Below are 72,089 nucleotides of genomic sequence, written 5' to 3' on the forward strand. Positions count from 1 at the left end.
AGTGTTCCCTTATACTTAACATTTTAAATGTGGAGTTTGATGCTTTCCATGAAACTTTGGTTATTTGCAGCTCCAAACTTATCAAAGTGGAAGGGAAGAAAACAAACATGCTGAGAACGTAGATTAGAGTTATGAACTGTGGTGAAATTGGACACAGCAGATATTTACACAATTTTGCTTGAGTCAACACAGATACTTCAAGATGAGTCCACAGCCGTTTTCAGAAAAATATATACTTTTTATAAAGGAACTGTCTCAGTAGAATATACTAAATACAAAAAGACCAAAATCCATCTTCCATCTCAGCAAGCAGCTGACCTTCCACAGAGGTGCCCAATATTCCAAAGAATAACTTGTATTTTGTTACGTGTAACATCAAAAACACACACAGGAAGCCAGAATACGGCTATAATTTCTTGTGACAATGATATAACTGTGCTTAGGAGGAAATGTTATATTTTGTTGGGAAGAAGATTCTTCTGTGTGCAGTGACACAAATGTGCTTTCATCACCTTTAAAAACTTTTAGTGCAAGACTCTATGCAACTGTACTCCCTTCATTAGGCTCCCAGTATTGGGAATCAATGTTTCAGTTTTTGTCTATCCATTTGCTCTTACTCCCTTCCTTACCCATTTCATCCTGTATTTCTTGTCCTCTTTGTCTTACTTTGCTCTCTAAACTACATCACTTCACTTAAATTTCTTCTCTTTTTCTATATACCTAAATATATCACTAGAAATCATAAGGATGCAGGCTTTAAACTGCTATGATGATCTTCCTGCTTATGTGCTGACCATTCTGATTACATCTAGTCTGGCTTGCCAGCTGTCTGGGGCACAGTAATAGATCTAACCTATATTTAAACTGTCACAATCAAGATACTTCTGTTTTGGTCGGCTGAATGCAGATTCAGTAAAAACCCCACAGTCTTACCCAGAACAACACTTGCATATTCACTTAAGCACCTGCTTGATTTTAACTGAAATAAAAAAAATAACAAACCATAAATATGATTGTAGACTGAGCGTGTGCTTAAGTGCTTTCTAGACTAGAATAAGTGAATGTCTGTGAGTATAGGATTTATATTAGAATTCAGTTTTCTTTGTTTGTTATTAGGTGTTATTACACTAGTGTGTAAGCCACAAGACAGATCTTTTATAAGTCAGAAGATACAGGAACACTTGAAAGGGAATTAGGCAAACTGTTTATAAGAACCAGGTCTAAAGGAAAGCTTAGACCCATAAACTATTTGTACTAACATGTCACTGAATTCTCAGATTGCAATGATTAACACAGCCATTTGTAAACAGGATGGATGATCAAACCCTTGTGAAAATAGAGTAAAGCAAGTTTATTTTTTGTTTCATACACAATCTTTTTACTAATGTTTACTCAGAAAATGTAACAGATACTGATAAATTTAATAAATTTGAGCAGAGTATAAATCTGAAAAAGATAGCTTCTCTAGTATGCTTCCTCTTCTTTCTGTTCAGGAGGAGAACATGAAATTTCATGCCTTCCCTAACTCAAAAGTGTTCACAATTATTTTTCCCCAGAAAACAAGCCACAGTCTGCTGTTAATTTATGAACAGTTCATTTTGAAGATCTTCAGTTCACCACGTGATATTGTTTCTGTTCCAGGTGATTTATGGTGTGGTATGTACCTAACAAATGCAGCATAAAATATGAACACTATGAATCTTATATATATGTCTGGAAGTAAGCTCTTGGTAAAGATGACAATTTTTAAACTTGAGGCAAGATTGTAACTGGATTTTCTGTACTCCCAAAGTCCAAATGTCCTCTTTAAAGCACTCAACATGATGCTATTTCTGCACGTGTGAAAACACAGATTGGTTACTCTGTGCAATTTTTGGTGCAAACATCTTGAGGAAGTAAGTACTGTTCTATCTTTCTATATATGACTGGGGTCAGCAGACTGCCAATGTGACCTTAGAGATGTCCAAAGCTCTGCATTGCTGCTCCTGGAGTGACCTATTTGGAGAAGGCACAGTACTAGTTAGCCTCAGCCAGTACTGTGTCAAGAGAGAGAAAGCACAATAAATGGGCAGATGGAAGGGGGGAGAGGGGGAGGGGGGAGGAATATGCTTTTAATAAGGAACAGTGCAGAACAAATCTTGAAAGCCAAATTTATTTTGGTCTGGAAGTGACCCACAGCCCACACATGCCAGTGGTATTCTTTATTTTAGCTTCAATGAGTTTTGGTTGAGATTTTTGCAGGAAAGCTCAAAACAGCTGGATCTGTGGAAGAGAGGAAGAGTGACCTAGTAGTCAGAGCACAAGGCTGTGAGTCATGACACTTAGCTGAGTCACCTGCTTTGCCCCAGACTTTCTTCATGAGGCTACATCTAGATGTAAACAGTGTAGTAGAGTATGTGAATGGCCTGCATGTGGCAGCCCTGAAACATGGTAATAATATCAGGCAGGACACTTGACTCAGCATGGCACGGGGCTGACACAATTTTGTGTTTAGAACTGAGATTTTCTCTCCACATAAGCATGGTGATGCCTCACAAGGACATATGAACTTATCTGACGATCTCAGATATGGCTAGAACAGAGGCTCAGTGTGAACATGTCCACAGCATAACCCCAGAAACCACCACATAAGGCTGTGGTCAAGTAAATCTATTATGGGAGAATTCAGGGGTATGTTCAGGGAGGCCAGCTGAAAAGCTATACTGTGCAAAAATCCCAAACATACCATTCAGTCATGGTGAATGGACAAAAAGACTCCCATTATTGTAGGGAGAGCGTTTACTGCTCATTTGGTGATATTACAACCAGATTTCAATCAGATATTAATGTGTGCAAATCCATCTGGATTTAAAGAAAGATTAAGTTGCCTTCTTATCAGACTTCACTTTCAGGCTCAGAGAAGGAAAGGAAAGTTTCTACAGAGAACTTCAAAAAGGTAAAAAAAAATCAGCTCAAAACTATTTATCTTATTAAATTGGAAACTGTTTTCTATTCTTTGCTTTTAAATACAAATCACTCATTTTCTTTGTTGTTCTCTCCTTAGCTTTCCTGCAGCTTCCTTTCTACTTGTGCATAGATCCTGCCAGTTTATTGTTTTTGAACTGAGTGTACAGAGCTTAAAAAGTAATTTCTGGGCTATATACTAAAATAGACATAGATCTGTGTATATTTAGAAGAGTGGACAGGCCTGATATGAGGTTCTAAACAGAGGCCAAAAAGGCTATCAGAGGTTAACCATGAAGGTTTAGATTAAGGCTATCAAATGAAGGCATATCCTTCCTGGGCTGACCCCAGAGTAGTGTGAGAAGAATTAAATATATTTTAAAAAGAGAACTCTAAAAGAATCTGATCATTCTAATATAACTTTATACCTTGTAAGAAAACTGGGTGTTTTGTGGAGAATCTGTTATAATTATTGTTTACCATTTAAAAATCATTAAAAACCAAACATGTCAAAAAGATGCAAACAATACAAAGATAAAAAAAATCTACTATCTACTCACTGATAAGACAATGTACTATATGTATGCGTATTGAAGAAAAACTTTGTAATTTTATAGATTACTGGAATAAAACATTGCATGTTACTTCTAATGTATTTATTGATATTAAATAACTAAGGATAAATGCCTGTGAGGTCTGGACAAGTATATCTGTTTTGGGGCAGAATGATATATGTGATATTTGTGATTGTTCTGTGGTAAAACTGTTAAGCATTGTACCTTCTCAGGCCCTGTTGTTTCCAACTGTTTTCTGTGGTAACTATATGACAGGTTTTCCTGGGTCATCAATTCTTGCTTTGTGACTCCAAGGCTTGCAGTGAGTCAAGGAGCAGTCACAACCCAGTGCTGCCTGACAACCTTTCTCTCCTGACCATTCCAGCAAGTGACAAGGGCATGCCCCATATTGTGGGACAATCAAAGATAAGATAAGCACATACACTTTGGCATTGCCTAGCACCACGACTTCTCGTCGCCTTTCCATATGTGGTGCACAAGGTCAGGGAGCTGAAGAGACATGAAATGGGAGGAATTTGCAAGTTCTCAATGCTGTAGTGGGAGCAGAAGAGCTAGGTATTAATGTGAGAGCCAAAGTGCAGTTTTCACTTGGATACTCTCACTTGTCTCACTCTGTACTAGAGCTACAGCCTCAACATGAGGCTCATGAGGCACATGAGATTTTTGTACTTTCCCCAACTACATTATCCCCAAGGCAGTAGCTCTTCAGACAGTTTAGATCTGCATTCACTACATTGATACTTGTTGGAACCTTGCAGCAAATTTTTTTACTGAATTACTCTGTAGTAGTACCTCTATGGCCTGGAGTGAAGGAAACTGAAACATCCCACCATATGTATGATAAGTTCTCCTACTTTTTTTTCTCTCTGAGTCATTCCTTGGATCCCTCCTTTCAGCAATGAGCACTACCACTCCACAGCCTGTGGTGGAGACCTGGGAATTGGCCTGGGATTAACCTGTGGTGGTGCATTAGGAGTTATTCTCTCCACACTCCTTGACTTCCTATAACATAACAGCTACTGTGGATACACTTCAGAGTCTCACAATTATTTCTTCCCCGCCCCAGCTTGTTCCCATGATGTTTCTGAAAAATCATAAGAATCAGGAAAAAAAAGTAAAAATTCTTTAGGGTGGCAAGTGTTGAAGTCAAATTAAAAGACTACAAGCTAAAACTGATATAAGAATGCGTACTCTGCAAAATAACAGGTTGTTCCTCCTAGTTTGTATCTTTGTTTTAGCAACCCACAATAATCTTTTTTGTTTAATGGACATGAAGCATTTGCCTTCTTCCCTTCATTTGGTGTGGTAGTTTCTAAACTTTTGGAAGGCATGGAAAGTAAAGGTAATTGTGAAACACTTCACAGTGGAGCAGTACACCAAAAATGCTGTCTTTAAGTGTGTCATTCTAAGTGACAGATTATAGGTATACCCATGCAAACTGCAGTATTCCTGAAGTTCCAGTTACAGACACATCATTCTTTTCTGAGCCAAGGAATAAGACTCCTTTTTGTTAGACAATGGCAGACAGCAGACTATGACAGTGCACTACACCATGAAATAAATGGTTAAATATGAGATCAATAGAAAGAAAAGAGGCTGCAGTGTGACTTGTAAGCTGGGAAGAAATAGGACTTCTCAGCTGCCTCAGAAGTCCCAGGAACCAAGAATATCTGACCAGTTTCATGTGCTGCTCAAAGACTAGAACACAGGAAGAGAAGTGTTAGGTGGAGGTGGACAGAACAGGTCTCACGTAAAATGGTGGGACAAGTTTCTATTTATGGTACTGATGTGAAGCATGGCCCTATGTCCCTGGGAAGTGAAAACAGACCAAAATTGTTGCCACGGAAGAAAAGATCATACGAGTGGGATGGATCTGGTACCATTGTAGACTGGAACTGACATCATTATCTGACAAAATAACCTACAATATTCAATCTCAATCCTCTGTCTGCCTCTCCTTGCCATGACATATATCTCTGCAGGTGAAAGAACTGTAGGACTGTTTTGAATGGTGAAGTTGTGAAAAAAAAATTGAGGGTTTCAGAAAACTACAAGAACTTCCCTAGCCAATGGTGGACAACTATCTTTGACAAGTGACATTAGAGGATTATAAGCAGGCTTAGAGGTAACTGCTGTTGGAGCAGTACCCGGCATTATGAGTTTAATACTGGGTAGGAATCATAAAAGTGGAAAAGACTAAAAGAAGTATGGACTAAACTCATCAGGGATGGAAGAAAGACTAGAAGATTTGGAAGGGAGAGTGGTGTGAACTCGTGGAATGAGGAAATGAATTCTTTCCTCCCACCTTGCTGTATCATAGCAGTCAGAGATGCTTTGTCAACTAGCTGAGTAAAATTCAGAATATATCAATTTGCAATAACTTTTCTAATTAATTGGGCAATCTGGATTTTAGCTTTGCGTAAAAATTGGAATTCAAGAAAGCTACTATTGAATCTAGTAAGACTTTGCATTTTCTAAGTTTCAGAGGAATTCTGTACTTTGAGACTTGAGTTCTAAAATTTAAAGTGTTAACCCACACTGTAGTCTTTCATTATTCACTTTCACTATATCATCCTTCTTTGTCAAAATAGCAGTGGTTTATGATAATCCATTGACTTAATGAAATTAGCCCTTGAGAATGTCCAAAGCTTGTATTATTTATTTCTGCAGTAGTTATAAGCAAAGCAGAGATAGTGTGGGCCAAAGATGATGTAGAAATTTGTCAGTGATATTAGCAAGGCTAGTATCTGGTTTTCTAATGAAGTTGTCCTGACAAATAGGGTGTTCAGCTGTCAGTGACCAGTGGTACCATTTTTCTTTTCCTTTAGTAACTTGTTTAAACTCAGAGCAAGAGGTCACTCATCACTCTCTCTGACCATTTGTGCAAGCAAATAAAAAGCATGATTTTGGAAGTAAATCTTTAGCAACTGTCACATATTTCCCTTCTCCTGTTGATGTTTGTAGAGAAGCATGTACAGCAACTTTATCATGTTAAGCTAATGTAGCCATGAATCTGAAACTATCCAACACATGATTAGAGCTAAAAAATATTTAGAGAATTTTCAGGCTGTTTTATTTGTTGTTGTTATTTTGGTTTTGTTTTGTTTTAAATAGCATGTAGGAGAGAATCAGACATTAGCAGGTGACTAGTTTGAACATAATGAAATGGTTTTTCTCACACAAGCTAATTCAACTACTTCTATGTAAATGTAATGGCTTTCTGTGAGGGAGAGGGGGAAATACTCTTGCGTTTGGTTTTACTGTGAATTCTTTCTTGTCATAATAAAATTCATTTCTCTAACTGTGGGTGAAATTCACTGAGAAAAATCCTTGCTCTGCTTTATGAATGCCACATATTTGTGTTTCAATAACCCCTAGAATTAATCCCTAACCAACTGAGACCTCCTGATCATAGCATGTTTGCACACATTTGAAAAATTATGGTCCCTGTTTAGAGTTTAATGGTAAAATTAAGTACTGCAAATGATTGCCACTTAATTGTCTTCCATGTAGACTTCCTCATAAAGGATTTCTCTTGGTATGTGTATTGGAGGAGAATTTGTCCCAGTGGATGTTTATAGCAATATAAGTCCTTGGATATTTAAAAAACGTGCTGTGGGATGATGTAATCTGAGATGTAACATAAATTAAACAAACAATGCTTAAAGTATTTTATATTATATAGAAGAGAAACTATTATTTGAAAATAGATATCTATGGATTTATTAGGAAAACAGGCATGTGGCAGTGGACAAAACCTCAGGCATTAACAAAACAATCCTCTGTTACTGCAGAGGCCATATATAAGCCCTATATAATATCTAAACGTTTTTTAAGCACCATATTTAAATAAAGAAGTTGTTTTTCCTATCATAACTGGTGCTGAATAAAAACTTATCTCTTAGGGGTTAGAAAATATTATTTTCTGGCTTCATACTATTTGGGCCTATATCAAAATTTAGAGAAAAATCAGACAGTTTTCACAGCATTAAGAGTATGACATCAAAAGATTCTGGGTTTTATATACCATATGTAACAATAAGAAATCATATGATGGAATTCATTTAATGTTTTGATGAGCTTTGCTAAAATCTCTAAAAACTTCAGCCTCACACTTTAGAGTTAATTTTTGACACAGACTCCTAAAGATATGCAGATTCCATGGAATTTTCAAAGCCACCTTATATCAACTGTAATATGTCTTGTTTTGTTTAAGAAAAATTAAAAAAAAAATTGCAGATCTTTGAAATGTATCATATTAAAACAATCTACACATTCAGACTTTTTTTAAAGATGAAATGACAGAAAATATAAAACAAAGGAAAGGCAAGTATGTTGCTAAAAAACATAAACATTTTCTGACTGATGATTGGAAGGATGATCAACCTGGAGAAGAGTTGGCTTACAGGACAAAGAGAAATAGTTTTATGATGTGAATGGGTGCAGTATGTTTTTTTATGGAGTCACATTCTGTATCCTCTCAAGTGGTTTTCAATTGATAAAGGGGCTACAGTTTTTTGAACTACAATAGACTTTTAATTGTGTGCCAAATTATTTTATGCCTTTATTGATTCTAGTCATCTTGAAAATATGACTAGAAATTAGTATGCAATTCAGAAAAATTTTCTTGTTTTGCTTAATTTTTTTTTTCCTTCTCTATAAATCTTTGTAAATTGAACAGTCTTTGACACACAAAATCTTTGGTAAAAAATAAGCCTGTTTGAGTAAGTATTTGTTGAACAAATATCCTGGTTTTAATTTATATCTCATTTCTATAAATAAAGTTTCAAAACTAGTGATGCATTTTTGGAATCAGTCTAGGTGCTGATTTCTTAGAACAGTCAATCCCTCCAAGTGTCTAAGTGAGGCAGTTGGCTGCCATTGAAAAATGAATCCATCAGTGGATTTAATTGCCTAAACATTTTTGTTCTTGGCTATTGGTACAGTTTCCATTGCCATGTGTGTGCAGTTCTCAGACTGGCTGCATGCTGAAAATGGCAGAATTTCTACCTACATAAAAATCTATGATAACATGTTTTTAACCTCTAAGGATTTATGACATTTTCTTTCAGAATCCTAATCTCTCCAAACTGGAGACAGGTTTTGATTCCTTCTTGCAACACAGTATATCAAAATTCATTCAATAAGATGTCAGGAAGTACAACCATAACACCACAATAGAGTACCACAAAGGATCAAAGCAGAAAGTGATAGCATATAACAGCCTTGTGCATCCAATTTACTACTTTAGGAAAAATGAAACTATTACTATTTGATGAACTTTTCTTGTTAGCCAAGAAATATTATGCTTCTCTGAGCAAAAGATGTGGATGACCCATCAACACACAACAAGACACAGAGGATCAGTGTACAGACGATGAACAGCCAAATCACAGTTTTCAGTGGGGAATTATGCTTAAAATCTTACCTTGTAAATTGAGAAATCTTTGTGATAAGGAGGAAGTTATTCATGGTGATTTTTGCTTACTTTCTCATTCTGTACTTTTTTAATCAAAAATGCTGCTGCTCCATCTTATTTTTGGTACCAAATCCTTTCTATTTCCCTGACTGTCACTAATTAAGTTGAACAATAAACTTCAAAATCAAAATTCAGCAAGGAAAAACCTCATATTCCTAAGGAATCTAAAGAAGTATTCATCAATCAGCATGTTCATAAGTAGAAAAAACAAAAATAAGGAACTGAATATCCAGTCAGCAAAGTATTAAATCAACAGTCCTTTTAAAGATTCATCATTGTTTCATCACCAAAGGTTGACTTCTTGCTATGTTTGAGCTGCTTGAATGTCAATGGTGAGACAAAATGAGTATACCAAGAGGTGAATAGTTCTTTTATGCTTATCCAGAAAGTAGAACCAATGAGTTTTAAATCCAGAAAGAACGCAGATCTAGTTTACAAAGCCTTGTATAACAGATTTTTTGTTCTTCTAATTAATCCCAGGCCCCCCAAGCTGAATAAGATAAATATGCAAGGAGAAATGGTGCTTTTGCCAGCTGTTTGTGGGCTTCATTACTTCAAGTTTTCAGGTCTGATTCTGATCTAAGTCAAATAGTTTTCACACCAAAAACAGTTAAGAGTGTTCAAGGGAAGCATTCCCACTCTTTTGTGTAAAAGAACCAACAACCTGCAAAAATCTGTGTGTGTGATTTCTGAAGGAATTAACAAATATAGGTCAGATGCTGTGGCACACTATTATGGAAACGGGATGCTTTTGGAGCTGCATTTGTTCCACTGAATGCTGGGGAAAGGATTTCCTTACATGGAAGAAAGCAAACTCTGTATCCTCTCTGCTCCACTATTGTAGCACATCTCCCCGTTAGTAGCAGAAGCTCGATTACAAGCTTATTTACAGCCTTTTTAGCTTGTGCATGTTCCAGACTGGGACAGTACTACTAGCTATTACCATTTCTTAGGAGGCAGCAATTTGCAGGAAGGTCTTCAAAGAATTTTAAACTCCTTTCGGACACCCAAAAGGGCCGGAGGAAAAAGGGGTAGCAAGAATTTTGGGTGACATCTAACCTCCATCTCCCACTACACTGTTTTCAAGTGGTGCAGGAGAGAATTCCATAGCAGCATTATCCAAACCATTGGCATGTGTTTGTTGATTTGAGGTGCTTAGAAACAGTTTTTCAAGACTTACAGCTATAGATGACTTGGGGTGTACATAAGATATAGCTATTTACACCTCTTCTACAGTGTATGGTGCACACTGAACATGCCTTGCACAGATTCTGAAGAACAGACTTTGGCTTACAGACTGGAATATCTTCCATAGCATAAGAGTCTTGATTCTGGTGTCTGTTGGTGATGGGATTTCTGACTTAGAATTTTTATCTGGTACAGCTGAGAAATGTAGTTTCTTCTTGGATTCAATGACTGAAAAGTCATCACAAAACCATAAAAATGTAATACATGGTTTCCCCTAAATTTTCTAAACAGGCACATTTTAATCTATTCATTACACTATGAGAGTGATTTCCACTAAAATAGGATCACTGCAAGCAAAACTATTTCCATACTGATGTCAATTAGAAATAATGTTTTAAAATGTGCTTCTATGTAGTGGTTACAGGAAAACCTTTCTAGCAAAGCTGCTAGAAGCCATTGCTGTATGAACATAAAAGCTGCTTGTCATTCTTCATGTACAAAAAGACTATTCATTATAACCAGCAAATTAGACAAATTAAAACTTATTTTCTTGCCCCTCTAATAATCCACAAACCTTTGGACTTTCCAATAGTTGTGTTTCAAAGAAAGGTGGGGTTTACAGCACACCATGAAATTCATCAGATTTAGATCATGTGGAATATAAACTATACATGCTGTGCAATGTACCTGACAGCCTGAAAAAAAAAAGGTTGAACATGGCAAAACATCCTTCATGGATGCAGAAATGCTGAATCAAACTTCTCCCTCAACCTAACAGGATAGTCTGAAAACTCTGTTTTAGTAGATTTTGTTAACATTTTCCAATTCCCATGCTTAAATGCCTTGTTACTATTAGACTCAAAGCTGACAAGTGCATGTTGCCTCTAGTGAGAGATACTCTTGCATTTGAATTGCTCTGTAGGTTCTTAAAAATGAAACCAGGAAGGGGTTTGGTAAGATGTGTTTTCTTCACATGTCAATCTACTTTTCCAGTTTTACAAATGTGTGCATCATTTGCAGTAAGTATACAGAGCAGTATTTGTATACACAAATTAGTTTAAAACAGTAAAATATTGCCATAATTTTTCAACATAGGCATGCATTTTGAAGTATAAAAGCACACAAAGTCCCAATTTAATTTTTATTTCACTTCATCTTTTTTGCATTAAAACAGTCATTAGAACAGAGGCATCAATCAACAGATGCATAAGTCATGCATGAAGAAATTTGATTTGTATTTTTTGATCAAACAAAGCCTTTTCCAAAGCAACAGGGAAAACCACATTGGCTTTGTAAATAATGAGAATGCTGTACGAGAAATGGAAAAAAAGTAATGTAAATAAATTTCATTATGATCTAATTCAAAATGACCAACCTATTTATGCTTTGCCAACTCAAATATTGTACACCATATGCAATTCAGTAGGGAGAAATCAATTAGTTTCCTAATGTTTATGCTTTATAACAGTTGCAGAATTTCATCAGTGATTCCATCCTTCTAATGTTTCTATCAGTTCAAAGTCCACTCAAATGGACTTTCAACTGTAAAGACAGAAGTTGAATCAGAGGGGATTTTTGAAAAATTCTGCCACCTCAGCATTATTGCTATTCAGCAGAATCAAGGCTGTCATCTTTGAAAGAAATTTCTTTGACAGCACTGACTGGTCTGAACTTTCTCAGAACTTCTTGTGTCTGTATATTTAAGCTTCTGGTATGCTGGTATTTGGAAAGGTCTTTGTGATGATGGGTAGAAATGTTCTTGTTTTGATTCATGCATTGGCAGAAAAAGATATCTGTCTTAAGCTTTGATAATGCAGACTCACAACGAAACAATTACATTTGAGTTTATTGTAAACTACATATGAAAATGGCTACTGACTGGATAACTGTTTGTCAGGACACCTCTGAAATTATAGGAGTTACTTCTTAAATCTCTAATAGGTGTTTATTTAAACTGTTCCAGAAAACATATTGGTTGTATTCATTCAAGGTTACTTAGTATGAATGAGTAACTTCAAGGTACATGGAAATTTTATGAACATTACAAAGAATAACAAATGGTCTAATGTTTTTTTTTTGTTTTGAGGGAATTTGAAAGAATCTGAAAGGACCAGTTAACTCAAGATTTAATAATAACTTTCAGGGTATTTAATTTGGAGGGAAATCAAAAAATTGTGTTTGCTTTGTGATTTCAGTATGGTTTTATTGTTATGTTTTACTTAACATAGAATGTTAGTATAGTGAAATTGACATATTGAAAAACCTAAGTTAGATTTTGATAAAAATGTATATGCATACGGATATATATATATATATATATATATATATATATGCATATGTTTAGGTATATTTTTTTCTGATCTGAAGACAAATGCCCCAAATAAACAGAGTGTACATTAGAGAATTATCACATTATTAAAGTAACTCTCCAGACTGGTGGCATTACTTGACCTAGTATATGAAGATGGAGATATATAAGTTTGTTTATCCAGCAGTAACCCTGAGCTTTACTCTTTAAAGCTTTTTTCTCTCTCTTTTTATTATTTTTTTCCCACTTTAAGGATCTATATACCCAGTTTCCATATGCATTTCTATTCCTTTGGGCTTAGTTCTTGAAATTATTCAGGTTTTGACTCTTTGACATAAAAGGAAAACTAATTTAGTTTTATATTTTAATCTCTTCTGATCTCAATAGCTGATTAGGCAGCATTCAGCATTTCTCCTAGCAAGTTCAGCAGAGCATCAAGAGAAGGTATCTGGCAGCAGGTTGAAAACAGAAGAGAATACTTTCTTTCATGAAAAACTTAAATTGTTAAGCTGACAGTCCTAGAATGTCCTGAAAATGAAAATTTTAAACTAGTTAAAATAGGTAATAGTCATAGTTCCATGGAAGCAAAGATTTTTGAGGGCTGCCAGCTGGAAAGACAAACTGCACCTGCAGTCCAGAAGCCAGGGGGGTTGCCAAAGGGCAGAGGCATTTTAAGATCTTACTCCTGGAAGTGTCCTCCTCTGTCGAGTGTAGTCTTGGGCTGGACACAGGCACAGCCTCAACTCTATGCTGACTTGAATGACTGCTCTCAAGTTTGTATCATATCTAGTGAAGCTGAAGGTAAAAGTACAATGCACTAATATCCAAAGTAAGAGACAGGTATAAAATAATTTACTCAAATCATGGGAATAGTTAACTAAATTATGCAGTGACTATAATTTGAAGTGAGTTGGGTGTGAGGTAATTCCACCTGCAGACTCCACTCTATGCTGATCTGGAAAAATAGCATCCTTCTATTTTAAAATATCTGTGTTTACTGTAGTGTCTAATGGTTTTGCTCAGCACTTTAAATGACATTTAACCAAATCTGGTAACAAGCCTGTGTTTTCTTATAGGTCCTGCTAAACGATGCAATATTACTTCCTGTAGCTATGGAGACCTTTGCTCTCGTTAGTGCTGCTATTCCATTTGACTCTAACCTTGAATAATCTTTAAAGAATGTTTTTAGTCATGGGCCCTTCACCTTCTGGTGATTTCATCCAGATACAATTTCCACAGGCTTTACTGGGTTAGACAGAATAAAAGAAGGAACCATCTGAATAAAATAAAATGTCACCATTAAATTGGCTTTTGTAGCTTAAGGTATAATGTAATGATATTTTCCCAACAGCTGCTTTCAGTTGAATTTGGAGTTTTGAAAACCTCTTGCATCTGATTCAAGTAATAAAATGCAGGTTGTGTTACTTCCTCCTTCTGTGTTGTATACAACAAGCAAAACATTGATACTTTACATGCAATGGGTGGTCATCAGGTGATTTTACTGGATGTTGACATTATTGTTGACACTATTGATCAAAAAATTGTTTAAAAATCGAGGGGTGGATGGATGCTATTTTGGACACTAAAGAATTCATTAATTTTTCCTAATATCTGTTGTTCACAGAATTTTATGGTCTGTACATTAATATTTGTATAATAATTTCTTTCAAATTTTTACAGCGAGATTGGAATGAGTGAAATTATACACATCTTTATGTGTTACCTTTTATCCCAAGAGATTTTAAGTAGAAACTAGGCAAAGGATTACTTCATCAGCACTGAAGTACAGAAATCCCTGAGGTGAAATGTAACAACTGCATGTCAGTGCATACACCAATATGCAAGAATTTAGGATGAGGAAGGAAGAATGAGCATATTTGTAGGAAATTAGTGAAGCAAAATTAACACCTCAGGCTGAAGTAATATGCCACAGCTCTGTAATCACAGCATTTTGTGAAGTTCAGTCCTTAGTGCATCTAAAAAAGGCACTTTGTCCTTCATCATATGTTCTTTACTATTACTGCTACTATAGTAAATATTATACAAACACTGGGTATTTTCTAAACAAGGAAGACAAAGAGTTTGAATGAGAAAGTTGTCCAGAGACAGTAATTCAGTTCTTACACCTGTCTATTCTGTACTTTCCCCCTCCAGTAATCCGACATTCTTGATTTTAAAGAAATATTTTAACTACTTCACATGTTCGGCATCTGGTGGAAAAGTTCATAACAGGACATTTTATGGCAAAAAAAATACAAAAAGAAACAAATACTAACATGAGGACCTTAAGTAGTAGATGTTGGAAAGACAAAGATGTTTTTAGAGGTATCTGGGAAGCAAGAGAAGAACTCATGAATTATGTAAGAAAGTAAGAATCCTGCTAGCGAGATCTCATACAAACTACAGGGAAAAAATAGGAAAACCAGTGAGTATTGTCCTGTAGTCAAAGTAAAGAGAAACATAAGGAGACTAAGAAGGTGTATGAGGCAGAATATAAGAAGAAAAGGATGTGAAAAGATTCAAAATATGTAAGATTGGCAGTAGAACAGGAATGTAGAGTCTAGAAAAGTGGGAGAGAAAGAGATTAAGAAGGTGTCTGAGACAGAGTGCAGGAAGACTGAAGTCTGTGAAATGCAACAGGAACAAAAAATAAATTAAAAAAAATCCCAACTCTGTTTTCCTAGGTCATTTTTGACCCAAACTGTTGAAATTACAAACATAAAGCAAACTTGATTTAATAGAGAACAACTTATCTGTTGAGGTGACTTTTCCCTTTCTTTTCCTCTTGCCTGTCTTTCCCTGGAGGACATGACAGGCTAGTGGTTGTTCAGGTCCTTCTAAATGAGCTGATGCATTTGCAGCACTGTCAGTTCTACACTCCAGAGGGAATGCTTCTGCATTAGGCAATCTTGTTACAGAAATCAGCATTCTCTCTGACTCAGGTATCTTCATCTTTGAAATAATAGAAAAAGACCCAAATCTTGAAAAGATACACTGGTATCCCTAAAGGAGCTCTTTAGGGAGCTTCTGCATGACTGTGGTTTTACTTAGGCATTAAGAGATTCTGAATGACTGCTTATGCTACAAAAATGTGAGAAACTTTCAGTGAGAGAACGCAAGACCAATGAAAATAAGAATTATGAAAGTTATGAAAGTCATATCAATGTTTTTCAGAAATTTCAGGCTTAGATTTCAAAACTTTTATATAAAACATTCCTCTGCCCATCACCTCACTGTACTTTTGGTTTATATTTGCTCATAATCTTTTTGCTCCCATTGATGATTTTGGTTATTTTATGTCTGATGACAGAAACTGAAATGTAGCCAAATCATGTCTCATTTTCATTTCAAGCATTAAAATAAAAATAAGAAAAAAATCACAAAACCAAACCCTGAATTTTGTCTCAAGGACAATGAAAACTACAAATCACTCAGCATTTTGGGAGTTTCATAAGACTTTCACAAAAAAAAAAAAAACTGTATCCCATATTGTTCCAAACTACATAAGTTAATTAGTCTATGAATGTAGTCTAATATTCCTTAAGATTTAAGGAAATATACTTTGAAAAATATTATTTTCAATTTTGCCATAAAGGATTTGAAATTAAAGCAATTAGTCTTACTAAATTATCCCTACATAATTAAAAATATTTAAGGTGGAGTTAAAGAATTAGCATAAGAATTTGTTACAAAAATTTTCGCTGCATTTTCAAGAACACTCAAGGTGACAAACATTTCTGCTCAAAGACCAACCACTAAATTCCCTCTGAAAAAAACCCACAAATCTAATAGTAACTGTTAAGTAACTGTATTGATTTTGCCTGGAATACAGATAATTTTCTTCATAGCAGCTCCTATGGTTCTATGTCATGTACTTATGACAAATCAATGTTGATAGCACACTGTTGTTTCACCTGTTGCTGTAGAAAACCTTTACAGCTGAGGTTGCATGAGGACTTGGGAGGACACCCAGCTGCCCCCAGCTGACCAGAGGGAAATCCCAGGTCACATAATGTCATGTCCACCAATAAAACGTAGGAAGGACTTTTGCAGATGGCTGGCTGGGCAACAGTCCACTGATGAGGAGACATTACTTTTGTATCACTTGTTTTCCTTTGGGTTTCTATTTTGTTTTTCTTACTCTATCTCATCCAATGAGTTTCTCACTTTTGCCCTCCTGCCCTCTGAGTGAGGAGCTGTGTGGGATTCAGCAGCTCACTGAGGTTCACCCACACCAGGGATATAAATATTTCCACTGACAAATAGGAGTATTCTGGTGAGAGTTATTGATGTTGATTATTCTCATCATGCACAGCAAAGAATAAAATCACCGTCCCTCTAATGATTGGGGTTTTTCATAATCTTCCTATTAGTACAAGTATTCATCATTATACGGTTTTAATTACCATATAGACCTTATTCTGCATTTAGCTGATTGTTTCCTTTTAAACATTTTCAATACTTCTAGGTAGTGCTGTGATGTTGCAGTGTCACAAAAGAGGGTAAATCACATCGTATTTATTTACCTTTATAAAGCTTTTGTACTTTTGCACCAAAAGACATCAGGCAAAATAAAGCGTCTCTTTTTGCTTTAACCGGTCAATTTGGAAATTAACATGTCCACTCACTAAGCTGGGGCTGTATTAGGTAAAGGGCACTATAAGAATGGTATTGGTTGAAAGTAAATCTCAACAGAGAGGGATAAAAGAGTGTGAGGATGCAAAATCTCACTTAAAAAATCTACATGTAACACCCTCAAGAAAGTCACAAAGTTCTCAGACTTATTTTTTCCAGTGATTTTATTTCACTAGGTTATAGGCCAAAAGGATTAAATTACCATCCAGATTCCAAATCCAGAACCAAATCCAGAAGTAATCAACCCGTGTGTACAGCCATCCTCTCAGGTTTGGATGGAAGATTTCTTTACCTGTATCACTGTCCTTTTCTTTGCAGTTTTTGTTACAGAAAAGATGAAAAGGATTTTTTTAATCTATTTTCTCCCTTTCCACTGTGAAATTCTTACCAATAAACAATCAAAAAACCCAAACAAAACTCAAATAAAAAGCCAGCAACAACTAAAAAAATATAAAATGTAAATCAGACCAAAATGATCACTAAAGTAATGAAAATCGAGAAAAGAGTTAAAAGCTGCACTTATTCTTATCAAATAGTTCTGCTTCTGCTTCAGTGATGGTCCATGGTACAAATACAGATTAAGCTGTGATTTGCTTTCTCTCATAACCTGCCTCAGCTGAGGGATGTCAGGATGGACACCCTTATCCACCACAATCCAGAGTCCTTCAGCTGGTGGAAAGAAAATTATCTCTGATCCTCTCACCTGAAGAACAGAAATTTCAGCAGGCCAAGCAGCATCCTAAACAGATTAAATGAATCTCCAGACAAATTGTGTGGGCTTCTCTATCTTTACATTTGTTCCCCACAGAACCACACATTCTATCCCTTACTTGAGGGATGGGCTCTGGTTAGATTGTCACCAGTGGTGACATGTTCCTTTCAACAGTACCTGTGAGAAGCTGGCATTTTCTTCACACAAAAAAGTAGTCTGTTAAAAAAGTCCTGCCAACCTTTGTGCAAAATCATCTTAAAAACATTGTGGAAAGCTGCTGCTAACCAATGAATGTTGATTAAACACTCGAGTGGTTATTAATGGTATTATTACAGCTGCTGGTATTATGAAAGAATTATGTTAGCAATTTTTCAGGAAAACAGCATCTGCAGAAAATGCCTTCTTTGTGATCAGCTAGGAAAAACTCTCAACAGGTGTTAAAAATGGCATACTACCATTTGCAACACCTAGCCTTGTATCTTTAGAGCCAATAAAATAGTATTGCCTCATTGCAAAATTATGTAATGAATCAGAAATAAAATAGTTCAAAGAAGGGAAAGAATTGATGACGGATTGCCAAATTTTCTGTATCTATATATATCACTCATATTTACAATATCTCTCCTTATCTATTCACACATTCTGTGTTCTGACATCAGTCTACCTGATCCAGAGCTTACATTCAAAGATTCTGATCCAAACCTCACTGAAGCCCAAGGGAAAACTAATTCTATGGAATTTCAGGGAGGTTTTGAACAAGCTGAGACATTTATTTCCAACAGTAACATGCACGAGGAAGTTCCCTGTGAACTTCTTTTCTTTCTGTGTCCCTGCATGAAGGAATCTGGCCTGTACCAGTATCTGTGCTATTGCTTCTTTCTTTCTATTAACACAATCTTTAATTAATTTTAATGTATCTGATTTTATCTCTTATATCTCGTCATTTTATTCTCTTGTCTTAAGATATGCCTTAAACAGCCACAGTTAATTCAGTGTCTGTGAATCAGTGGAGAATATTGCACCTTAACTGATTTAAATTTTTTCTTCTATGTCGTTACATCTTAACCAGTCTCTTACGAGACTGACCACTCTGCTTTCCTTCACGTGCATAGATTTGGGAATGGAGTGCTCTCACATGACCCTCACACTGAGCTCTGTTTAACAATTCAACATTAATGAATTATGGTTATTGTTGAAAATTATGTCAATTCAGATTTCTCCAGATTCTCTCTGATATTATAATTTTAAAATTTAATAAATGCTTCAAATAGTTTGATGACACAGCTATTTTAATAGAGGAATTGCCTTTTAAAAATATCAGGCAATCTATATTTTACACAAGCTAAATCAATTGAATTGTTTGTTGCTGATAAAGGATCCCTTCTAAATAGAACTAATAGCACACGTCTATTTAAAAAGTGAGTTGTACATACAACTACATATTCGTGAAGAATTGGCAAAATAGAAAAGCAAGACCCACAGAGATTGTAACAAGTCTTTCATCAAAGTGAGTTTGACCATTATATTTACAAGATGATCTGTAGCTATCCATGGAAATGATGAGTAGAAAACAAAACACTGAAAAACATCTCCCAAAGTTGGCACTCCGTGTGCTATGCAAGCCATGAGAGGGATGTGAGCAAGTGACACTGATTCCAGCATATTGCAACACAGAAGTGATTAACTCCACCATAATAATAATGTTCTTTTAATGCATCTTTCAGGGGTGTAATTATAACTAGTATTACTAAAGTGCCAGCTGAGACTTATTATTCCTTGTAGCATGTGCTACGCTGTAGACACAATAAAAGGGAGCTACTTCATACTATTTCAATATCTGGATAAATGTCATCCTCTTCATGTCTGTGTTTCTGTTTGTGTGGGAAGGGCTCTTGCTAAATGAAAGACTATCATGAACTTTAACTAGTTTCCAGGATCAAGGTTGAACTACAGAATACGCTTGCTGCAGAATAAGATAGGGTTTTTTCCAGATCCATTTTTCATCTTTTACAGAGACTGAGCAAGTGATTAATTTTTCTTTTTCCATCAAAGCAATTGTATGCTAATGTTCATTTTTCTAAAGCTTGTGGAGAAATGGTGTGAGATTAAAACCTAAATGTTTTCATATGTCAAAAAAAAGGAGGAAAAAAAAGGAAATAAATAAACATTAAAAAACCCAACTATTCAAAGTACTGGTTAGTCAGCCAACAAATCCAGCTGGGGTGCCTGATCTTCCACTGTGTAAATGCTTCCAGTCCTACTGAAGGTAATAGCAACTTAATAGCAACTCTTTCTGTGCCAGCTGGGGATTCAGCCCATGAGGCCATAAAGCAAACAGGGTGAAAAATCCCATCAAACTAAACATAATACACATAATTTAGACTACCTCCAAGGACTCCCAAACTAATAAAATCTGAATTGAGAGACACATAATTAGCTTTATTTGTGTCATATTTAATTTTATCAATGATATGACTAAATGGCCCCTTTTCTATCTGTTTTTATTGTTTTCAGGCTTGACTCACTTCTTGCTTGTACATGTGCCAGGGGTTTGATGGCATTGCTGTTGTCTGGAGCTAATCTCTGCAGGAAAAAACATTTCTATATTTATACCAGGGTAACTGAGAACAGAAGGGTGGATTCATCCTTCCTTACTGACCTGCTCCAACACTCACAGTAGCCATCAGAAAATGAATATTAGACTACTAAACTATTTAAATTTTTGCTTGTTTTTAAGTACTCTAAAGTAAGCTTTATTTATTTTTCTATGCCCATAAGTTTTTTGAATGCATAGCCATAGTGAAATAGTAACAACTGTTAAATATACCTGTCTGAAAAACAGGAAATTTCTTTTCTATGTTAAGATCATATTGCTCCCTTGAATTCACCATGCTCTTTCCCTACTTTATAGTGTGTATAAAATCCATACTGTATTTGAAAATTTGCCCCACTGTTGGTTTACGTACCAGTATTCTGACAATAATGAAGAAATTATTTATAAATTTACTCAGCATCCCTGTTACAAGTTAGGTTGCTAAATTGCCTGGTAGACATTCATTTTGAATGTGAACTCTATAGGGTCTTACTATATTTGGTTTCACCTAATATATATCATGCAGAAGAAACATAATATCCACTCATGAAACTAGCTTAAAGATTGAGTGAAATATTATGTTGCATTATGTAGTATGGGTAAAATACAGTTAATTAAAGGAAAAGTTAGAACTAAATGAAATATGAACTCATTGAGACCAAAAATTTTGTATATTCAGAGCCTGATTCTAATTTGCATTAGCTGATGCAAAATGTGAGTCACACGAAAACCAATCAAGCCACACCTCTAAAACAAGCATAACTGATAGGATTACTGCTTTCATTGTCTTGAAATGGAAAGGATTGTAATCAAAACCAAAGAAATAAATATGGGTTACTGAAATTAAATTACTTCTGTACTTTTTTTCACTCAGTGTAACTACCACTGGATGTTGTTTTCAGTTCTGGTGCCTATGCTTTCAGAGGATTTCAGAAAGTAAACAGAGATAGAGAATATGATTTATATCATTACACTTTTGAATTCAACTCCAGATTTATCATGTGTATCATAAAGCACCTAATACAGGAATCTCCAAATTGGCAGTGGGTACTACAGAGTCCTGCTATAGTAACTGCTGGTCTTTCAGTGCAAAGAAAAAGTTATGTCCAAAGGGCAAAAGTATCAATCTCAAGATTAGTCATCTAGGGGATGGATACTATATACCTAGAAATTATTCTGAGAACAGTATCTGTGAAAACATGACATTTTTTGGACAGAAAAATTAAAATAGAAGGACTATAAAACAATGTGGACAATAACATTACAAAAATGAACAGTGGAAACTGGAGTTACAAAAATTAAAATCAGTAATTCAGATGTAATAATTAACTGTTGCAGCAACTTGATTTTTTTTAAGTCTCCTAATTCTTATGTGACTATTAGATGTGAAATAGGAATGAACTCAGAATGAATGAATTTCTATATCCCATAAGTTTGGTTAAACAGCTTTATAATTGACTGTCACCAAGTTCTTTCTCTTCTTTCCAAGCAATTAAAAATATACCTGTTCTGTACTTCTTTCCAAGCATAGAACCATGCTGGAACCAGATGGGAACGCAACATGCATATTCTTTAGAGCCAGTGACAAATTCTGTTCTTAATGTTTTTATTGTCTGAATGCTAGACCCCATATACATGTCATAGATGGTAAAACAGTGCAGAATTTTCAACACAGACTGCAGACATAGAAACAACAATAATTCCTATATTAATCATTTTTTTTTTTAGAGTTGAAGTAGGTTTCTGCTCTGTCTCTTTGTGCTGTGCTGAATACTGTACATAAAGCCTTGGGAGTTAGCACCTCTCTCCAGGTGTATGTTCCCAGAGCATGACACAGATCTGGCTAGGTGAATCCAAACCACCCATCTCATGGCATTTGGGTCCAGAATGATTCCTGGAATTGGGGCTCAGGTCACTGCTGTTCTCTGCCTGCTCTCGGCATGACCTGGTATCTCCTCGCAGCACAAACCATGCCAAGGATAAAGTAGACTCAGCTCAAGAAAGAGTGAGCCACAAAAACCTTCATTCAGCCATGTAAATTCCACATTTACCTGTTGAGAAAGTGCATGAAAGCCCTAGACTTCCCCAAAGGAGTCATTTTCATGAAGTTGTAGCACCATTTTAGAAAGATAAAAATCAAACATGTAAAGGCACTTACTTCCTTAAAATGGATCATAACCAACACCACTAAAAATTGCTTTTACACTAAAACAGTGTAGAGGCATAAATAGCAGAAATTCATTATTTTTCATGGGCTTTTTTAGTTTCACGAAAAAATTCAGTCTGGAGGTTGGTCTTCTATGTGACTGAGTCAAAATTCACTCTGAAATCCTGTGATTAGATATTTGGAATATATTTTAGCAACCCTCTCTAGTTTGTTTTGGGTTCTTTTGGGGTTTGGGGTCTTTATTTTTTTTTTCAAAGTTTTCCAGATTTATGTAAAGAGATTGACATTGAAAAATTTTTATCTGAATTGTCTCAATACTGATTTCCCAGCTTTTTCTACAATTCTGTTAATTAAAAGTAAATTAAATCCAACCGTGTCACCCAATTACATCCACATTGCCCATTTTATTACATGTGTCTAGGTTGACAGCATAAAGAATTGACTTCAATAGAAGAAAGGCAAGTTATTCTCTACTTAAACTGCTGGGACGGCATTTTAATTCTTTAACACTTGATAAGCACTTAACAGAAAAGGACAAAATTACCTTAAAGAATCAAACCTTCTGTTTTTCAATTGACTTCAGTAACATGAAGCTTTTTAATTAAGTACACCAGAGCAGTTTATTGCTTTAGCTGGTTCTCTGTAACTTTGAGTCTTCTAAAGTATAAACCCTTTTATGTGGTAATAACATTCCATATAGGTTTTCAAACAGCATAAAGGTATTGTTTTATCCCATTTATGCTTAGGTCTCTACATCTGCTAAGTAATTGCTTTTTTCTTAAATGAAATATTAGAATGCTAGAGCGTGTACTTTGTATGTATAGACACTGTGGATAGTGTATAATAAAATCATTCATGCTGTAATAATTAAAGCTGTGTCAGCATTTTTATTTCAAACTCTATTTTTCAAGTGTTTATAATTCAGCCATAAAAAATTGTCTTGGACTCTTTCCACTATATCTGAAGGCCAAGAATATATATCCATAAAGACGTTTACAGGTTTTGAACACTTGTTTTGCAGGTGTAGAAATGAAAAACAGTTTTGATTTACAAATGAAGTTTGACAAGTAGCCATTGGCATTTTTAAACCTAAACAAATCCAAAACACTTGAGATTATCAGGTTCATAAACCCGTGCTTTCTGTGAGATTGTATTAATTGCTGCAAATGGGTGTTGTCATTCCTCATCAAATTTGTGATTGGTCATGAAAATGCTGGTAAATGCTAACAATAAGTAAATTTGTAGCCTACAAGATCTTAAATCTAATAATGTGAAGTGTGATTGACGTATTATGAATGCAAGTATATATACATTTAAATCTTTGTAAAGGTGCTAAATAAAAACCGTATGCTAGCTCTATGCACTATGGAAGTCAGTATGAGTTTTGGCAGAATTTTCCCTCTGGAGACAGCAATTATCTGTTTTTTCACAGATCCAAACCAGCTTGGGCATCAGCTGTGTCTGTTCTCCCACAATACCCTGTTAATGTGCCTTAAACGTCTTGCGAAGGGAACCATTGCAGTGATAACAGAGTAACTCACTTAACAAATCATTAAATCTTTTTTCTTCTAAAATAGCTGCCAAGTCACCTGGATGGAGTTCCTTGTAACAGTATAAATGAAGAACCACAAGTAATTGCACAAAATAACAGAGTTTATTTAGCTTGGTATATCCTTGAGGCTTCACACATGCACTCATCAACTTGTGGATATTTGGCCTGTGAAGATGTGGAAGCACTGATCCATGGACCACCAAGCTTTGCTGGCATGCTGTGTCCTTGTGGATGCGTCAGGAGCCCTGACAGAGCTGTTCTCTGAAGTGCTGGCCATCTGCACAGCCTTCTCAAATCTCTATTTCATCAAAAGGAAATGAACGCCAGCTCTATTAAATTAAGGGTGGGGCTTTTTTCCCTCTAATAAGGCTGGAATTGTGATTATCTGTTACTTCTATTCTATTGTATCCTTCTTCATCCATACCATAGTGTTGTATCACTTTTCAGCTATGCATTAACCAATGGAATAATTAGGGATGAGTCTTTGTCTCAGTGATTAAAACAAAGCAAAATAGGCTTTTTCTCACAGAGCAAAAACCTCTACAAACCATTGTCTTCAGGCCATATTTAAACCCTTTCTGCTTGTTATTTGGCTTGGAGACCTATAAGTCTTCATGTGGCAGCTCTATGAGCCAAAGCTTGACTATTATATTCTTGTTGTTGTTTTCATCTTGATTCATGTGAAATACTGTGAAAGCTGTGTTTCAGATGCTTAAGGGGTATTTTTAAAGCATGAGGCCCAAGGTCTTGAATGTCCCCTTTTTATTATAGGGCAGGTTGTACTAGGAAAATTTTTGGGATGATGCTGAAAGGCACTGCATGGGATACAGGTAGTATTGTTGGTGACATATTCATCTGTAACTTTTGTGTCCTTATAGAGAGCCTTTTGTCCTCTTCAAAATCTTTACTAGAAGAATAGATATGCCAGGCACTGCCCTCACTTAGACAATCACTAAACTTACTTTGGAACATGAGTGCACTCAGGCTTACTAATAAACTAGTTCTTTAGGATTTTTATAAAATAATATTTAGAAAAACAGAGGGGTTTTCCTCACAATGTCACAACATTGAAAAGAAAATCTATGTTTGTGTGAATGCATACAGTTTATGATTTAAAAACCAACTAATACTGTGTCACGTATCAGTTCCCTCAGAGGTAAGGGTCATTTTGCACTGTGATAAAACCTACTGAGGTAAAAAAAAACAAAAACAAAAACCAAACAAGCAAACAAACAAACCCACAACCATCTGGTGGAAATCATATTACCTTGTACAATGCCTATATTTTAAATTTCATAACTTGAATGTAAATTTTGAGGGTAACACTAATGTTATTATACAGGTACGAGCCTCATCTGTGACGTGCACCACACAAATTTGCTGTGCTGATGTCTCAAAGACTGATTCACAATCATGAAGCTTCTCAAGTACAGTACAACCTTCTGGAAATTTAACAAATCAATTTTTCACCTCAGCCCTTCCTGTGTGCAGTACTGTTGGCCAATTTGTCCCAGTTTTACAGGTTTTTTAATTGCAAAGTTGTCAGAGTAACAAAACCTGTATTTGGTGTTACTTTAGAACCAATCAAAATAAAAATTGTGCCCTGCTGTTAACTCCAAGGAAGAAAATGGCATAATACTTGAGTTGAATTTAAAACAGCAAATCCAAAATAAGATCTGGGGAAAGCCACAAAATAATCCTATTTTTGTCTTGTTGAATGTTTTTTGCACTCTTAAATTTAAAGGAAAGAAATATGAAAAATAAATTATTCTGATTCATGGTTTCCTTACCAATGTTTTCAGAGGTTTTTACACCAGAGTATAAGCTACTGAATCAAACTCATAGTCATTGTGAATGGGATTTGTGCATATCATGGGGTTCATATATCTTTATCACCCTTTAAAGAACAGCAGTAAAAAAAAACCCAGAAAGCCTTTCCCATTAATCATTTCAAGTGAACTCACATTTTTAGAAGGAAGAGAGAAGCACGTTGCTATTAAAATGCACTTCTTTGCTGTTTGTTTTAATAACACTTGCACTTCAATGCCTCATAGGGAAAAGAGCGTAGTAGGCAACTTGGCTCTAGAAAAGCATGGTTTTCTCTTTCTTCCTGTAGTTTAACTTCCATTCTTCCTGAATATTTGTACTTGTTGCCATCATCATCTAAGTAGCTTTGAAGATCAACATACCAGTATTTATGAAAAAAACCCTTCACAAACTGGTACTAAAGTATCAGAATGATAAATCTGAATGACAGCATTATTTCATACAAGCACTTTTGTGAACATCTGCAAGTCCATATATTAAGAACAAAATTATCAACTATCAGCAAATCAACACCTCTTTACTGTGATATGACTGAGTTAAATAAGTGAAAAGAACAGCTTTATGGTATTTTAAGACTTTCATGTTGATATAGAGCATCAAAATACAAAATGTAACATTGACTGAATACACCAGATATTTTGAAAATAATTATTTCTACAGCTGAGAATATTTAGTTTTAATATAGATGTCAGTAAGAACTCTTACTGTGTGCAGATTCCTAAAACATTTGTTTATCTATTTATCAGACCTTTTTGGTATTAAACCTTATTTAAATAGTATGTGTCAGATATTCAATACCAAAACCTAATTATCACTGGACTTAAGCTTTCTAGATCAAAGACTTAGTTTCCATGGCAGTACATAAAATACCCTCTTAAGTAGCAACTCATGCATCAAATCAGCATTGATACTTATTTAAGGTCAGAAGAGGAAAAACTGAATTATATTTATTTAGGAAAGTAGAATTTGCAAATCTGCAGTGTATTGGTATAAATAATTAGTGTGATTTTAATGTAAATAATAGGACTAGCAATGCCAGTTTACTTGACCTCCTGCATGTCAGACTCAGCAGAACAAAGATCTGAACTAACTTAGAATTGATACTTTATACAAAGAATAATAATACTCACGAAGAGAAACTTTCATTAGTGATTTCTTATGGAAAGGATTTTGGATTTGTGGAACATACATGGTTTGAGGTTTTCCTGTAACCCTAGCTAATGTCCTGGTAATCTTTTGATGCTCATCAGTAACACATTGTTATGTCTATAAGCACTTTTTCTACATCTTTTTCAGTTTAAGACTCATTAAATCTTTAGCAGCCATGAGTAATAGTATCAAAGAAGATAATACAGGATTCATTGTGCCATGCAATACCCATAGCTTCCACTGCACTAGCAAGTGGGAGTAAAATTAAAGCCTTCTGCTGAAATGTTAGTTCTAGAAAGAAAAAAGATGTGGTTAATGTTTCTGTTTTCAGAGAAGTTTTGTCAGTAAACAATATGGTCAAATTATGTCTAATGACATAATTTTCAAAATGACTACTCATTGATTAACAAATTCTTTATTGCTATAATTTACTGATATAGGATAGAGACTGTGCTTCCATTGTAAATTTGAAGTATAACTGACAATTTGCCATTGGGCTCCTACTTGAACTTGAAACTGATATAGCAGAAAGCCTCAGATGCCTCCCAGGGTTGTATGCATCCCTTCAAACAAAAGGCCTAATGAAGACAAACTTAGGTCTGAATATTTAGGTGAATGATGTGTGCTCTACTGAATTTTTTTCAGATCCTGATATTTCTTTTTTTTTTTCACACCTCAAATTAATTGTGAAAGTAAATGGTAATGGACATATTGCTGTAAAGTACATTGTCAACACTAATTTATATGAAAAGTAAACATTGTTGCTCAACATATTGCTCCTGGGTCTTTTTTAGGTAAGGGTAGTGACAAATCAAATTTATGCATAAACCCCAAACTGTTACACTCAAGAACTGTAGCTGAGGTCAGGATTAAACTTTTTCATACAGAAATGCCATATTTTCTCATATTGCAATTAGGCACTGGAGCCAGCATAAGAGCTCTTGAAAGACAAAAAACATCCGTTTCAAAGTGGGGAGAAAGCAGAGGACATAACATTTCTTGTGTGCATGTGTATATCAGAAAGACAGGGGAAAAGGGAAAAGAAGTAGATTAGGTGTTTATGCTGCACATGCTCAAAACTCATAGTCATAACAGATGGGAAGGAAAGGTATCACATGTTTCTTATTTAAAATATTTAAAAGTTGCTCTATTGTAAAAATGTACTACAAAGTAGTAGATGATACTGTAACTTACATGTAAATGCATAATGTCTGAATTTAAAAATTACATTAAAGTACAATAGTTAAACAGTATATATGACCAAAACACATGAAATGTTAGTTTTTTTGAATTAATTAACTAGCAAACTGGGATAAATTTTGTCAGGAGTGTTTATAGAAACTTGGTAGCATTGCCATCCTTTTTTGTTTCTAAATGCCTTGGAGAGCAATTGGTTGCATTGAAAACAAAGGATAAAGCACCACTCAAAATTTGTTAGAATAGCTGTGAACATGACACGAACAACGTGTCCCATATCTCTGTCACCTCACTTGTACTTGGTTGTACCTTAACCTCATAGCTATATTGCCATATCTAGGGCCATGTTTTACACAGTAGTATTAGGTATGAATTTTTGCAAAGTTGAGTTCAAGATGTATACATTACCATTGCATGGCTGACTTAAGGTAACCAGAAATGTCTTGTGAACTCACACTTGCATTTTGTATCTGTGAAAGAAAGCACTGCTGACTATGCATTTTAAAGTCTAAAAGCTGTTTCCTACTGAGTTAAATTTAAGAGAAGGAAAATGCCTACTGCTATTTATTAGTTATGCTATTCATTAGTTCTTTGAAAATGACTTTCTATTAATCACAGCCTGACCTCGCCATTACGGGGCTGTTTTTGGAGCCAGAGAATAACTTCACTACTTGAGGGTAAGAGCTGAACTATTCCAGTGTTCATGCACAAAGGGAGACACAATGAAATTAGATTCTCTCCCTGTAGGGGGTAGACGTTGACCACTGTCTGATGCCAGTTACTATAGGTCTAAATATTTCTTCTGAGATGATTGCTTCACCTTCCACTTTCAGCTTCTTCCCTTTTAAATTGCCATATTTAGAAGCATGGTGTTAATAGAGTGGACGTGTTGCAGCAGCAGCATCAGGCTAGTGGCTATCATGCACAAACGAGAACTGTAGCAGCCTAAAGCCATGGCTAATTAAAAGAGCTATATCTACTTGTCTGTCTAAGAGTAAAGAAAATAACTCTTCTGCAGAAAGGAAGACCACTGATAGCATGTCATAGACATCACTTTGCAGACTCATTTGTTCCACTTCCAGTGTTGACAACAGCCTCCAACCTAGGTAATGGTTCAGAATAAATTAAGTCTAAAGTGAGAAGTGTCATCTCATTGGATGCTCCAGAAAATAAATGCAGGCATACTTCTTGTATGAATTCTTACATTGTGTCATCATCTACTTGAGATACCAGCAGATCCTTTTCATACATCCTGTGTTTACTTCTCAGACAAAACATTTTGTATATGAAATGAACACATTTTTTTTTTACATTGGCTGGCATTGCACCTGAAGGTCCATCACAGAAAGCTTATTAATGTCCTTCAGGATATACAGTACAGTAGTAAACAGACTCCCAATAGCAAAATAAATCTCTGGTAGGAGGCTCAAATAATATGTGTGTGCTAAGATCAAATCTTGACTTCAAGTTCAAGTGCAGTTTAATAGCGAATACAAAGTTGTAAATGCAAAGTAAAGGCAATTTTAAGGCTGCTTTAAACCAAGCATGAAAGACTGAGTAGTCTAAGTTGAGATTCTGTACATCTGGTTCTAATATGCCTCTTGCATTTTAGACAAGCAACCTTCTTTTCTTGTTTCAAGCTTTACTATCACTGTAGTTGATACAGTTTGTTAGTTTATAGTTTGGCAACATTCTCAGTATGTTTGAATTAATGGTTTGTTTACCAAAACAATGCAGCTTTCTTTTTCACATTAAATAACTTCCCTTTTTAATAACTAACATTTCTAATTCTTGCTTTCTTCCTTCCCTCCGCAACAGCCCACCCACCCCTCCCTCAAAAAAAAAAAAAAAAGAAAAAGAGGAGGTTTAAATTATTTTATTTTCTTAATTAAAAAAATTTCATTTATCCAATTTTTAATAAAAATGGTCAAACCCTCCTTTTTTTCAGCAATCATATATTGTACAGACACACACCTTAATAGTGAAATGGATCCATTTGTTACTGATATCATTAAATAGCTCAGTTTTAGATAAGAAAGTTTCTTCAGACCAGCTGTATGGTCTGAGCAATCAGGCCGAAGTGGCAGGACAAGGGCACAGTGTAAAATGAAACAGGAAGATATACACAAGGGATCTGCATGCAAATATTATTCTGCTTCATTTCTGCACCAGCCTTTAGAGGATTCCCTCAAAAGTAAACACAATTAATTCCAAAGTAAAATAAGCAAATACAAATTTTCCACTTACTGTATTCTGTGCTTTGTCCGTGCACTGAAGAGAAGAATCACTTCTGCAGCGCTCACCTAGATCCAGGTTGCTTTCTAAATTAGTCATACATGTGAGCTGGAGGAAGAACATCGAGTTTTTAACTGTGCAAAGAGCAGCCCATCTCTCTGCTGCTAAACAACCCTTCAGGACACGGGGCTGAACTTCAGCACAAGAGCACGGCATCTATTACACTTGAGGCTCTACCATTTCACCTACACCTGGGTGGATCTATCAAGCTTCATCTCTATTAGGGCAGTTTGCCTATGTGGTTGAAAGAAAAAAAAAATAAAAAGAGAGGGGGAGAGAGGGAAAGAGAGAGGCAGAGCAAGAGAAAAAAGGGCTTGCCGTTGTCACACTTGTTTCCTATTAAAGAGCCTTACGGTGGATTGAGTAATTGTGTACGAAGGTAGTCTGGCTGGCAGATGTGTGCAGCCCCAGTGGAGCACTCGATTCGAGGCAGATGGGTTGTACCAGGGCGCAAACAACATTGGAGAAAGAGAGGCGTGATTAAAACAGCAGGCCTCCGCTTTACAGTGCTTGGAAGTGGGGATAGCATGAAAGCTCCCAGGAACTAAAGGTCCCCAAAATGGGAATGGCACAGACACAGGCAAACTAAAATAAAACAAATCTGATAAAGCACAGCGGATGATCAAATTGACTGAGTTATGCAACAATACTGAAACCCTGACGATGATTATTAAAGAGCCTCTCTACGCTCCTCCTCCTCTTTGCAGGCACTTACACTAGAAATACTCAGTTGCAAAGAGCATGAGCACGGGTTTATTCAAAACAGAATCCTGGGCTACTGTACAGACTGAAGCATCTTTTGGAAATGGATTAGAGTTACTTTGAGGGTTTTACATTGTCTCTCACGTCTGGTTCAGTTTAAAAGAAAAAGAGAAGCTGAACAGTGGGAGTGAATCTGCCTTTAGCAGTTATTTCTGAGAATGGTTGAAGCAGATTGTCAGAGAAGTGAACAAGAAAATCTTATTACAAACTTCTGTCTGACATGCATAGGGCCAAAATCAGCCCTGATATAACTGCACTGGTATATGTCAAGGGTGATTTTCTCATGTGGCCTTTCCCAGGTTATTGAAACTTGGCCACAGCAGATGGTTGTAGAAACCCTGTTATCACAACAATGGTTTGTAATAGTACGTGTCAAACTCCTACACAGACGGGAGAGAAGGGCTACTTGTACAGTACTGAAATGATCTCAAGTGCAGAGCTCCCGTGTGTGATCTCATGTGTGTGCCGGCTGTCTACTTCAGGGCTTAGGTAGAACTTAAATAATGCTTATCCACTTTTTGCTGGACTTCTACTTAGAAATGATGATTCTAATATAATTCCCTCAGTGAATCTCTACTTCTTTTTTTTTCCCCACTAACAGTGAAGCATCCCACAGTGCAGATGCCTGCATCTATGCTGGTCACACTGAGATGCCTTCATGGTCAATGGTGAGAGGAGGGCACTGCTAGAAGGCAGCTAGTCTGAGTTCATGGTGGTATGTGAAAGAGGTGAAGTAAATCACATCCTATGCCTGTTGATTGTTTTGGCACTTCTGATTTGAGTTAGCTAATGTAAATCCACCTTTCTTCATGTCTGGTACACAACCAGTTTAAATCAGCATTGATCAGTATAGTTATGATGTTTTATAAGAACAGAGATTAGCATTATGCAGCCCAAAACAATACTGCTACAGTATTACAGGACACCAAGGTAGGATACTATAGTACTTATTTATTGTGTATAGGGAATGCTGGTCCTTAATATCTACCAGCTGTTTTATCAGGACCGTTAGACAAGAATGGTTTATATACAAAATCCTATGGATATTTTCCATCTATGCTCTTCTTAATAATTTTTGAATAAGGCCCATTCATATCCAGGTAAGTGAAACTGCAAAAGAAACATAAAAAATGGGCACATATTTTTCTTTTAATGGCAAAGTTTCTTTTTTCTGTCCCATCCCAGAATAGTTTCACAAATGTGCATTTTTCGTTATCCACCCCGTTTAAGAAGGTAGCTTGCTGGCATGATTTTCTCCCTCAATTAAGTTAATTAGTCACACAAAACAAATTAAGCAAGATTCAGGAATTAATGAGGCTTAAAATGCATATATGAGAGTTGTCTGTGCCTAGAGTGAGAAGACATCTATATTTAAAGTTCATCAAAGATTCAGTTCTGAGTCTGGCAGTGGTAGAATGTCTTAGGCCTCACAACATTGTATAGTTTGTTGCCATTTTCATACCTAAAGTTTTGAGGTTCTTGGGAACTGGAGGGTTCATCACCAGTCTTGAAGCATTTTATTAGACTTCTGGTACAGTAGCTTTGTACAAAATAGATTTCCAATTTTCAAGGCAATGAAAAGGATTGTAATGCACAACATCACTGTTAGGTTAATAGCAACAGGCTACCTGGAATTAGATGTTTCAAATGCCTGCACTTTTGGTGAGACAGCAAAGGATTCCTTGGCTTAGATTTACCATGGGAAAGCTACACTGCTTAGCCTTGTAGCTGAGGCTCACCTGAGGTAACAATGATGGAAAATGTCACTTTTTCTATTTACCACACACTGCTTAATCACAGACAGTTTAATGAAAAATACATTGACCACCTGTGACAAGATACAGAGAGGGATTTGGTCCCTTCAGGAAGAGAAAGAACTGGACCAAGGATCAGGATATTTATATACCAGAAGAAGGTTTCAACAGGAATATTTTATGCCAAAAGACAGCTATGTTACAGCCATAATTTCTGTCCTTCCCCTGCCTTCTCTGACCTTCAAAAGTGAAATTAGTGGATGGACATTTTCAGGGAAATAACCTAAATGAAACAAGACACATAATCTGACAAATAAATGAGGCACCTCATATGCATGGAAGGAGGTGTTCAGAAATGATCTCTACTTCCGTTCCCTGTGGCATCTCACTCAGCACACTGAGTAATGAGAATTACATTCTTGGTTCCTTTGTTGCTGTGGAATGTGTCAGAGTGTGTGCACAGAAGAGAAAAGAGAGGTATAGTTGCCCAGAATTCCCTCAATAGTTAGTGAAGTCCTGTGCCTACAAGAGACAGCAGACTGTGGCAATGGATTGGAGAGAATAATACTGTTTAGCTTGGGTAAGGTCTCCGCTTTCAGTCAGCTCGATATCCAAAATTATACACTGCTCATTTTCTATGCTAACTCCTTACCAAGGTGACTGACCTGTGTAAGGTATAGGTAAAAAAACTTTCAAGGTCTGTGGCTTTCCTGTGCTACTTATTCAACCATTTGGAGACACTTGGAGATAACATACTGCTACCTTGAGAAGCGGTTGTCATATTTTGAGTTTTTCTCATATATTTATGCAAAAAGTACTGCATCTATTATTGAGGTACAGCTGTGGGGTTCTTATTTGAACTTTACATTTTAAATAAGGATTTTCCTGTGCAATCTGTCTTTTGCCATGTAGTTCCTGGTATGTAGTTTTACTTGGCTTCTGAGAAGAGAACCTTCCAAAATAGCGTGGTCTACTCTTCTATTTACAACTCACTGAGTTCAGGATAGGTCCCTTCCTGGTGTCTCCATGAGTATTTGGATGGCTCTGTTGTCTATGGAACTGCTACATGACCACCCACTATTAAACAGATGTTCCCTGGCTGAAAATATAAATACAGTCTGGAGTGTGAAGCTGGCTGTGATTTATTTAGGTAACTGTGACCTTGTATGGAAATATTCTCACTTTTTTCTTTTTGGGAGAAAGCCTTTGATTTTTCCATTTTGATTTTCTCTGGGCTAGAAAAAGACTTTCCCTTCACATGTAATTATACTGAGATTTACCTGAGTTACAAGATGTAGAAAATGGATTCTTCACGAAAATATAAGCAGAATAAAAAAGAAAACAAAAAAACAGAACATTCTGAGTAACTGGGCCCATATTCTCCCTTTAGTGAAAAAATTCCAGTTACAACTGCCTCACAACAAACTAAATGATTCAAAAGTGTTTTGTTTGAAAAACTAATATTCAGTAAATGCTTCCTATATGTTTTCTCTGATATCTATTTAAAAATTCTTAAGAAATTGTAAGGACTGCCCCATTGAGCATTGGTATTGCAGGGGAGACTGATGCTCTGGTAACAAAATAGTGTGCAAAATGTGGCTGTAATGGGAAGGCAAGAGGAGATGAAGTGGCAACTGGAAGAGGGTCAGTGTTTTGACTGTGGAATGACAGAACTCACCTGGAGCAGTTGTCAAGGTTTGGATTATATTGACACCTGCTCTCTGGCAAGAGAAATCTGGTCTTTAATTTGGAAATGGGTAGAAAAGCTCACAGAAGCTACACAATTCTTAAGACAGTGGGGCCAACCTTCTAGGCTTAGTGGTTGCTCCCTGAAACCAGTGGTGGGGAAGTCTACATGCTCCATCCAGCAGTCCCTGAATTTCAGGTTACACACTGAATGAGTGTGTCTATGTCCAGCAAAGCTGTGTGTTTTTTCAGAATCCATAAATTCCTGGGGAGAAGGATGTAGAAAGCTGTAATGGAGGAAAAATGTGATGCTGGGGGACAGATTTCAACATTGCCAGAACAATTCATCTCACCTTCTGCCTGTTCCTAAGCTGCCTGTGATACATTAACCTGCCTTTGAGGATCCCTTACAGCCCACACACTAGTACAAACTGATTGCCTGAGACTTAGGCCAGAAGATTTAAACTGCTCTCAAATTGGATTTTGAGCCTGGATAATGAGTTGTGTGCATTGGATGTAACTGAAGGGGGGAGGACAGTGCCCACAACCCTCACTACCCCTGGCTGCTGTAGGAAGAGTTCAGGGCCAGGGCTGGGCCTTGGAGATGGCAGTCTCACCTTCTGTTAGTTATTTGAGTTTCCCAAGGTAATGTTTTAGAAGGTCTCTCCCCCTGAAAAAAACCTCTGTTCGTTTAATTACCTTTATGTAAACTTATTGTTTTTAAATGAGGAACTACTTCTTATTCTGAACACCCAGACAGGGCAATTTATTTTCCCAGGTTTCTGGGTGAAGGCCTGAGATGATGTCACATAACAATTTTAGCAAGAATCCCGAGAAATCAAACCCAGACACTCTCTGTTGTGAGACTGTTCCTGGAAAAAGTATCACAGTTCTGTAGCTTGTTAAATGGTGTAGGACCAGAACTCAAAATTCTTTTTGTGGTTACAAAATATGAATATTTTCTATCAGTGCACTGTGTGCAGGATTGTATAACCCTGGCTTGAATGTGGCAAGAGGTGGTGGAGGGGAGAAGATGCACAGGCATCATGTAACCACACTGCATGATCTGGGACCATGCCCACACCAGTGAGTGAAATTGGGATTGTCACCTCTAAAAACAGTTACTTCAGACTTGGATGAACTTCAAATGGAGAGATCACTCAGGTCAGGGGTCTAGGACATGCTAGAGGAAAACCAGATGGTTCAAACGGTCTAAGAGCTAATAGAACAAAACCAACCTGTTGGTGTAAATATGGGTTTGAAACTAGCCAGATGATCTGGGAATTGCTGAGTGTGCTGTGGGGGGAGAGGAAGGGGGAGGAGGAATGGTAATTAAAGCCTTCTTCCCCTGTTAGGAGGGAAAGTTATTTACCTATGAGAGGTAGCAGACCAGGCTCGGCAGCTGCAATTTTGCCCAAATCTTGGCCAGTCTGATTGTCCGGCAGTGTTGAACCTGGAAGTGTCATCGCTCTCCATCCTGAATGGGGCTGGAAGGAGAAGTTGTGGGCTGCAGGCACAGTATAGCTTCACTTTTGGTTATGGAGAGCTGTGACACTGGCTCATAGCATCTCACAAAACCTCCAAGTTTTGTCATTTTTACTACTGTAAAAGGTATTAATTTGTTAAGAGTTTTCCTAAATACCAAATACCCAAAATAGAGACTTATTTCATCAGCAGTCTCTCTATTAGACAATGATAGCAGTTGCAGAATTTGGTCTATTTTTTATTAATACCTTTAAACACTAAATGAAGAAAATATTAATGAGTTAATCTCCTTGTCAACATAACATGAAACAAGCTGCAGTACCCTGATGGACTACACAACTTTCTAAAATGCCCTTCTGCAGTGCTGCATCCACCTAGAGCAACTGATTTTGCTTTGTAGTGAATTTTTGGGTACACACTGCTGTGGTTGTGTTTGATTTTTGTTGGTTTTGAGGGGGTTTTTTTTCAGGGTGGGAGGGTGGGGGGCTGAGTGGTGGGTTTTTTTGTTTTGTTTTGGTGGTGTTTTGGTTTTTTTTGCTATATTAAAGAGAGAAGGAAAGAATGTTAACAGGGAGAACATGTCCATAAGTTTTTACTACTGTCTCCTAGTGGAGGTGCTTAGGGAATTACATCACAGTGAGTCGTTCCAGCAAGAGCATAGACGTGTCTTTCAGGTTGTTTTTTCAGCAATTGCCAGCATTTACTGGTAGGTAATAAATATTTCTGCAGTGACTTATTACTGAGCTTCTTAGCAGTGCTGATAAATGTCAGTTGCTCAGCTCTTGCCACAAACGAGTTGCATCAAGAAATCCAAAGCTCAGCTTTCAGAGTGAAAAAGTACACAAAGCAGGTTAGTATGTTTTAGGATTCATGCATCTAACCCTCCCACTCTTCCTTCTTCAGCAGCCCTTGTTAAACATATTTCTTTTCTGTGAACGAGGCTGAAATCCAGACTAATAGGATGGATCTGGTCTACATAGAGGAGCAGAGCCTTTTCTCTCAGTCCAAGCTGACACATACCATCCTCTCCCTCCACCACAAATTTGAAGAAATAATTCTGCTGACAGAAGTGCTTCAGACCCCACCTGCAAGACTTAGCCCTGCATTTTTTTTTTCTGATATGACTTCTGAACTGGACACAGAGTGGAAGCTGGTGCTCTTTTGGGGTGATATTGGGTAACATGCTTTATTTTATTACTCTTTAGTCTCACCACCTGTCAAAGGGCAATGATACTGTCCTCCAGGAAGGTAGTTAGAAATTTATGGATGGCAAATACAGAACAAGCAGCAGTTTTTGTTATTCTATTACCAGGTGGGTCTTCCACAAGGTTAGTTAACTGTCACAAAATGCAATGTCAATAGAGGTTCAGGTATTTTTCAACAGTAATGTACGTTCTGTAATTCTTACAGGATGGAAAGCTGCAATGGGAGAGATAAATTAATGGCCAGTTCCTCACTATTTTAAATTAGCATGGCTATCCTAGTTAAGAACTGGGATTTCTTCAGTTTTACTAGAGGTAGGGATTTTTTTTCACTTTGAAGATCCACTTCTTTGATGTTATTGGGGAAAATTCATTTCCTTAAATAGTTATGTTAGTACTTCTGTAAATAAAATCATAATGTATAAGTTTTCCTTAACCCTACTTACACAATTTGCATGTATGAGATTCCTGAAGTTTATGAAACAAGAAACTTTGGTTATGACAATTTGGCCTATTTGTGCATAAGTGTTAAATAAAGAAACAAATCTTGAGGCCTTTTTGCACAGGAAATTTCAAGTGGAAGTGGAAGCTGTTTCTCATTGTTCAAATTCTCATTCTACAATAATTTCACATTTCAGAATGGCATGTTACATGTGTCATTTAATTTATATCATGGAACCCTACAAGGCAAATGCAACCTATTTAGTAAGTCCAGATTTTGCTATGACCACAACTTAAAAGCACAGGAAGTTCAGTTCCTTTAACATAATGTTTTCCTCTCTCTTTAACCATTCACAATTTAGTGGTGTGTTACTACCTGGGTTACCATAGACATTTCTCATTCTGACCCTTTTTACTTGCAGTTTCTGCCAAAATATTTTCTGTTTTTCTACTGACCAAATCTTCTTCGACATTCCCCAACTCTGCCCTCACATTTTGGCTTTTTCCAGGTTGAGGGTAATGAAGAAAATAAATTATTTCCTGTTGAGAGTTGCCAGATATTATTTTGGAACCAAAATTAACAACTTGAGGTTTTGAGCTTACTCCAAATTCAGCTCAGGCTCCAAGAGGAATTGGTGGTTTGAATAAATGCATTCACATTCATCTCCTCCATGCTCAGATCTCATCACAGCTTCATGGGATGGATTCCTGCACCAGCTTTTCTCTTACTTTTCTGTTAGTGATCTCTTCACCATGCTCATTTTTAAGATCTCTTACATTGTTATCATTACTTGATGTCATTCAGATGTTTAATACAAGTTCCAATTCCTACTTTTATTCACCTAATCCTTCTCCCCTTCTTTATGTTCCAGGCATAATTTTGTCTCTGTTTATGATTCCATTTTTTCTTGTTTCTACTGAAACTTTAAGTCTTGGACACCAATTTCTTACTCACTGATATCTTCCGCTCTTTTCCTCAGGTTTTTTCTCAATTATTTTTCCACATATCATTTTCTCTTGAAACTAGAGTTAAACCCTCTACCTTTAGAGCTAAAAGAACTGTTTTCATTAAAAGCGATTATCTCTATTGAATTGAGTGGACAGACATCCTCTCACAGAGCCAGAACACACTGTGTGAGAAGTAACATGGTTGTCTGAGTGGGCTAGGCAGGAGCAAGAAACAAGATTCTCCTTCATTAATTAACATGATGAAGGCATGGCTTATCAACCCATCTCCTTCATGTGCAGCTCTGGCTGTGATGACATTTATATAACTTTTTACTCAGATCTGTGTATTTCAGAATACCCCAATTACGCCACAAAGAGTATGGCTCAGAGTGCATGATAATTCTTTTGTTAAGACAAAGACTGAACATCCTGAAGGGCACTTTTAACCTATCGCTGTATATACTTCTAGATGTACAAATTAGGGTATTTTTAAGGCGTATTTTTAAAACATTTTATTGTAGCAACATAGACACATAATGGACAGAACCAGGGTCACAGTGCTCCAGATGCTGAAAACAGCCCTTTCCTGAACACTTCATCATCAATAATTGTCAAGACTGTCAACAAGATGTTTTGAAGATTCAATAAGTAATGCTATAACAGTATTTCCAGAACATTAACTAATATAAAACCTCAAGTGATCAACCATAACATCTGACTGCTCTGCAGCTATAACTTTCCCTATCTAGATTCATACAGCTGACCTAAAGTCTTCAAAATTAAGACATAATACACAAAATATCTCAGATAGATCACTCCTATTGAGGAAAATCAGTGACAAGTGTGCCAAAGCTCAGGAAAATCTTAAGACTCTGTTCTTAAAACTCATGAAAATGCTGTTTTGTTGCAGGATAGAGTGTATGTATTCTATCTGGAGTTCATAACATCTTATATTTTTTCAGTCTCTGTCCTTTTTAGTGCAAGATTAATTGTGGGTAGGTAAATGAAATACTAGAATCACATAAAGAGGTCAAGGCTAAAATCAAGTTAAGCGGCCATTTGAAGAAACACATATACAGAGACAGGGCAAGAGCTAAAATGTCTAATATAAACTATTTTCAATTAAAAACAAAACAAAACAAAACAAAACATAAGGAGTCAGAAACAAATTACCCGAAATGGGAAGGGAAAAAAGAAAATAAAAAGAGAGAAAAAAGAATTTTTGGTATCCAAGTGACTACTTGTTGCTGTCTGCAACAATGAAGCTTTCATGGATGTGGAAGAAATAAAATAATAAGAATACATTTGAAAATCAGTGTTGGGATGACTAAAGCATTTTTAAGATCTTTCTTTTTTGTTTTGTTTAATTTCTATTTAGAATTTTCCCTGCCTATCCTTTTTCCCCCCAATATTCCACAAAATTCTATCTCCCAGCCAGTCTGCTCCATCAAGAGCCCTGCCTCAGGAATGACAGGTTCTCTGGTGGTCAGCACAGCTACTGCTACATATATGTTATCCAGTTTATTCTTGATTGAGATTTTGATTATTGGAAGTTCAGTCAAGGGGGCAGGTAATGTAAGATGGTAGTTCTCAGATTTGTCTGAGGCCCTTACCTTGTCTAAATGAAGTAACTGTACAAAAACATTTTTTTTGTGCTCTCAAATCTTTTACTATATTTATTTTAATTAGGCTAATGAATTTGTACAGTTATGTTACTTCAATTTTTTTTTTCTTTAAAAAGAAATTTAGAAACAGGATTTTTTCTTGAATAAAGTGTGGAACTTTTTTTTTACTTTTCTTTTTTCTTTTTTTAATTAAAAAATTTAATCTAAGCATGAAAAATCAGTTTTCAAAATGCAGAGCATTTATAAGAGAAATAATGATGAGTCACACAAGAAATTAAATCATTGCATCTTTTGTAATTTTTTTTTTATTTTCATCTCTGCAGCTTTTTCACATGGGTTCTACCTTAAGACTTAGTACTTCATGCCAGTATTAGTCTGACTAAATTCAAGTTTACCATTTCAGGATAGTGTGTGTCTTTTTCCACACAAAGAGAGATGTAATTTCTGTATTGATTTATTTATATTTGTGTTTTATTATCTTTGCTCACCCTTGGTTTTTTCTCCTACACTTTTCTTAATTTGACACCTTCTTTGCAGTGATGTTCCAAACTCAAGAAGATAAGAGACCTAACAACCTCCCAGGCTCAGTTCTGTTCTTTCCTGAAAGTGTGTTATATTCTAACTACTTTTTCCATTGCTTCTAAGCAAAATTCAAAAATCTCCACACTTTTTTTCTGAGCGACGTAAGAGCTAGTTCAGATCCCCTTTGGCAATACGTGTATAGCCAAGAAGAACATATCCACTTTTTCATTACTTCACACTTCTAAACACTAAATTTAGTTACACAGTTTAAATCAGCGTCCAATCATGCAGTTAGTTACATCCTTTTGTACAGCCAGTATAGTCAACCCTAAGGGTTGACTATTTAGTGCAGGCTATCCTGACACTGCTCATCAGCATCAACTCTCCTCATCCCTTCCTCTCCTCCTATCCCACCAAAGTACTATATCCATGATAAACAGGAGTCACCAGGCACATCTAGCTGAGCTTCTTTCTGTGAAAGCTCTTCTTTAAAGAAGTTTAGTTTTCAAAGGGTTCAAAACAAATCACATGTAACTTTCTGGGGACTGTATTATCCTTATATTTTATTGAAGTACTTAAAAAACCTACAGATATTAAAGCACAGAGAATAATTCAAGGGAAATATGAAAATACCAGTGAGAAAACAATGAGATAATTACACCTATACATTCAATTAGAGCTTGTCTTGAAGGCTAGCTTTGTTTCAAACTCATCTGCTAAATCTAAGCAAGACACTGAAATTTCCAGAGGGCAGAAAAGTGATGGGCTATAAAGTGATGTTCCTCACACATCCAGAATATGTATTTTAAAAGAGATTATTCATAATCCCCTGAGGGTCTTAGTGCTTTCTTCTGACTACAGAAGGAAAGTATTTTTTGATTGGACAGCCTCAGAAGTCAATATTCCTGTCTCTTCCCCACTATCCCTGTCCTACCTGCCCAGAGCACTGAATCCATGTTACTTCCATGTTCTCTAAACCTACTTCAAGGAAAATTCACCCTGAAAATTAAGCTGTAATTTCCATGTCTGAACTATACAGATATAGCTACATAGTTCAATCAGCTCCAGATTGTTTTCTCTTCATGCAAACAAGTTGTGAAGATACTCAACATCAATGACAGCATCACTATGAACACAGTCAGTACTTTGTTTGAAAGGATCTGTTTCAGAGTTTAATGGAGCCAAAATGTTCAAAGAAATAAGAGTAAACATTGCATTCACTCATCTGAGAGTACCCTGTGCTCTTTTCTCTTCTTCCTGCTCCCTCAGAAGCTCTCATGTACATGTTACATAGTGTACAAACAAATTGGAACCTCCTGCTCCAGCTAGTATCTTGGCAAATTCTCTCTTCCTGGAGTTCATTCAGGATTTTCCTGGCTTTGTCTGCAACAGAATGGCATCCAGACAAACCTCCACCTCCCTAGTCAGCCTTCTTACATATTTTCAAAATCAAAGGCAGCATTTAAGAAACTGTGACTAGACATAAATGTACGTAGCAAAGACATGCATCTTTCCCCAATGGGATTGATTTAAGTCTTAATGTGCTCAAAGATCCTCACTGATATCAGGGGGTTTGCATTAGAATTATTATTGGCATCCCTTTCAAAATGCAGACCTGTGAACTTGGAGATAATTCTAAGATAATGCCATGATTCTTACTGAAAATTCATACAGCTTATATTTTATTATATAAAGAAAAAGAAAAAAAAACAACAGAAAAATAAAGAAAAAATCTTTTTCAGGATGGTTTACTTTGAAGCTGGATGAGGGCCAAAACTCCAAAATGGAAGACAGAGAAATGTGTTATGCTGAGCAATGGAGTAGCTCTGATCAGTAATCCAGATATCTCCCCTGATTGCTTAAGATCAACTCTTGATAAAACTAGGTTTCTTCTGCTCAGCTCTGATGTGATTTCAGATGAAAGTTAAAGAACTCAGCACTTTTTTTTTTTAAGTGAAAAAAGAAATTAAAAACAGGACAACTGATCCTCCCCAGGATAATCCAAGACAAAATTATTCTTTCCAGGGAAATAGGGTTTAGTTTTCAAAGTTGTGGTTTAATCTATTTCTTTTTTTCACCATGGCTGTATCATGTTCACCTATCAAGATGTAACATTACTGAAACTAAACAGTGTTCTTTATAAAGCCTATGGGACTTGGTAGGTATAGATGTCAGTCAGTCATATTAAAACTTCTGTGACAGCCTTACTTTACTTAACCAGCCTTCCCAGAGTAGCTTAATAGCTGAGTGAGGTGCAAATGTGTGTATGGAGCTTAGCCTTATAGATTAAATTGTTGATGGGCAGTGATGAAAGACAAGCATGATCAAATGAGGCTCTCTGCTATCGCAGTGATTTAACCCTTTTAATTCTTGCCTCTGAGTTACTGTGATCTTGCTTGTGTGTGTGTGTACTAGTGGCTAATGCTTCAATTTATTGACATTGTTACTGCTATTGCAGTTGCCATTATTATTATTCTTATTACTGCTGTAGCACTTACTGGCACTATTTTCTAGACAATACGCTTATGAATGTTTCTGGAACTGTTATATGAAAATCAGGACAAATTCTAAATCCTTAGGGTGGTCTTGAAATTGAGAGTGGATATAGTCTTACCAATTGCAGCTTCCAATTCATGTTTAGGGCATATTCCCTTTGCAATATGAATAAATATAACTTTAATTTATCAGTCTCCTATACTGATAGGTGTCAATGCTATTGAAACTGTAGTGGACACCATCCTGGTGACAACAGTTTGGGAAAGTGTCCCCTAGTACTCCAGACTTTCTGACCATGGAAGCAGATTGAACTCATGTGGTGTGATCATAGGAATAGATTTGATTTATTTTACTGATTAGACTGGGACAGTCAGAGGCAGTACTACTCCCTGAAAACTGAATTAGTACCTAATCCAGACATAATTCAATTATCTCTGGAGTTTGTTTGTTCCTCACATAACATTGAACCACTTATGAAATCCAACCCTTTCTCCCAGCACTATCTGTTACTTTTGTGAACTTCTTATGTGGCTATCTGTTATATCCAGCAATTTCGCATGTTGTGTCCAGTAGTTTTCCATGCTTTGTTGTTATCATCAATCCAGGCCCAGGCCAGCCCCTCGGCCCAGCCATTTGCCTGTAGCTTTAGCAATAACAACTGATAACAAGCAGCACTCTGCACTTCTGTGCCAGCATTATAGGTCTATCAGGGTTCACATGGCAACTCAGTCACTCCCATTAGCTGATAAAATGGTATAAATAAAAAAAAAATCCATAATAATTAATGGATCTGCTATTTTCACATTGACAGTTAATTCAATGTCACAAACAAGGGTGACAATTCAATGTCACAAACAAGGGTAGGAGGATTTCAGCTTGAAGCAGTCATTTCAAGTCTGCCTCAGAGCAATGCCCCGTTCCCTAAATGATACCTTTGTCTCATAACTCCATTCTTATATTGAATAGAATTTTGGTCCAAAATTCCCAAAGTCTCTCCTCCACAAAACCACAGGAGTCTGAGAAAACCTCTCTTCATGTAACCATATTGTAAATACTTCAGGTGAAAAAGATCCTTTCTTCTCACCCAAGAGACTCTTCTACTGTGAGAGATATTCCCTGCTGTTCCTCTTTAAACCCCTTCTAATGCACTTCCAATTGTACTTTCCTGTATTTCAGCAAACAAGAATTCTTTTCCCCGAGTGTTTATGTATTTATGCTGTATGGGTATGGATTTAATTTTTTAAGCTAGCCAACAAAAGCACAGCACTCTTTAATCAACATCTGGCCTCCTATATTTTCTTTCACATCTGTGAAGTCCTTTCCAATTTGTCTGCATGTTTTTGAATAGTCCTTGTGCTGTAGCATGATCACTTATATTCAAGGAGACACACTGAGATGTTTCCATACAGGCAGACCAGTATCATGTTTACCTAAGCCATTATGTTGTGCTATGAATTCCTATCTGATTTAAACATCTTTGAAATGTACTATTTCTTTATTCTTATTTTTCATGTGATTGGGGTGTCTGATTATTTTTCCCTTTGTACAATAGAATTCATGTATAGTTGAAGTGTATTTTATAATTTCTTGACTAATATTTTTAATTTCTCATAATATCTTTTTCAAATTTTCCTTTTTTTCACTGCTGTTTTCATTTTATTTTTGACTGTACCACAGAGTAATAGCTTTAATATTGTTGCTGACTATTTTTCAAAAGATTAATGATTTGAAAAAAAAAACAAACAAAAACAAAAACAAAAACAAAAAAACCAAACAGAAAAAAACCCTCAGCAGAACATGTAAGATAATTCTGCTATAGGACACCATTTTATAGCATAACAAGGTCTCCATTCTTATAGAGAAACAAGTACTTTCACCTTTTTTAATTGATAGTAATTATCCAATTCTTTACATAAGACTTTTTTAGCAGGAAATTCAAGGAGTGGTGTACAGGTTCTTCAAAGATCAATATTGTAAAATATGAATTTATAGGAGCAGGTTAAGAGCAGCATCTAAGAGCAAAAAGTGACAGACTAAATGCTCTATCTGACATAGAATCATAGAATGGTTTGTGGAAGGGAACTTAAAGATTATCCAGTTCCAGTCTCCCTACCATGGACGTGGACACCTTCCTGTAGACCAGGTTGCTCAGAGCTCAATCCACCCTGGTCTTGAACACTTCCAGGGATGGGACATCACAGTTTCTCTGGACAACATGTTCCAGTGTCTCACTGCCCTCACAGTGAAGAATTTCTTTTTAACATCTAATCTACATTGACCTTTCTTAATTTTAAAACCATTCCCTTGTCCTCTCACTACATGGACCTGTAGAAGGTCCCTCTCCAGCTCTCTTGTAGCCTTTTTTGGTACCAGAATGTAATCTAAAACATTCTCTTCTCTGAGCTGAACAGCCTCAACTCTCTCAGCCTGTGTTCATACTATAGGTGCTCTAGTCTTCTGATCATCCTCATGGCATCCTCTGGACTAGCTCCAGTAGGCCCATGTCCTGTTTTTGTATTAAAAAATAAAAAATGTGGTAGCATGACAAGAGCAGTGCAGATCTTTCATAGGGAAAAAGTATCGTAGAGTAACATCACCTGAGGTGCCAGGTCATTTGGTTATTTTACCATTAGAAAGAGTGCTACACAAGAAAGACCTGTGTGACTAACAGATGGAACTGTGAAGCTGGTCATATCCCCAACATACTCTGTGGGTTTTCCTGACTTTTGAAACGATATACTAACTGTATTTTCCCAAATAAAAGGTATTTGTGGTTTCATAGTCTCAGTACTCCTACATATTTGCAATGGGAGAAGGAACACCTGTAAAAGGTTAAATTATTAAATTCCTTAATGCTGATGTTTTAAGTGGGGAACCAAGCCACCATTTATATTTACTTTAGAAGGAGTCCCCCAGACATGTTATTGAACCCAGTCCTGGTTACTACCAGTAACACCTGGCAGGAGGGCTACATGTGCAACAAAAATAAATTACAAAATTCCAGTGCTTTTATTTCTTCATTCTTAAGTGTATAGATGGACACATCCAACTCCTGCTTGAATTGGTAGGAGTGGTGCCTAGAAGTTTAACAGATTTGGACTTCTAACTAGAAACCTTCTGAAAACACTTTTTTTTAGGAAATGTCAACCTGATAGCACAAAAGAATTTGCCAGGAAAGAGTCAATGTCAAATCCTCTTCCATGAAGTCTCAAGCAACTTTCTGTTTGACAGCAATGAAAGTGCTATGTAAAAGGCTGTTTCATTTTCTTGTTTGGGGAGTGTAAGGATTTATATATACACATCTATATGTGTGCATATATATATGTACTCCTATACTTACATGTATATGTATATACACTGTATAGACACTTATTATAGGGTCAGGGGGGTTGTTTGGTTTGGTTTGGTTTGATTCTTTCTTTTTCAAGTATCACTGCTGCAAAGTTATCAGTGGATTTAATGTTATGGAGTCTGTAAATCCATGCTCTTCCAGAGAAATTCAAAACCAAGGATCTGGACTTGGTAGACAGGATCTGGAAAAACTCCTTGTGTGCCTGAATTCAATGCTCCTGTTTCAGTAAGCTGAAAATATTTGCCTGATGTATTAACTTTCAGAAAATAAAAATCCAAATATTTACAAGCTTCCTAAGAGAGATATTTTGGAACACCTTGCGGAAATAACACAGAAAATGGCATAAAGACACAGAAAAATAGAGGTTCATTTAGTTCCAAACTTAAGAAAGAAACAATTTTACCTGTGAAATTTATGTAAATCTACAGTAACCTGAGATTATTTGACCACAGAAAAATCCAAATGACAATTCAGAAGAAAGACTTGATGAACTCTTAATTGAATCAACACATACGGAAAACTAATATAGAAACTACTCATTGTTCCAAAATATACTGGATTCATTAGTGGTTTACCTCATCCGCTTTTTACTTATTCCTGAAGGTCACAATTAGAAACATATTTGCTTATTTTGCTACTGCTTTTATCCCTGTTCATATTATGAAACTGAGACAAGAGTGCCTTATTGTTTTAAGGAACTTTCAGTCCACATGGTGTGAATTATTAACAAGCTTTACTTATTTTTACTACAGACTCGTAACTGTACAAACTTGGGTCCAATCTAGCAGAAATGTCATTAAAAAAGATGCATAGAGGCCTTTTGCAGACCTCCTGTAAAAGTGGATATTCAGAGCAATTCCTGGTATTTTACAGGTAAGCTTACCTGAAGGATAGTAAATGAAGGATCTAATGAGACAAATATTTAAAGGTGGAGGCTAATTGTACATGGAAGAGTTTATTCTGTAGCAATAAAGTGAAGAGCATTTGGGTCCAGGTTTTCAGGGCTGTTTTGATTCCAGTTATTGATTGAAGCTTCTTTCTGTTCCATATTCATGTGAATTACACAGCAATGGGTCAAAATAACAAGACATACTTTGGAGTTGTGCTAATACATCTGCAAACTTAAACAGAAACAGATGGAAAATGGAAGATAATTCTGAAGCTTAATAACTATTCAAATACAAGAGATCCCACCAACATCAGCCTTTGTAGTGTAACATCCAGGCAAATACCACTTACATACTCTTTATAAAAAACTCATAGGTTGAAGGAGCTGTGTCTATTTCTTCCCATGTGTCATGCTGGAAATCCCATTTATGCCATGTAATTGAAAATAATGAGGCTAAACAAAATACAGTAGCCTTAAGAGTGAAGAGAGTTAGGATCTCCTGGGATTTATAAGTTGTTAAATGCAGAGCAAATGCCTAAATTAGTGTTTCAGAAATTAGAAGATTTCAAACAGTTTATAAAATGAAACCATATATGTGCATTGCAAGTGCAAATCATTTTTCAAATGTTTAGGTAATGATCTGCATTTCTGTAGAAGTTTCATAAGTATTTAGTTTTAGAAATTATCAATACATCTAATCTAAACATATTTAAGCCACTATGTAGTATATTATAATGCAACATGGCCATGTGCAGCTTAATGAATTCCTGAATTTATTCTTGCATGTGGTGTAAATAATAAAATTTTTAGTTTTATCGGGTAGATGTTTCAAAAAAAACTTAAAAGTTGTGATTGTTATGAACTTTCATCATGATTGTTTCAAAACTATTAATTCCTGAGCTGGCGAATTTCAAACATCTTTCTGTTGGTAATGTCAAATAGATGTAAACTAATATATAGAAAAGTAGTTCTCCTAAGAAAAAAGGTACACTAATGCTGGCAGAATAAGCATTTAAGAAGTAATACTTCTAATAATCCTTGAGGAACAATTTTAAAATTTTTTGGGGAAAAAGAGAAATGGTGGAAGTGATATTTTTTTCTTTCTTCAGCTACAATTTATTTACTTATTTCATAACAAAAAAATGCAACTATGTGTGTGTAAGCTTGTTGTGCAGAATTTACAGCCAACAGAGAGAAGTAAATCCTTTAAGATCATCTCTCTGGAGGCTAAACATGTAATGTAAATTGCTCAAATTTTTCTGCTCATATTGCCCGTTTCTGTCCATTGATTAAGGAGTCACTGAAACTTAATAATTAAAAACTGCGGTTAATAATCTCACTGTGGATATCTGCAGTGCAGATATTAAAAAGTAAATTAAATGAATGTAAATCCCAAACAGAATAGACACATAAGCAAAATAGTTAGATTGTTAGAATTCAAAACAAACAAAAAAGAAAACTAATTTGAAATATTAATTTGTATTTAAATTATTATGTTTTTGTCTAATGTAATAATAAGTACAAATTAAAATGGTAGTGAATATTTACACTCTGTATTAATTATCACTTTTTAATGACAGATAGATATTATCTTAATAATATCATAATTGTAGCAAAACCTGATTGTCCATATTACTAGAAGTAAAGTTTTTTAAGACACGATTGCATCATATGTATTATTTGTAAAAATAGTTTTGAAAATGTGACATTATTTTTTAATTTTTATTTTCTAAAAAAAAACTTTCCAACAAGACTTTTTTCTTGATTCTCCACTAAAATAATCCTAATTTTTAGGTGTTAAGGAGTTGGATACCTTAATATTCATTTTGTCATGGTTAAAATTGCACTTTCAAGAGAACTGATGTGATATGACTATAGTAGTACAGTCATCTTAGTGTAATTTGACTTTATAAATTTGCCCTTCTTGTAAATGCTTTGACTCCAGAATTAGTACACCAGCAACACCACCACCACCACCCCCGCCTCCCCAGTTTCTGTCTTTCATGCTAAAGGATGTCATGCCTCTCCTTTACTAGAAATGATAGTATAGTAGCTGACTGAAAAATTTCATAGTTTCATACTTCTGGCCGATAAAGCCATGACTCAGAAAGAGTAGAATTACTGGAGAGATTATCAGACTTGAAAATTTCATTTTTAGAAAACTTTCTGGGTTTGTTTTTTATTTTAATAAATTTTTTTATGATAAATACAGGGAACTTAGGCAAATCCTTCCTTTCCTCTTCAGTAAGGGGAATCTGAAGTGACACCTGTGTAAAACACTTGCAATACCAGCAAATACTGTGTTAAATGAGGAACAAGTGAAAATAAGGAGGAACATATCTGTTCAACATGGTGCATCACTGACTGCCAATTTTGCTGTTCAGCAGTTGGTCAAGGCTTCTCTAGAACAATACAGAAACAACTGATATATAAAACAAAGAAACCTTCTAAGGATATTTTAGCTGACATAGGAAGATAATCATGGCTTACAGAAAGGCTTTTTACTGGCATAAAAGCTATTGTACATTCCACACAAATGCTCACCTGAAAAGCTAAACTGGGGGAAAAGAATTCCGTTCAAGAACATCTATACTCCAGTCATCCCAGGTTTTTGCAGCAGGTGTTGAACAAGTGTTATTACTGGCGACAGATCACTACAGATCACTCTACAGGCATGGCCTGGACGCAAATTATTTGGACAAATAATCTTCATATGTAATTATTTAAAGCCAGCGAGAATCATTCAGGCTCTCTGTGCTTAAAAATAAGTCCAACTGAGTGCAGAGTTCTGAATTCTTTAGAGTCTGGGGAAAAAACTGTACATTAGCAAAATTTTTAGATCAAATAACTTTTTAAACAGCAAAATATGAGCTTCAAAAAAAACCTTTCCCCCCCCCCCCACCCTCAGCCAGACAATGGACTTCTTGGGAAGAAAAGGATGGTGAAATGAAATGAGAAATCCAAGACAGAAAACATGCAAAGTGTTACAAAACAATTGGGGAATACAAATTTGCCAGTCATTCAGGAACATACTTTTGTCATTTAAGTCCTGGAGACAGAATTTGAGATTTAAATTAATTTATAGCTCTTTCATAGAGAAATTAGTGAGACTTGGTTTTGATTAACACTTTAAACAATGACTAAATGACCTGACTGTCACACTACTACTCTAATTTTCATCGACAACTTCAGTTTTTAAATGTCTGTGTCTCACTGACCTATAGATTTCTGAAATTTCACACTGGAAGTCTATTGGTAAAGTAATACATGGTCCGGAGAAGGTGAAGAAAGTTTCTGTTACCTTCTGCATGAGCAGAGCCCAATACCCAAAATGTTGTGTCCTACTCATAAAACAAAGTGAGCAGTTCAGGATAACACTTAAGTATGGTGGAGCACTCAATGCAGTGAGTGTCTGTCATCACGTACTGCTGCTATCATTGAGGACAAGCAAAGTAAGGGTCATCCTGCTCCAGGTAAATACCCTCACCTCAGCTAGTCACTTCAGGCCCTCCTCACAGTCCATGAGGAGAGGTCATGTTGAGGCATTAATTCACCTCATCCCAAACAAGATATCCAACAATTGAGTATGCCATCTGCACTTTAAATAAGTTATGTGGGCATCTAAGTTTGAATGAAAAAATATCATACCCAGTGATTAATGTAGCCGTTAAAGCATTCTAGGATGTTGTCACCAATTTTCTGCTACAAAATACTCTATTGCTGGCAGAAAGCAGTGTAAACTGAGTGATTCAGTTCCTTGGGCCATGAGCTGACTTTTTTGACAGGTAATGTGGGCCCTGTTTTAAGCAAGCAATCGCATATGTAATTAGACCACATGTAAACAATCCTAGTGAAATCATTCTTCAACCAGTGTCACTTTAGAAGGACAGGCCATTTTTCCTTTAATTGAGTTTAATTTTCTTTACATCTGAATTTAGTTTGTTTTCCAAGTAGAACATAAAGCATATTTAATTCTTCAGCTTAGTGTCACTATGGATAAAATAGTACCTTTAAAAGCATAGGAACATTTGATTCAAAGTTTACTAATGGCAGAAGAAAACTTTCAATAGAACTAAACAGATCTTTGATCAGGTCAATATAATTATTGCATGAGTGGAGCATATTTCATGAAGGACATGAGAAGTGAGACAGGAACATCAAAGGAAGACATGGATGATAGAAAATGTCTTGATTTTCATCACAAAGAAGACAGCTCGTGTTCATAGGTTTGAACTGGGTATATCACTTTTTTGCCTCCAAGAAATTCATCAAACTTGTCACATACCCTTCACTAAATCTAGTTTAGAACTGCACAATAAATGTCATTATTATTACAAAATTCTCATAATTATTTTTGGCACACACCCAAAGAAAAAAACAAATCTCCTGGCATCTTTAATAATTTCCATTTGAATAAAACACTGAAAAGCAGAAGTAATATAATCCAGAGCTTTGAGTAATCCCAGAGTAAGTATACTTGGACTTTCAGTAGTTATTGCAACACATGAAATATTTCAGCTTTTCTTGGAGTCTTCTTGAAACCGGCTCTGTCCTTGAGATGTCAGATTAACACTCCACTCAGAAGACAAATTGTTCATGGGCATGCTGGACATATGAGAGCCATTAGACAGTGTGATCTACATTCTTGAAAAATGAAAAATTCTAGGCAACATTACATTTTATAAATGCAAGATGTTTATTATTACTGCACTAGCAATAAATGTTTAGAAACTGGAGAGGGTTCACAATGATTCTGACTAGGAACATATGAGGATGGAGCCATTGAATTCTGGCATGAAATAAAAGGTCTGGAAGCTATTATGCATTTAGCCCTCTATGAGTATTTAATTATATCAATAGGAGAACACAATTTCTGTTGCGTGCTTTGTGATGAATGTCTTCATTTATTCATGTTACAATGAATGATAGATGAGTTCAAGCCAGATGTGGGAACTCATTTGCAATTTGCTTTAACTATTTTAGTGAAATTTCTTCTAAAGTTCACAGGACACCTCACTGAATGCCATGGGAATTAATTTGGTATATAAAATTTGATTTCTTCTTGAGGAGTGAGTTTGCTTTTGCTAGGCTATATGCAGATAAGTGATAATAAGCATCAAATGTTGCGTGGTTAACTGCTTTGAAGACAGTAATGCAATCTTTAATGAGAAAAATGGTTTTCAGCTTCAGAGTCTCTCATCCAACCTGTCATATGAAAGAAAGTAGTCGTTAAGCAGTTTAGTAGTTCTCAGCTTAGCTTAGCAGATGATTCTGCCAAAAGAACTTATTCCAGGTAGGGAAAAAAATGCTTGATTACAAATGAAATATCTGCAAGGGTCTTATCATAAAAGGTTTTTGTAAAGCATAATGACACAGAAATTACCAGTCTATTTCTTGAATTTCAGTCCAATAGATTTCTTAATATCTTATATTTCCAGTGATAAAGTGAAAACATACTTCGCATTGTTGGTGTGAAGGCATGTACATCACACTAGGAAGCAAAAATGTGACCAAAGAATGTAAGGTTAAGAAACTATAAAACATAAGGGTTGAATGAGTCATTCAGACATGCTGACAGTTTGACTTATTTTTTAAACATATTGATAAAATCATTGAAGTTCAACCTATTTATATATTTTGCTTATCTTTATACAGCAGGTATGTTCACCCTTTCATTTTTATTGTCTAAGACTGTTTATCCACCTTTTCACTTGATCCATGTCTTTCACTGTTGATTATGTTTTTAAAAGTGGTCACAAGTGAGAAGTCAATTCATTAATGCGGCTTTCTTACCTGGTGTGCACATTTCCCATTTTAGAGTCACTCTACTTCTCTTGATAGAAAGATAAACAGATATTACTGCATTAGGGATAAGAAGGAATTTTCTTGTGATGCAATGTTATCAAACCTTTGTTATTCAAATGTATCCAGCTAAAGGAAAGGGAAAGAAGCACTAAGGTGAAATTTTTAACATTTTTTACTTTTCATGTAGGATCTTTTAGTATCTTAAATTTTTATAATATATAAATATGAATATGAATATAAATATAAATATATACACACACACACACACACACACACATATATATATATATATACACACACACACATATATATATATATATACATATATATATATATATATCCTAATATGAAAACCAGGTGATTGGTAAACTTTTTCAGAAAGCTGGAATTTGAAAACAGAGAACACCTTAACTATCTATTAAAGTTTGCATTCTCAAATGACCACTGCATATGGTACTTTCTAACTTCAGGGTCTGAGTTTAGTAAAGTGAGTCCAGTTTTAACACCCAGGCTCCATCATTGTTTCAAAGACTAATTCTAAGTACCAAATTTAGGAACATGCATCTCTCCAGCTATTACAAATGTAGATCAGATACTCAGATACTCAAATATTGCCCATAAAATCTGATGATGAAAACTTGCATTATGCTTTTGATTGCCACTGATGTATTTACACTTTTGTCTGCTCTCTTCCTTCTATGCAATTTCTAATGTAATTCTGCCTTATCCAGAAATGATGATGTCTTTAAACAACACATGGATCTGACAGAATCAACATGTGATAAGATACATTGCCTTGCACTTTTTACTCAAAGACAATATGAGCAGGCTGACTCCAGAAGAATCTTTCAAAAATGTACAACCAAAATATATTGTCTTTTAAAGAAATTATTACCACTTAGCATCAGAAATTATGGGGGGGGGGGAGGTTGGGTTGTGTCTGTGTGCATTTGTTCCTTATGATGGTGATTAATAATGACAAATGGATTCTTTATCATGATCTGTGTTACTATTTTTTTCCATTGATTTTGACAGATTGCTGTTTGGGAAACATTTCCTGCTGCAGAAGACTGTGTCTTGCATTTAATTCCTGGTCTTTAAGTTCAGGGTAGCATTTTCATAAAAATCATAGAATCATAGAATGTTTTGGGTTGGAAGGGAACCTAAAAATGTTCCATGTTCCCTGCCATAAAGAAGGGCAACTTACAATAGACTAGGTTAGTCAGAGCCTCATCTAACCTGGCCTTGAACACTTCTAGGGATGGGGTACCCACAACTCCTCTTGGTACTCTGCTCCAGTACTTCACCACCCTCACAGTAAAGAATTTCTTCCTAATATCCAATCTAAACCTGCTCTCTTTAAGCTCAAAGGAATCTTCCCTTGTTCTATGAGTACATAACACCCCAGCCACATCCAAATGGCTTCTAAAGATCATAGTTCAGTTCTGGTGAAGAGATCTCACTGAAGTTCCTCAAGTACTATGAGGCAGAGCATGGAGTGTATCAGTGCAGCACAGGCCACTGCAGTCCCTAGAAATGAAAGACAGTGTTGTTTACCATGAAATATATTAAAAATTAGTCCCATTGCTGGAAACAATGCAGGACACCCTTAACTTGCATAACAAAATCACTGCTCAACTAGAGTGAATCTGACCCTGAAGCCCCTTGTTTTCTCTCTGGTGAGATCAGCGATACCCTGACAGAGGTTTAGGGACAGCATGAAACTCCTCTCTGCAACATTCTCAGCTAAGCATCCTACTATGCTCCAATTTTCATGACCAGCACTGTATTTGTGTGTCTTGTTATGACACACACAAATAAAGATATTAGGTTATCATCTCAAAATTCAGTTAAATGATAGCTGTATTGCAGATGACACTTTTTTTGTGGACATTAACCAAAAGACATAAGCCTCTTAACAGCCATAGAACAACAGCTCGAAATTGATCTGTAAAATCAGCTCATATGAAAATTTTATGTGCTTCTAAAATGCATGTTTACATCTGTAGTTCTGAAAACACCTCCAAGACACTGTATTTTCTTAAAAAAGGAAGCCTTCTAATGAGTGTATATTTGTTACTGGATTTTGGGAAGCAGATTTCATTATGCAATTTCACTTCTCTGGGGTCTACAAATTAATTGTACTACAGTACTAATGGGGAATATTTCCTAAAATAAGCAAGTATCAATAACCTTTTCTCTCACCAATGATATCTATTTTACTTGCTGATGGATTGTACCCTTCTAAAATATCTTCAACCATCTATTTTCAGCTACTAATAACTATCATACTGTGTTGTTTTGTGGCCTGCAGATGAGAATAAAAAAAATTTACGTGAGCTAATGGAAAAGGAAAATGGCAGTACAAGAACAGAAGGGGAAAAAAAGTGTTTAAACTCTATATTTATGTAGTCAGTTATATCCTAAAAGCATCCATATTTCCAAGGCACCCATGTGCCTTGTTTCTATTATAGTCAGTCAGTATGACGCATGATTTTTATTATTTCTTTCCCTCCCTATACCATAGCTATTTGTCCCAGAAATGGATCATTACTATGTTGTGAATTCTATTACATTCTACATTTGTTACCAGATATTTTAGCTGAAGCCTACTATGTTATTGACACCATCCTGTAGGGTCTGAATACCAATGAGATATGAAGAATTTCTTTTGTTTTAATTTCTAGTGCGTGGGGAGACATGATATATTGCAAAACTTTATTGTTCCTGATCTCAGAACAAATGAACAAGCAAGTCTCTTAGCAGAGTCATCTTTCAACACTACAAATTACTTTTTTTTTTTTTTTAATGAGTGATATCAGCTGCAATTTGTTTCTAACACAATTAATTTGTGGTTTTCTCTTCACTGTCAAGACAGAAAGAGATACTAAGCTTTCTTTGTTGTATAGTTTTCCTAGTAGATTTAAACAAAAAAGAACCTTATTTTCATTCTGTAATAAAAAAGAGAGATAATATCAGTGAAAGTCCATAGCAAAAGTATCATTTTCAGATCAGCTTAACATGTTTTCTTTTTCTTTTCTAAGTCTCTTGTGTTTCAGACATGAAAACAACTACTGCTAAATAAGTGATGAAGTTTATTAAAGTATTGTTTTGTTTCTCTTGGACTCTTTACAATTTTAAGTACATTATTTTTACCTGATCTTTCCTTAAACAGTCCTACATGGCAAGTGACAATCCATCACTCAAGTCTAAAATGACTTCACAAAAGATCTTTTAACCAGAAAGACAACTTTTCCAGACAGCATTGTCTTAAGAAACCTTAGTTTTCGTAAATGGCTTTAATTGTAAAGCTATACTGCTGGAAGCAGACTTTGTTTGTAGAAATGATATCACAGGGTTTTCACACTTTTGTTGAAACTTTTATCCATTACATAAATCTTAAGACATCTTAGATCCATTGGTTTATGAAGGTGAAGAGAATTTCAAAGGGATTCATTATAGGGAGTGACATCAGTTACAATGGACTTCATTCAAAATGATGTAAAGAGTGGGTCTTTCAGAAATGTATTTCCAAAGGGACCTATCTTGGCTTATAAAACACCATAAAAAGACTGGTGCTTTCCTCTGGTTTATGACAAAGGTATTAGCAAATAATATGTGATGGAGAAGAGACCACAGAACAAATATGTACTGCTTTAGAATTTCTCCTTAATTCTCACTCGCAGTGCAGTTTATATTTAGTCTTCTATACTGACATCTCATAATAACTAAATGGTGACGAGGATTCGCATGCAGGCAGGCCAAGTCTTTTTGTTTGTCAGATGCTTCTGGCAGAATTGAAGTACATAACAGGAAAGATTTGACAACAGATCTTATGTGGGACAAAGTTAAAACAAAGAATGGGAGAACAGCATTCTTGATATTGCTTTGGTCTGTTACTCTGCTTTTCTGCAACTCCAATTTAGTGACAGTCACTTAGCTGGAGATGGTAGACTGAGTTTTAATTCAATGAAAATCTAAAGCCTGCAGAGATCACAGTTGGAAATTATTCTTAATTACACTTATCCAAAAGAAGACAGTGGTTTCTTCATATCAGTAATTTTCCACCTTTTCCACTTTTTAGTGCCAATTTCTATTTCCAGCTTGCATTGTAAATATGTACTTATTTTTTGTCCATGCATCCCTGAGGTGCTCATTCCCCAAAGGACCAAGAGTAAAAGGCTGAGATCAATAGGACTATACCTTAGCTAGTGCAGGAAAAGGATTTCCTGCTCGAAGAAGTAAATGGTGTAAAATGAAAAGAAAATTTGTACATCAATAATACTTTAAATATTTCTGTATTATTATCATTTATTTAGAAGCAAAAGCACAAGACTTTTGGTGCATGATTTATGGATAAATAATTGAAACAAGGACAGAAGACGATCTCATTCATTATCAAGAATTTGGCAGCAGACTTTGGCATGCAGTATTTTATTCTCCTATCTATGTGTTCCATTTTCAGACAAGCACTTTCTTACTTCCTCCCATGCTGCTTCTTATGTTACTTATAAAGATAGGCAAAACTATGTAACTTTTGCCTTTTCGATTTCTCTCTCAAAACTCTGACTTTCATGCTTATTAAAACATGTCATTCTTACATTTTTCATTGTGTCTTCGGTATTTTGTTTCAGCTTCTACAATTTTTGTGTCTTTTTCTATGACTATCTTTGCATCTGTGTGTTTTTAGAGCATCTAGGACATTGATATCACATCTCTCTTATATTTGTGTGATAACAGCATAAGGGTGAAAAGGAAAATGCATAAACAAAATCAGTAAAAGCATTTAAAAGATTTTTAATAGTTTGAGCAGGCAGGAAAGTGCAATTTCACAGAAATTGTTTCTGTTACATACTGTTTTTCTGTTCTGTGATACTGTGCTGCACTCTGGATACACAGACACGTACATTATTTCAACAGTAAAATAGGAGTTAAAATTTCAGTACAATTTTTGAGACTACATTTCTAAAAATAAAGCCTATTATTCTGAGTTCTAATGCTCTGTTCTTTAGTTCCCTAAATATCTGTCAAAGCACCAAAACATGGAGATTTTGAATTAAGGACTATGTGCTTCAGAATTAACATACAATTTGCAGCAAATGTTCAGATGGGTTTTTTGCCCCCTTGTCCCAGAATTATTTACTGGAGGAATGGTGTTCTGTTTTCACAGGCCAAAAAATTTGTGTGTAAATGATATATACACAATGAGCACTCACTTACAGTTCAGAGAATCACATCCAATTTAGAAAATTCTGTATTTCCTCTAAAGTTGACTCAAAGCTTGTACCAAGTGCCCTGAAGAATCAGCTCCATCTTTTTACCAGCAACCCTGTTTCTTCATCAGAAATGCTACACAAGTAACGTATATCACTGAATGAAGAATAATAAACATTGATGCTAACCCAATAAATACTGCATTACTTTCTTAAAGATGACTGATAGTGTATTACTAACAGCTTTATTACCAGGGCAAAGTTCCATGGGCAACAGCAGTGAACTGTCAAAGATACTCATAAAGAAATAACAATAAGCTCACATTTATAAAGCACTTTTCATCCCAAAGGAGGCAACAGTACTTTCCAAAGTTGATACAAAATAAACGTAACAACATCTGTTACTGACTAGAACTGACTCTGAGAGGAGGACAAAAAACATTGTATGGATGTGAAATGTGTTCCAGAATCCTCACTGACTGTAAATGCATTGAAAATATTTTTTTTTAAATAAATATAAGTTTAAGAAAGTTCTCCAGTATTGAAACAAACCATGATAATCTTGGTTGAGTGTTAGTCCAAAAGAGTGCCATCTCATAATCACACCATGCAACTAAATTCTGAAGTTTTTATAAAACCGAAATTCTCAGAAAAAGATCAGGACATTCTATGACACATATCCTGCAAATATGACTGGATGCAGCCACAGAGACTGAAGTATGGGAAACACTTAGAGAAACCTCAAACCACTTGAAGTCTAGCAGAAAAAAAAAAAAGAGAGAGAATAGGTGACTATATGTCTATACGTTCAGAAGTCTGTGGGTACACAGCTGCATTAGTATCCCAAGGAAACAAGAACACTTGTCTATTATGCAGATGTATAATCAATTCACCTTTAGGCCACTGGGAGGTATGGCTTGGAAGTAAAGAAAGCAATTATAAGGAAGAATTTTTTGAGCATTCTAAGCTAGAATGTAATTGTAGGGATGTGACTATACCTTTCTAATATTTCTAAATATTTCAATTTATTATAAAAGCTAATTTTTTTTTTCAATTTTTGTAGCTTTGGATAAAACTGTCTTCTCTGTAAAGGTTCTGGGTATGCTTTCTTGAGAAAAATGCAGAGCACAGCCCTGACTACTGAAAAGGGGAGTCTCATGTAGTTCTGGAGAGGTGTGAAGAAGTCCTCTGGATGGTGTTGATATGCATCAATTACAGACTCCTAAATACAGTGATTCTAAATGTATATGAGAAGACATGCATATATGCCTAAGCATGCACACATATGCACACTCACCCACCTCTGCACGTGTGCACACACACACATATTTTAATTTCTTGACGTATATTTAGTACTGCTTTTCACATTTGGGCTGCTTTTCATCCAAGGACTTTGGAGTACTTTGCAGACATTAGCTAATAATCTCACAGCCCAGGGTTGGTAAGGGATATTCCTGAGTTAAATGTTTATCTACTGACCTACTGGGAATTCTGGCATTTCTGACAAAATTCTGTCAATCTCTGGCAGGCAGGTGAAAGCACAGAAAGGGAAACGTGGAAACTAAAACCAGCCCTGCTTCATGCCTTCTTGAAGTAGGATCACACCAGCTGAGGCCACAAGTGGAAAAAGCATTTGAATGCCAGGCATATAAAAGTCCCACAAAGGCAAACATGATAATTAGCATTGCATGGGAAAGCCAGCATGAGGCGAAGGGGTCAGTTTGATCTTCAGAGTTATCATTCAAGAGTGTGACACTGAGATTACACAATGTCATGCAGGTAATGCAAATGTTAAACAAATCACCCATCTTGAGACTTCTTAAACTCCTACTTTACAGCTTTAAGATCAGACATGGTTTTGATATTTGTAATGTTTTTCTTTGTTAGATTCTGTAATGAATATAACAGTCTTTACCTTAGCAGGAAATCTGGACCAACCATTTGAGGCCTGTTTTCTTTATATCTTGTGGCTCACAGGTTTGCTATTGGACACCTAATAAATCATTCACTAACATCTTAGAATTTGACAATATCTCCTCCTTATAAACTCAGTGCTAAATCAGGGGCAACAAAATAAATAAGAAAATCACACTATTTCAATTTTTCTAGTCTGAAATACCTGCCTGATGGGTTTATGGCTCTATTTCATCAGGTGTTCTTCAATTCTTTGGGTTCAAATTTTACCTTTACTTGTACTGAAAGTGGCACTGCAATGAATAATTCCAGGCCTTTCTTCCTGTATGCCATGGGGATGTCATAGATTTCATCCTATGCTCCCCTACAAGTCAGATGCTGGCAGTTTTAGGACTGGAGGGAAACTCCTAATCATTGTCAAACCTTGTTATAACCAATTAGTAAAAGCACACCTTGCTTTCATTTATTTAGAAGGCAAGACAAAGATAGTTGGACTAACACAAACTCTATGAGACATTTATTGCCCTATGGATTACATGGGGGGACATTAGATCTAATGTGTTAAATTTCTTTAAGGCATCTAACACCTGAAGCTATGATGCTCTTTAAGCTTTCGCAAGTAAGCAAAGTGAAGGATCCAGACCTAACTTTGTTAGTAATATTTGCTCAATTCATAGCTGTGTAAATATTTCAAGACCTCACTGAAGACAATGCAGTTATTCTGTGTATTGATGTCATGAAAGCAGAGTGTGACCCAAAAAGCACACATGTCTTAAAAAGCTTTGGAAATTTAACTCATAAATAAGTTACAGCAAACCAAACTGGCATTCCCTTCCCCAGTAAAATATTCATGTTTGACTTTCATGGAATTCCTCCCAGACTAAGGTAATAGAGGATGTTCAGCTAATTTCCCCTCTCAATAATACATTCTGAGGGCCCTGTACTCTCAGTCCTCAAGGGAAAAAAGTTGCTTACATGGTATATTTGCTGGAATCAGGATTCTCTTCCAAAGGATTGGTGAATATAAAAAGCAGACTAAAATTCCTTTTAATATTCCATGGTTTCACCTGATCACATTCAAGGGAAGCCTGAAGGTTTTGCACAATTTTTCTTTAAAACTCACATTAAACCGAATAAATTCATATGTATAACTTCATGAAGATGTACATTAAAAAGAATCAGAGGAAGTAGAATTCTGCCAAGAGGAAAATGTGTGTGCTCCTGTGTGTATGAAGACTTTGTGCCTTTTGTAGAATAAAAAGGATAAACATTTTAAATATATTTTTTAAATTATTTCCTTAAATTTTCTGTTAGCTGACATTTCTTTCTTACTAAAATAATCAAATCCAAAAAATACTTCATACCTCTTATGGAATACAATTATAGGGGAAACTCTGTGTCCTATGGAGATGTTTCTTTTTGACTGGACTCTCTGAAAGAGAACAGTTATTGAGGGACTGTGCAGACCAATGCTAGCGAAGCTGGGAGTTTATTGTCATTTTCATTGATAAAATCATCACAAAAAAAAGAGCCTGGTGATCTGTCATTCTCAATCAATCACACAAAAACTTCATACACCAAGAAACAGGCATTTATCCTTTGGTCAAAGGGACATGAAGATTTAGGAAAAAATGGGAGGAAAACAATGTAACAAAGATAGAATTTGCCACCATTAATGGCGTGAAAATCACCTGACTCCAATTAATTTCATTAAATGTAGTTTTAGTAGATTCCAAAGGAGTGATGAGGTTTGAGGACACAGGTATACGTAAAGGTCAGAAAGAATGGTTACTAAAAGAGTCATAAGGCAGCAACTCTTTGGTACTGCGTATTAACTGAGACTAGTTGAGGTGATTGGTCTAGTTTTGTTCCTACATTTATTGTCTTGGGAATTTTATTTTTTGAGGAATGTGAAACTGGACTTAATAAAAATTTGTATGTAAGTGAAAACTCACCTGTGGAGAATGTTGCTTGGTTTGTGACACTTTCTTCTCTTGTTTGAAACTTTGCCTTCACTGCAGATGGAGATTTTATCCTTTTACTAGGAGCAGTTAAACTGGCCACAGAGATGTTGCACCTGCCTGACAAGTGCATCATGATGTGCTTAGTTCCTCCCACGAGATGGAGCAGCGGAGCTTCATCTGCTTGACACTATACCTCTACCCAAAGGAAATCCCCTTTCCTGCAGGTGTGGGGGTTGACAGTCACCTTGCATAGGTAGTCCGCTGTGACATGTATCTCACACTTAATCAACTAAACTAAAATTGCACATTTTGAATGTTTCCAAACTGGGGAATCTTTTATATAGGCTAATAAATTTAGACAGGTGGTAAGAATGATACAATCTATGAGCAAGCTTGTTCTCATGAACAAAAAACTCCCATGACTCTGGACAGCCAAAATGAGTATGAAGTGCTCTTCTGAAATTGGAAGTGATGAAGTCAGGAAAGTCGGTGCCAGAGGAAGGAAGGGAAATGAGACACAAGACTGATTTCTTCTCTGCTTCACGTCTCCCAAGTCAGTATTTAGATAAACTTTGATTAAGCTCCAGTTCAGGCCTGATAAAATATCTCTGAAGTCAACAAAGGTCAGACCTTAGACTAGAGGCTGGGAAGCAGAGAAATGTTAGAGGCATGAGGAACATAAACCCACCAAAACATCTTACAATCAAAACCTCTGGTAGGCAGGAGCTCTCTGGTGGTCCTGGTACACTATCTCACCCAGGAAAAAATGTACTGATGTAACAGTAGTTGTGTGCTGCTGGCAAGAATAGACCTATCAAACAAGTTTGGTTCTTCCAGAGTTAAAGAGCCAAGAGATTTCATCTTAACCATGTTTCCCCTGGAGCTAGCTGCAAATTCCACAAGATATTCTCCTATGAGATATTTGAGTGTATTGTACGAACACTCATTTTCAGCACCTATGGTGATGTTATTTGCAGAAGTGAATCTCATTCACGAAAACACAGAGAAAAAAGAACAGATAGGGAGGACAGGCTTAGAAAAAAGAGGTAATTTTAAATTAAAATAATCAGCTATTTTAATTATTGGTTGGATTAAGAAAGGGATAGGATGATCTGTATTTTGGGGTGATATTTGACATTTCATTATGCCTCTTTGTTACAGTTTGATTTCTTTTCACATATATACCAAAGTAAATAAGCAGGTCCTCATTTGTAACATCTTTAAGGTTTTGTTAGGTTTGACACTTTGTTTGGTTTGACAATTTTGGTAAATGTAACATAATACAGTAAAATCCCCCAAACCAACTTATGGTATGACAGGAGGGAGGGTGAATTGTCACTATGTCTCACCTCTGTCAAGAACCAGCTAATGAGTGACACACATGTGTTCTGTTCAGGTTTTCATATCAACTATGTCTGTTAATGTACATGGATACAGACATGAAGTCCCCTATAAGGTACCTTCCATGAGAAAATATAACAACAAGTCCTCAAAGAAAGAAAGAGAAAAAAATAGAGTTCTATTCCTTGGTAAAGGTATTGATAAGGTGATCAAGTACAAGAGTTCTTGATCTAACAAAAAAGGACCTTCAAATCTTTAATATCAAAATAATGAGAGCTGATTGGTTTTTAATTAAAAAAACCTAGGAAGCCTCTCTCATGGTTAGTGAGGAAACTGAGAGCTTTTGTGGAAGAAATGGTACACCCTTCTGGGTCTCCCAGGAGACCTCAAAGGAGATTCTGTGACAGCTAATATTCTGCAAGAAGAGGTGCTCTCTGAGTGAAGTTACTTAACAGAGAAATTATCTTCAAAAGTTGAGAGTTATGCATATGGTGTCTGTAAGAAATGAGAAACTGGCAACTATCTAGTCATGAAAAGGGAACAAATCAGCTTAATAAGGGAAACAGAAAGACAGAATACCATCGTGATTTGAATTTGGTGTAAGATTTAAAAAAATTGAGCATACTTTCCTTTCAACCCCTCCTATCTTTCATTTCCACTTCTGTCTTTTTCTGTAACAGTATTATATATTTTGGATCTTGTTAGAAAACTATTCTAGTTACACTTTCTCCTAATCTGATTGAATTAAGTGTGAAATAAATGGCTGGATAATAACAAAGCATTCAGTCCTCATGCATAGATGTAAAAATCTTTGGATTTGGGCATCAAGGTTCTATCAACTGCTCTATCTTCCAGCACATCCTTCAGATTATCTAAGGAGCCATGGGCTGCATTCTCTTTTCATCCTCCGTTGCAATTGTCTGGACTAGATGTGGGTCTATACCTATAAAACTTGAGACAAAAGTATCTTTCAGTGACTGATAGTGGTTAGGAAAAGTGTCTGACATGAAATGAGACTTTAAGCTGCATAGGCTCCCCCTTGTTTTTGGGAGGGTTTTTGTTTGTTTGCTTGTTTAAATCTGATTACTACCATGATAGCTGAGGGACAGTTGGGACTGCATTGTGATTTTAGAAAAATAGTATGCCATTCTGGCATAAGACAGAAGAAAGAAATTGTCTTTATTTAAAATTTGTCTGATTTAGTGTGTTTTCAGCTTTTTAGTAGCTATTATTTTGTAAAAGCACCACAGTAGCTGAGCAGTGCTTTTGCCTAACAGAAATTAAAGTCACTGTGCAGGAGTATAATTTTAATGTATGTCCAGGGAGTGAAAGTCCACCAAGAAAGCTACAGTTAATTTAGCAGAGCTTATAATATACACTCATTTCTAAGCCATGGGGACATGACTTTAAACTGTCTGAAGGTCAAGCATACAGAGACAGCTACAGAATCCTTCCAGAACCTGACCCACATCACACATCTGCCACTCCTCGCTTAGAACAATTCAGCACAGTTAGGAGCCTTCCTCTAAAAAGAAGTTGAAGATAAAGTAAACACAGCAAATGAATTACCCTTCTCCCTCTGGAGAGGTCACGTTCGAGGTTCACTGCTGATGCAAGATGGTGAAGCTTGCACCAGTGCCCACCTGCTAGGGATTAAACAGAGAGCTACAGTCTCCAGTGCAATCAATGCCTAGTCTTTAATGGGCTCTAAATTCATCACCGGAAGCTCTGACAAGCCCATAATCCATTCATTAATGTGTGTTAATATGTGCCCTGTGGAGCTGTCCTAACTTGAAAACAAAAGGCAAGGCATTCACATGTGTTATTTGGAATAGGATGGAACACGGAACCCTTAGCGCCGTGGAGAGAGAAACGATTGCAAAAAGGGTTTTATTGCATGTCTCCCAGCAGGATGTTTAGAAAATAAAGATCCAACACATGCTGCAGCAATAAAGCAATTCCTTCTTGGCCAGATCCAGACAGTACTATGCAATAGTTCCCTTGACTTATTTCAAATGAATAAACATGTTTTCTTGTGTGCATCAAGCAGGTGTGCGCAAGTTCAAAGAGTTACAAAGAACAAGCTCTGATCCTCTGTACGTCTGGTCTGAGCAGAGCCAAGACGTGAAGAAGGTCAACAGTCAGAAAGTGAAATGCTAAGACTCTACCTCTGTCTCCTTTCAGCCTTATGAGTCATGAAAATTGACCCAGCTCTGCTCAAGGTTCGCAGGTGTCTCATTCAACAAAAATGTTGAAGACACCTAAAAACTCTTCCCCCGTATGTGTGGTCCCAACTTATTTTTGGCAGCTTAGACTGTGGACTAGAAACACAGCTGAATGGTAATTAAAAGCAATAAAAGTATGAGGACCTTGAAAGAACTAGCGTAGACATAGACATACAGGCAAAATTTGAGCAAAATGCAGCTGAACACCAAGAACCAGCTCAAATCCACCTCAATTTTCTTTAGATTTGAGAAATTTATATATTTATTATTTTATTTTAATGTTGTTGTTATGGTTTGGTTATAGTTTAATTAAGCTGAACATTTACTTCCATCAACAAGTAAAAAAGGAGCATATATTTTTAAGTAATTTTGTTTCATTAAATTATAAACAATATCCATAAACATAGACAATTTTTCTCTTTGTCTGTAGAAGGGGGAGAGCTTTCTTGATATTATTAAGGAAATCATGAAGAACTTATTAAAAGAGGAAGTTCAATAGACACTTCTGCTGAGCAGTAATGAGTTTCACAACATTTGGATCACTTATATCATCTTTTTGCCAGTTTTCAATATAATATCCTAAAATAAAATGTCACTTGTCATGACATTTTCCCCACACTTCAATAAAATTAGCCAGCAAACTATATTGACAGATATAGATTAAGAACTTGGAAGTATTACAAAATTCTTTTTTCAGAAAACAAATTGAAAGGAATAGTGCCAGTTGAAAATGTAATTATTCTTTTAGCTTCTAATCATATAACCAAACTTAAATTGATTCCAGAATTTTGCCTCTTATATTGCAAAGGTAAAACTTAGCCACCGTCAACATTTCATGATAAAAACACTTTCTAAAACCAAAAAAATACATTGATGGTTATCCATAATGATTAACCTCTGTTTAGCTCAGAGATCATATTTGCATTATATCTGTTTTCCTTAAGTCTAGTCTGGTTTCAACAATTTCTCAAGACCAAAAATATCATAATAATGTAAGAAACTGTTGATTGTGATTCTGAATAAGATCTAAAATAGAAATTACTCCATAAGACATTTCCAGGAGGCAATTCAGGAAATAATAAAATGGACTGGTATTCTGCCTCTCTATCAACACTGACTATTAAGGGGAACCTAGAACAATTAATACTCTACTCTAGTTTTTCATATGTGTTCCTAACTTCATGCAGAATACCTTTGGGAGGAGACATGTTGGATGTAGGTGCAAGACACCTTGGAGCTGTCTCTGCAATGGCAGAGATGAATCTGATTTATATTTCCACTGTGGTCACCTTGGCATTTGAACACTTGGTAATCATGAGCAATACATGGCTTCTTTTTTCCACCTAAAGTAAAAAGTTCAGTAGATTACTACAGTACTGCATTTTGTACTGAAGCCCTTAATTAAACCTTAACAAGGTCAGTTCTTGCTTTGTTTCCCCTCTTTTTGATGCCTCTGTATCAGATTAATTGGCCAGCTGTGATGTAGACATCTTTGCAGCACCTACTGTGGTGAAGACAAATGCAAAGAGACCATTTGTATTCCTTGCAAATCCTTGTGCTTTTTGACTTGCTCTCTGTACCCTGGAGGACCAGTAGACCCACTGGCTTGCTCTGTGATACTTCTGATTTTTCAGGAAAATTTAAAAGAAGATCTCTTTGTCTTTATTTCTTCAGTTTGGTGTTGGTTTTTTTTTTGTTTGTTTGTTTTACTTAACCTTTTTTTTTAATGTCTTATCTTTCAAACCTTACATTCCTTTATGTTAGTGCTATTTGTCCTGTCTTTTTAGTATTTAAACTGGACTATGTAACCTTGCCCACACAATTCAGCTATTTTATCCCTTTGTCCTACCTATCTGTTCACTGAAATATATTTTGGATTCTTTGGATTTTAATCTTCTGAAATTTTCCTTAAGTTACTTTTTACAGATATCCTGTTTTTGAATCTTGGTATTATAAACCTGATTCATTATTTGATTGCCACCACAGCACAAATCAGATTTCATTCCAGTTATGTTCTTCATTTTCAGTAAACCAAACCAGCTTATAGCACATAATGAATAAAACTCAGCCTCTTGTTTGAAGTTTAAGTTCAGGCTACTTTTCTCCTTTACAATCAGTGTCCAATGATAAATCATTCAATAGTCTATGATTCTAATGAAGCCTTATGATTCTTAAGATTTGTGGCATATAGATTTTTAATAATCTAGCTGTATAGTTTCTAACACTTTAAAATAGCAGTTAATAAGCACCTTTCCCATGTTTTATATCAAATTCTCAAAATTATTGAAATTTTGTTTAATGTTCTTTTCAAGAAAAAAGATTTTAGCAAGGACATCTTGTTTGGGACTGTCCTAGATCAGCAACTGGAACCACTGTGGGTGTGACCAAAGCTGTGTATTCTAAACCCTCTACACCATTTCCCATGAACTGTTAACAATGGACCGTTTGCAGCAGCTTCCCAGGTCAGACCTGACCCCTCAGGCTGGGAGTTAGGTATTAAAGAAGCCTGTGAGATAGGAGCTGTAATAACTCCCCTTCAGGGAGTTGTTGGCACCTCCACACCCAGCCTGAGGTTGTGTGTCTGCTAATGGGCCATCAACGATTCTAAAAATACCCCATGACTCACAGAGTCAGATCATCCACTGTGGAACTCCCTGCCCTGGGGAAGTTTCTGGGTCTTCCCACCTGAACCTGAGGGTATATAATCTTGGGGTTTGGAGACCTCTGGTACTACTTGTCAGATCTAGAGCACCAGAACCTCCACAGGACTCTGACCACCACTCTCAACCAGACCGTGACCATCATCTGCACCAACAGGTTTTCATTTCCTTTTACTCTGGACTCCAGGGAACCATGTGGGTCTCAGCATAGGGGCTAACGAACACTATTCTGTTTGTGCCCCAGGGAACTGGGTTATACTTCTGGGTTTTGTGGGTTAAAACCAATTTCTCTTTGTGTCATTGCATTTATTGTAATATTTTTGTTAAATTGTAACTCTGATTTATAATCTCTTTTGTGTTCGGCTCATTTCTCCCGCTGGTTTACCTTTAAACCAGCACAGGGACACATACATAGAAGGGCATAATAAGATATTGTACTCAAAGTAGAAGACTCAGTAACCTTGAAGAAGCTCCAAAGAAGGCATGTGATGTGAGGGTGATGATGATGATGAAGAAGTAAGAGGCCTTGAGACCTCCAACTCAGTTCTGGGAAGGTGTGTCAAGGGGAAGACCTGAGGGAGGTTCTGGGGGTGGACGTTTCTCAGGTTGGATGTACCCATTAGATATGATAATTAATTAGTGTCATAAATTTGTAAGAACATTATACTGTAGTGTGCACTTATGTATTCATTGCACCTGGAAGTTCTTTTAATTAAAGGCCTGCTCTCCCTGTTATACTAATATTGCCTAGAAAGTTCTTTTCTTCTGTTTTAGGCATCACTACCCATGTTCTCCTCTTAATTTGTAATTAATCAAAATGCCTTATTCTCATGGGTGATAAATTTGGAACACAAAGAAGATTCAACTCCAGAAAAATCATGAAGTCTGAGAATTTAAGCCTTACTTCACCTGCTATGAAACAGTAAAGCAAGTGAGGTAATGTCTAGGGCAGGTATGGCCCAAATTATTTAAGGCTTTGATGACCAAGTCAGTGAATGAAAAAGAAATCCTTGTAGAAGTATCTGAGTGATATGTTACGGTTGGATACTGTACATCCTATATTATTTCTGCAGTCTTGACTTACTATTATAATACAAATGACTGAAACCAAAACAACATGAAGTTTAATTTTTCAAAATAAGTAACAGATTACAATCTGTTTTAAGGGTAAGGTGAAAACTTCAGCAATAAATCAAATGTAACACTTCTATTTCTTTCTTGAAAGTAACAGATACACCTGAGCACCCTTGTGCAGCTGTATCATCTGTATCGGCACTGTTGGAGAACCATGGAGGACCTCCTCACCCAGTGCACAAATGGTTGCTCAATGACAGGAAGGAATGCATTCAAAATGCTGAAGTTCACACTATTTGATCATTTTATTCTTGGTTTTGCAAATATACTTGTTGAATTCTGTATCTTCTTTAGGAAAACAATCTGTGAACAGAGATTGTCCTAAAATACAGTGAGCGGTCATAGCAGAAATGGAGCATAGATGATTGCTCTGACTACAGATTTTCTCATTCTTACTATTAAAAAAATAAAAAAGGAAAATTTTATTTAAAACCATATACCTTTAAACAGAATAAGTGATGACACTTAATTAATCTGCAGTCAGTATTTACACAAGCATAAAATGTATATAAAACACCTACAAACCGAATTCAATAACTTCTTTGCTCTATCTTTGCAATGCATAGAAATGTTGGGTTTAATAACAGATCCATAATTATTAAAGTTTACTGGAAAAGATTTTGTTTCAATTTACAAGGTGTTGTATTTGTTAAAACTAATCTAATTAATCCTGCAAAATATTTCTCACAAAATTACGGTCTAATGCTAATAATTCTCAGAATAAAGTGTCTTGATAATAAGGCTTTCCTTCAGTGGTCTGGGAGGATATAAATATTTAGATATGGACATGATATATTTCCTTGACATTCTTTGAAGTTGTCTTCTTTGAGTATCAATACATCAAGGGAAGAAAAGTATCTATGGATCAAAAGAAGAAAGTAGCTGAATGTCATTTTCCAAAGCAAACAGTTAAAGAATGACCCTTATTAATAATAACCATAGAACTATTTTAATCTCCTCCAAGTTCTGTGACATAAAAAGACAATCAAATAGAAAGAATGAGCCAGCTTTCAGACATGCATATCATTGTAATTTCTTTTAAGTCATATAATTGCCCAAAATATTGTATTTGGGATGGAAGACAAAACAAAAATAGAGACTGTTAAAAAATATAAACAAATAATAATAATAAAAGAATCTCTCCTCAGAATGAAAATATGTGCTAAATTGCATTACTTATCTATCAGCAAGAAATAATTCTATCCTGAAATAATGGACAGATTCAAAAATTCTATGAAAATGATTTGGATATTTCACTGAAATCAGAAGAATTATTTTTCTGAGGCACATCAACTACTTAAAATTTTTGAATTTTTTTGTGCTGTCATTACTCCAGAGGGTGAACAAAGAAGGAAAATTCCACTGGTGCCCCACATTTACATTTTCATTTCCTTCTAGTGACTTCATCTGTACAATTTAGTGGAAAGTTGGTCTCACAGCCGAGGCAATTTTCCGATGTTCCTACCACTGATGCCAATTAGTGTTAATTGTGAGAGGGATTTTTAATGGTATAGACACCTGTCCATTAAGAAATAGACTGACACCATCAAAACAATGTACCTTTCAGTGTACACATGGGAACACTTTTGAGCCAGTAATGACTGGACTGGAGTGTTGGCTGAAGGTGAAAAGCTACATTTTCACCTTACTAATTTGAATTGTTTATTCCTTTGTCTATATGGATATCTGTGAACAGTGTCATCAGACCATCTAAATATGAAAATTTCAAAGTGAAATGTGTTAATCTATTTAGCTTGAGCATCTGAATAGTATAATTGAATATCCCATGAATAAAATAAATCCTATTTTAAATATGAGGAACTGCAATATGGGGAAATAAATAACTTTGATGAAAACTGTGGAAAAGCCAGTAATGTTGTCACCAAATTAAATACCAATCTTCAAATTGTCCATCCAAAGCCTTGCTTGTAGGATTATTTTCCTTGTTTAGAGTAAGTAAATAAAACTGTTTAAAAATACATAGAGGCATTTTTCAACCAAGTTAAGAATACTTTCCAAGAATATCTCACTGTCAACAGCAAAGGTTTGAC

This window comes from Pithys albifrons, chromosome 3 (genome assembly GCF_047495875.1).
Source record: "Pithys albifrons albifrons isolate INPA30051 chromosome 3, PitAlb_v1, whole genome shotgun sequence".
Taxonomy (NCBI): Eukaryota; Metazoa; Chordata; class Aves; order Passeriformes; family Thamnophilidae; genus Pithys; species Pithys albifrons.